This window comes from Coenobita brevimanus, chromosome 80 (assembly GCF_032717465.1).
Source record: "Coenobita brevimanus isolate Jiangsu-jjx chromosome 80, ASM3271746v2, whole genome shotgun sequence".
Classification (NCBI taxonomy): Eukaryota; Metazoa; Arthropoda; class Malacostraca; order Decapoda; family Coenobitidae; genus Coenobita; species Coenobita brevimanus.
The window spans coordinates 17514812-17586900 of NC_137033.1; the positions used below are offsets into that span (position 1 = coordinate 17514812).

The window sequence follows — 72089 nt, forward strand, 5'->3', positions numbered from 1 at the left end:
TCTGCCACTACTTTTATCTTTTTTCATTGGACAAGGAGAGTGTTTGTTAGTACTGGTTTCTTGCAGATGTCTGACACCTTCTTTCTCCGCTGTACTTTTGTGTGCATCATCATTTCTTCTTTCCTCCATTTTCCTCTTTTTCTTGAGATTAGATCTAAAGCAGTATCTGACTGTTTTCTTTTCATCCACATTCTTAAGCTGTTTATTATCAGTATTACCTGTGGCTTGCCTATCTACAGAAATACTTTGCTTCATTATCTTTACTGATGGTACTATCCGGTCAATGTCACTGGATGTTAGCCGTCTCACTAGAACAATCAATTTTCTCTGCCCCTCCAGAGCACTGATATTTTTCTTGTCTTGAACAACTGATGGAGCTTGCTCAGCGACTCGAGAACTTAGGGAACATCTTGCAGACTTTACTTCTTTTTTGGCTTCTACTGACGTGTTACAGTTACTCTCCTTTGCATTTGTGTCCATTACAGGATTTGCAGTTATTAGTCTGTCTGCCTTTTCTTCTCTCAAATATTTTTCTTCAGTACCAGATGTTAGTGCTTTCTTTACTTTATCAATTTTCTCTGTTGTCAGCAAAGCCCAATCACTATCTCTTTTCTCTTCTTTGATATCTTCATCAGTGAGCAGAGAATAGTTCAGTACAGTAGACCTCAGTGAATGTTTCATCAATCTGATCTCTGTGTCAGGTGCATCAGCATCTGTTTCCTCTGTTTTGATTTCCTTTTCTGAGGGCTTTGACGAATTCAACACAACTTCAGACCTCAATGAATGCCTAACAGACCTGAGCTCTGTGTCAAATGTATCAATATATCTTTCATCTGCTCTGCCTTCCTTCTCCGTGGACAGTGAAGAATTCAGCCTGATACTACATTTCAGTGAATGCTTAACAGATCTGATCTCTGAGCTTGCAGCTTGTATAAAATTGCTACTGTTTATTTCCTTCACTCTCCGTGAAAACTGACATTTGCTTCTGGTTTCTGACAGCGACTCTGTGGAAGCGTTTTCCCCTATCTTCTCTAGTACGGATTCACTCTCTACCTTACTGACATTTCCTTTTGTTTTTCCCGAAGTTTGTTTTATGGAACTGGGTATATGCAGTAGTTCATCTGGCTTGCTCTCCTCCGTGTTCTCAAGTGCAGATGTGCTGGACCTTAAATTCTGTTTCACTGGTTTGATATCAAGCAAATTAAACCTCTGTTCATCCCCCTTTCCTGGCTCTGATGAATTTTCTTGAGTTGCAGATATTAAATTTTGTTCCACTGACTTGATCTCTAGTAAACTGGTTTTTTCATCTTTTTTTGCATTATATGACTCTTCTAGAGTAGCAGATGTGAGTTCTAACCTTGTCTCCTTGATTTGTTCTGACTTCAGCACAGAAATATCCCATTTCTTCCCTTCCGCATTCAGCCCAGGTGTATCTGATCTCTCCCCTTCAGTCTTCAGCCCAGGTGTATCTGATTTCTCCACCTCTGTCTTCAGCCCAGGTGTATCTGATTTCTCCCCTTCTGTCTTTATCCCCGAAGTATCTGATTTCTTCCCTTCTGTCTTTAGCCCAGGTGTATCTGATTGAACCTCTTCTGTCTTCAGTCCAGGTGTATCAGACTTCTTATCTTCCGTTTGCAGCCCACGTGTATCAGAAGTCTCTCGGTCTGTCTTCAGCCCAAATGTGTCAGATTTCCTCTTTTCTGTTTTCTGCCCAGGTGTATCAGCAGATCTCTTATCTTTCTGTGCTATCAGGGAATAATGCTCAGACCTCAGGGTGTGCTTATTTGTCCTCATATTCTCTCCAACAGGTTTTTGTACTTTAGTTTTTCTAGTTGGATTTGCATTTCCTTCAACAGAGTCTTGTATTTCAGCTTTTCTAAGTGGCTTTGTATTCTCTCCAACAGGTTCTTGTACTTCAGTTTTTCTGGTTGACTTTGTATTCTTTCCAACAGATTCTTGCATTTTAATTTTTCTAGGTGGCTTTGTATTATCTCCAACAGGTTGTTGTACTTCAGCTCTTCTTGTTCTCTTTGTATTCTCTCCAACAGGCTCTAACACTTCAGCTTTTCTAGTTTGCTTTGTATTCATTCCAATAGATTCTTGTACCTCAGCTTTTCTTGTTTTCTTTGTATTCTTTTCAAAAGGCTCTTGTATGTTTGCTTTTCTCTTTATTCCCCTGACTCCTAAAAGAGTGGAACTTGTTTTTTCTATTTCTTGGTCTTTACTATGGTTGCTGCATGTCTTTGTTTTTGAGACTTCTGTAGTAACAGTCCCATCGACAGATAATTTCCTGAATATAGAGGTACAAGTTGCCTGGGATAATCTTGCAGATTTTCGAGATGTAAATAAATGTGACCCTGGCTTTATCTCTTTACTATCAGACACACCCTTGGAGGACTTTTTAAAATCAGAAGTACAAGCTGCCCAACACTTTGGGTGTCCCTCTTCAGTATCAGTCTCACTCACAGATGACTTTTTGAACTTTGAAGTACACGTTGCCTGAGATAATCTGGCTGATTTTCGAAAGAAAGTAGATAGGGGTGACTTGGGGTCTTTCTCTTCTGGCTGTGGCTGAAACTTTTCATTTCTACACTTGGAGACTGTCAGTAAGCTACAAGGAGAAAAAAGATTATACTCTTGCAAGGCAGAATCCTTGCTTGCTGACAACTTATTTTTGCTCATTAGCAGCTTTATATGACTGTCAGACTCTTGCTTTTGGAAGTTACCACTCGCTGATTTGTGTGATCCAGAAGTGGGCTGAACCAGACTTGATCTAGTATTTCTCTTCCCACATTCCACAGTTTTATCTTCGCCAGGACTCATAGCTGAAAAAATCAATGAATCTCTCATTGAAAGGAAAAAAAAAAACAATCCACAATAAGTACATAATTAACACCGTACCAGGGAAAACCCCTTAACCGCATGAACCTAAAAGGATCTCTTCTAAGCTGAAAGTAATAAAATAACTGCTTTCATCTGAAGGGATCTCTTCTAAATTGAAAGAAATAATCTGGCAACAGCCAGACTAATAATATAAAACATCCTCAGACTGAGCAAGTACATGAAGACTGTGTCTAATCCAATCAGTGATACAGATCATCCTCAAGGTGAATAAACTCATTGGACAGTGGTAATATAGCCTATATATATATATATATATATATATATATATATATATATATATACAGTAACCCCTCCAATATCCGGATCAATAGAGCCATCGGTAGGTTCGGATATTGGTTTCGTCCGGATATTGGGCCCCAGCTTATGGACTTGTACTTATGGACCCTAACTCAGAGAAACACCTATACAACTCCCTCCGGACATGCATAGCACCTATTTAACACCCAAATCACACCAATAAGGCACATAAATGACTGAAATAAATGCAAAAGAAACATAAAATGTGGGTTTAGAAGTATGTTCATACATTAATAAACATTCTGGTACTTATGGACTCTAACCGAACCTAACTCTGAAAAACACATTCCTACTGCACATGCATGAGATACGTATAGTATGGAAAGAAGTACAGTATGACACATTCTGGTAAGTATAGTATGGAAAAAAGTACAATATGAAACATTCTGGTAAGTATAGTATGGAAAATAGTACAACATGAAACATTCTGGCTACTTACAGCAAGTCCCTGGCCACCTCGATGAATAACCGCCTCCTCTCGGACTCTGACAGTAAGAACGATTTCCTGAAGCACTTGCACTACACTCTTCCTGAAGTCTTGCACTGAACTTAGTCACTAACACACAGAAGTCCGTTCTCTTCACAGTGTTCACTTTAGTCCAAATAATGTTCCATTTACTTTAAGTGTTGCGCATTAACTTTTCCCAAGTTTCTTTAATTTTCCAAAGCCAAAACAAAGAAGGTTAGTTACGTTAAATTTCTTTTCTACTGAGTCTTTTCTCCCAACTTGAAAACCTTAACACAACACACCGTTTTTTTTACTGCACAACACTCAAAATTCCCGTGTGGTCTAGTGGAGAAGTTCTTGCTGTTTATTCACTGTCAGAGTCCGAGAGTATCACTGGCAGGCGACCAAGGGGTGCATCGGTGGGTCGTGGTGATGGCGTACCGACTACAGAAGACTCTGAAGATAGCCGCAAACTCACATCGAGCGGTGACTCCACTGTAGCTGATGTGCTGGGCTGTGGCTCGGAGCATGAGGGCCTGTCTTGGGGAGGCAACAGAGTGGAACCAGGGCTTGGCACAGCGGGGGTCACAGGCCTGAAAAAACTGTCAATCGTTGACTGACGCATGGACCGACGATTCTGGCGATTGATGATGCGCTGCCGGAAAGCACGCACTTCCTCCACGAGTCCCAAGGGCCCCATCTCCCTGTCGCAGTCCGGGTGTTCCAGGTAGTCTAGGACGAACTCTAGATGTTCCCGGAGTGCGCTCAGCTTGGGGATGGCTGGAGTAGTGTCCTGCTGAGAGGAGTCCACATCATCATCGCCTTCGTCGTCGGAATCTTCAAGTTCGGGACTGACACCAGCAACCGAAGACGCGATCTCGATATCAGACAACGTCTGATACCCAGGATCGCCCTCGTCGTCGTCCAACCACTCACGAACATCGTCCACATCAACATCGTCGCCGTGCGTACGTAGCCGTGCATGGAAGTCATCCACGTCAAACCCTAGGAAATCGTACTCCACATCTGTTCCGAGAAGCAGACGAGACCAACCATTTTCAAGAGTTTTCACAGGGACTTCCTTCCATGCACTAGCCCAGTTGTACAGCACAGACTTGATGTTGTAGCGGCGAAGGTTTTCCAAAGTCCGCTTGCCTCGAGTGTCAGGTCCTTCCCTGCACTCGTCCTCGTCCTCGAGAACAACCATCACCTCGTCCAGGAACTTCCGACGGTACAGGCGCTTTGTTGCCACGATCACTCCTTGGTCCATTGGTTGAATGAGAGCAGTCGTATTAGGTGGCAGAAACATGCACCTAATACGGCCATTTTCAGCAACCAAGTCCTTGTCGCACGGGTGGGCAGGTGCATTGTCGAGGAGAAGGAGAGCCTTTACCTGGTCGCGAGGAATTTCCAGTGTCTTCGTCTGGTAATGGATGACCTCCTTGACGAAGTGACGGTGAAACCAGTCTTTGAAAATCACAGCTGTGAACCATGCTTTCAAAGAATGGTACCATACGACAGGAAGGACATCCATCACCCCACGAAGGCACCGAGGCTGCTTTGCACAGCCAACAATAACGGGCTTAAGCCGGTGCATGCCGTTAGCATTGGCACAACACAAAGCAGATATCCGTTCCTTAGAAAGCTTGCGGCCAGGTACAAGCTTCTCCGTCTCATCGGCTAGAGTGTTCGTTGGCACCGAGCAATAGAATAGGCCAGTTTCGTCAGCGTTATAGACTTGACCGAGAGTGAGGCCCTCCCTGTCGATCAAGCCTTTCACCTTGTGCCGAAACTCGTCCACTCCATCCTCGTTAGCGTCCAATGCTTCGCCATGTGCTTTACGGTTAGTAAGGCCATGTCGTAACTTGAACGTGAAGAGCCAACCCTCGGATGCCTTGAAGTCAAGGGCGTCGTGAAGCCTTGCAAACTTCTCAGCAGCAGCCTTCAGCTCCGTTCCACGTACCATCACACCAGCTGCACGTTGCTGTCGATACCAAATCAACGTGGAGCGGTCGATCTCTGCACACTTGGGGGTAAACATAACCTTCCTCTCCACGTTGCGTTTGCTTCTCGACGAGAAGTCAGCCGTGTACTGCATGAGCTTGTCTCGGGAACGCTTGATATCGAACAAAGTCGACCAGGGCAGGTTGAACTCGCGGAGAATGCGTGAAGAAGACCAACCCGCATCAACCTTCTCCAATATCTCCCGTTTCTTCTCCAGAGTCAACACCACTCTCTTCCTTTTCTCAGGAGGCGGGGCCATCATCACACACACTAAGAGTAGGGCACAGAGCAGCAGGAGGCCTTGCAGCAAGTACGGCACCACCACAAAAGCGAGCACGTGGGCAGCCATGGCGAACAGCGTAGGTCTAGTCGCGGTGAGAGACAGGCGGGAAGTGGGGAGGATGCAGCGGCGCTCTAACGGACGTCGGAGGAATGACGAACCAAAACAATGCTCTCACGCGGCGCGCGCGGCAAGTTCAAATTACGGACGGCAAAAAATCGATTTTTTTTTTTTTTTTTTTTTTTGGATTTTCGGACCATTTTGGGAATGTTTGATCCCAGGACGATAAGGTTCGGTTAGTGGGGATGTTCGGTTATTGGGCGTCCGGATATTAGAGTGATTACTGTATATATATACATATATATATATATATATATAAATATATATATATATATATATATATATATATATATATATGTAGCAGGTTTATATTTATACCTGGTATATATACGCACATATAAATACAATATAAAACACGTTTTGCAGCTGAAGGGTTGAAGACGTTAATGGAGACTGTTACCAAATCCCCTCAAAAAAAGGGTTTCTTACTTCCTAACATCATCTGATGAGAAAAAGAGAGAGCGAAAGTGAGAGGCAACATTTGTGAGTAAATGCATGACTTCCCCAAGTCTGATTCTTAAAAGTAAATATGTTTTTGCATGTACTGAATTTGTAATTCATGTGAAATGAATCAGAGTAAAAAGACTGAAGGGCATGTTCGAGTCAAACTGGCCCAATATCGTAACTGTGCTCGAAGATAACTAAAGAACACGCCTTTATTGGCATGGTTTCTGAGGGGTCTGATGGTCTTTTTACACTTTGGAGGTTATAAAATCACTTTAAAGGGTTAAATTGAAATATGAGTAACATATCTCAAGATAGAAGGCCCAGGTATGTGCTTTCTGTTTCAGACCAATCGGCCATGAAATACAGGCATGAGATCATGGCAACAAGTGTTGGTAAAAAAAAAAAAAAAAAAAAAAAAAGTGAGCTGATGGAGTTTCTACCCTCTTCAGCTTGAGGGGTCTCTCTTTGACTCAAATAATCTGCCTCATGGTGGCCAAAAATGGAAATGCCGAATACAGTAAGATGCTTCTAACCCTTCCAGCCTGTCAAGTATATTATATAACTACTGTATACTGTACTTTAAAAAAAAATACTCTGGCACTAGCTAAAATTAGAATTAATAATATTCCCAGGCAGCAAAAGCTAATTGGTACTCCACAAGTGAGGAAATTATTAATGTCATATGCAGTTTGTGAAAATACAGACGTGTTTTTTATGAGTGATTTACTGTTTACTTAATAAACATTTACAACCATTCAGGGCAACAGCCAAACAACTTATATGAGACTCTTCTATGCAGCAGCTTCCAGCTAAACCTTTATCCATCCATCAATCCATTCCCTGATACTTTATTATCCAGTCAGGAGCACTAGTGCTATATTCAGTTTATGGATTACAAGCAATAGTGACCAGGTATCTGCAACTGAACACCATTATGTGAACAGTACACCCTAACCACCCAACAAACTTAAACCTGTATGAACCACATCCAGCTGGAAACCCTTGACCCACTTTACTATCAGATGTCCATTTGTAGGTTTACCTTTCACTTTCATTGTTATGTGTGGCTGCATGCACTGCACACCTAAAATTACCCTAAAATATACAGGCAACCATTGCTTAATTACATTTCTACTGTGTGTGCACATCATTAGACTCGTGAGGTGCATCCAGGATTTCAGGGGCTTCAGCGATTTCCAAACAACTGTCTGGTTCTTTTTACTGGCCATGCTGTTAACAGTTCTCCCACTTTCATATGTTCTCTTTCCTTGATTTCTGGACTCTACCTCACCCCATCCTTATGTGGTGGTGGGGGGAGGGGATATTAAAAAGTCATGAAACTGATGATGATGATTATGTATATATAGGTATTTTCAGCTTACTTGTCCACAGGATGAAAAATAATACCGTACATTAATAAATAAAACACTGTAATGGGTGGAATATTATATTAAGCACATGGGGATGCTCACATTGACCCAATAATGGCAGCTCTCCCTGCTGCTTGATCTCTAGCACCCTCTACAATCAGTTCCTTAACTTGGTGGCAACACTATGACATCCCAACTTTTTCTAGTTTATATCTCACAAGTCTACCCTCAATGTTCAAAATTCACTCTCCACACCCAGTTGTCATCCTCTATCCTCTTCACATGCCACGACCAACTCAACTTACTGTAGCCCTTCTCATCACATCACTAATACACTAAAGTCCCAGCCTTCCTCTCAATTCTTCATTAGCAATCCTAACCACCATGGTCAGGGAACATCCAGCTAATTATTCTCAATTTCTCATCTCTGTATATCTAAGCCTATGAAAATCCTTTTCCTTCATTGCCCAATCTCACTACCATACAGCATTACACTCCTAACAAATGCTGCAAACAAGGACCCTTTAGCCCAGTAGGAGAGCCCTCTCAATGTCAAGATCGGCAACAACTCCCTAAACTTCTTCCAACCACTCCATACCCTTAGTACTGAACTACCTCCAGTCCCACCTCCAGCACATAGCATGTCCACCAAAAAACAAAGCTCCTCCACACACTCAGGAGACTCTCCAACAAGATTTTTCATTTCCCACTTCTCAGCTTATGCATGCCCTCCTTTATATATCACACACTCAAAATCAGCATTCTGCAGCCCACCTCTAATGCCATTACATCTCTTATACACCCATTTATCACAACACTACACAAGAAGGAATTACTTTCCACACCCTCATGGAAATTTGTGCATGGCCACACTCCTGCTTTGACAGTAACACCACTTTCCCTAGATATCATCATTTTGTTTTATACTCTATGTGTTTACTCTCAAACCCTTGTGCCCCATTCCAACTCTCCATCTCCTTCTCTCCTCTCCTACCCTCCCATTTTCCATGATCAACACCAAGTCATCAGTATACAATACCTCCCTTGGAGTCCAGTTCTCAAGTCACGAGAGAGTTTCAAGCACCATAATAAACAATAAGAGGCTTAAAACTTACGACTGATATACTCTCATGTTCTAAGACAATTCATCAATCAAATTTCCATTTATCTCACCTGGGTGCAAGCATCGTCGTACATTGCCATAACCACTCTAACCAACCATTCCTCAATCCCAAGCTTTCTCACTGCCCACTTCACCACATCCCTGGGAACTCTGTCATAAGCATTCTCCAAATTAAAAAAAAAACAAAGTACTGTACAATTCTCTTTTCCTTTCTCTATATTTTTCCTGAAGCTTTTGTACAACGAATATTGCATCAGTAGTCCCTCTGCCTGGCATAAACCCAAAGTGCATTTTATCAACACCATATTCACTTTCACTTATCACACCTTCCAGGACTCTCTCCATTCACATCACTATCTGGTCCAAAAGGTTTAGCCTCTATAATTTCCTTTTTCCGGGCATCACCTTTCCCCTTATACACATTTACAGTCACACTCTTCAACCTGGCATCACCCTTCCTTTGTACACATTTACGGTCACACTCATGAATCTGGCATCACCCTTCCCCTTATGCACATTTAGAGTCACACTCTTCAACCTGGCATCACCCTTGCCCTTACACACATTTACAGTCATGCTCTTCAACCTGGCATCACCCTTCCCCTTATACACATTTACAGTCACACTGATCAACCTGGCATCACCCTTCCCCTTATACGCATTTAGTCACACTCATCAACTTGGCATCTGGAACAACACACTCATATACAGTATAACAAGGATCACCATACATCCGTATTTTCCCAGACATGTCCTCCATTCAGGTCTCAAAATCGCCATCCGGAAGGAATTTTTAAAAATCTTCAAACTTTTTAATTCTTCAAAAGTCCGGAATTTCAGCTTTCATCGTTTTCTCCACACACACACACACAAAAAGGAACAAAAGAAACTGTAATAACAAGATCAATTCCCCTTTATGTCAAAGACAAGAATTAAGTAACTTAAACTTGGAAAAGAAATATTTAAATAAAAAATTCGTGACAAATAGGCCAAAATTGGAAAATACATAGACATTATCTATTGTAGACATTTTCTACTGCAGTTCTACTGTAGACATGTTCTATTGTATGTACACATTTTCTACTGTAGACATTTTCTACATTTTCTACGCAGACAATCTCTACTGTAGACATTTTCTACAGTCATGAAAATGAAAACAAAATGGTTTGTATATATATATATATATATATATATTACAGTTATGTAAACGGGCAAAATTACTACGGCTGCTTCAAGTTTACACAGCGCCAAAGTGTGTGTCAGGCGGGGGCAGGATGTCTTTGAGAACAAGCTCTTTTTTGAATGTTCAGATTTGGCAACCCTAGTACTATAGAATTTATCAAATCAGAAACTAAACCCCATCCTATAGCTCTGGAGGCCCACAACATCTTAGCAGTCTACCCAAACAAGCCAGCCAAGTTGCTTTGCCCATGGTACCCATATAAACCAAAGGCCAATGGCCAAACACTGTATCTGCCATCTCCAAAATTCTCCTGCTCCAGTCAAACTCCATATTCAGCAACTGGCTGTAATGCTCCCTCTCTATGCACACCTAGTATCCTCACTATGCACCACTGCTCTTCATTCACCATTCTTCACATACTGCTCACCTATGATATCCTTGTTTTCTCTCATCAGTTTAGCCACCTTAAATATCACATTCCTCCTTTCAGCACCAGCCTATTTAGGCTATCCAGTAAAGTCTCCAAGACTGAGATTTTACTCTATATACCGATACCTCCTTTCTGCCTCTAGGTATTCCTCTCTGTTACCACCTCTTCTCCATTCCCTAAAAAGTCTTTTTTTCTCTTTAATTCTGGTTTCTACTCTCTCAGCCCATAACCATGTTATCATATGTCTTGGTGGGCTCCTTGTCCAACTGCACACTTTATCATTCTCAAGATTATTCTTGAGGGCTCTGTACTGCTCATTCACACCTCTGCCTACCAGGCTTGGGTTCGAGTACATTTTTCTGTACTCAAGTTCAAGTACGATTACATTACGGCATCACGAATCCAAGTACAAGTACTCCGTTTTACAGCTGAACTCGAGTCAAAGTATGAGTACATTTGTGCTGTACTCGAATCCAAGTACGAGTACATTTTACTGATTTAACTTCAATTGCTCAGCAGTTTATTGTGTGTATGTAGGTATATATACTGTATGTATATACAGTATATATTGTGGAGACCTAGAAAGTGACCAGTCTCTCTCTCCTACCCCCACCATACTTCTCACCACCCTGTCAGGTCATAATCTTAATCTCATAATGACCTGTTCTAGGGCTCGGGCCCAAGCCCATGCCACCACCTAAACATAAAATTATAGTACTTTCAGATGTAATTACAGTGCATCGCGCACAGCACTGGAATTATAGTACATGTAATAAGATAATTTTTGAACAATTTCCATCCCTGCATCCTGACTTGGCCTGGTTTTGATTATTGCCTTCTCCTCCCTCCCCCTCCATCAGGGTAACGGCGACCATAAAGGTCAAAATGATTCTGGAGTTGCACTGAATGTTCGACTTTATTTGCGAGGAGTTTGGGGCGAATCTCCCTTGATAGGCTTGGGTCGCTCTGCCTCTCAGTGACACAGCATGCTGTCCAGTTCAGGCAGCTGTTTTTCACTCCGTGCAATTAGTACCAAGGTGCTAACATATTAAAAGCAGCTTATCAGGAGTTAGTGGGCGTGGCTGTACACCACTTCACCTCTGTGACTCACCAACCCAGGCCACCTGGCCTCTCCAAGGACACACCATTGTTACCCTCACCACTTTTATATATCATGGCTGTACTCAAAAGTACTCGTAAAATTGTCGAGAACAAGTACAAGTACAAGTACTATGGAAATTTTAAACCCGAGTACAAATACAAGTACATTATATTGTGTACTTTAGTTCGAGTCCGAGTCCATGTACTCGGACCCAAGCCTGCTGCCTACACCCCCATACTCACACCACTCAACACATCTTGCTATGGAAGGCATCCCTTGCCGCTTGGTTTTTCAGCATCCATACTTTCCTCCTTGGAACACACAGCAGGTTCTTGTCCTCACTACCCATTTCTTCAGTAATATGTAACACAGGCTATTAGTAATCTATGTCACACACACTCTTTGATCCCTATAAGCTTCACACCCTTTACCTACCCTCCTATTGATCCTCCTGACCAGGAAACAGCTGATCTGACTATTGTTGCCCAGGAACTCATACCAGAATATAATCAGTCTACTCTCATTACCTAGAGACTATGATGCATACAACCATTTTCACAGCTTCTCTGGACTAATATCCTCTCATCTGCATTCCTCATTCCACATGCACTTCCCCTGTGCACACTTTCATGCTCCATCCACATAGCCATTTAAATCCCCTCCTATAACTATAATAAAAATTTGGTGAAAGTAAAACAAAGGAAAAGGGTAATAAATACCTGCTCAGTATGTTGTTAATCTATGATCTACTGAATGCTCTTCTAGCTGTGGACTACTTCTTGTACCATACTTCATCTACAGCCTCCATCAGAATGTCCAGCACACTGAAGACCTGCAAAATATGGTACGGTAGTTACTGTTCCTGTTGCTGTGGCGCTTCATTCCTCTGGACATAAATCCTGTGGACTGCAGGATGAAGCTAGCTATCTTTTCCTGTAGTCCACCATCCTATTTTTGGAGGACAGGTGGGAGTTAAGGGGCATTACTAATTATACTGGTAACATCATACCATCCGGACCTCCTTCCCCACCCTAGGGCAGGGTGAGGAGTAGCAACATCCAGACAGCCCAAGTCTGCCCATGCCAATGAGCGATGCTTCCATTCACTCGTCATTCAAGCCCTTGGAATCCTGGCTCTATCTGATACACCAAAAACTTTCACCACATTCTGTAGCTTCACATAAATGTATCTGATTGAGTCAATATATTGGTAACAAGCCAAGTAAATGGCATCTGAAGTTTGGGAAACTGTAACATGTTACTACACTTGTACCATTAAGCTATTGACGCCAATCAAAAAGAAGAGTACAGGACTAGTAATGCTGACTTCAGGAATAACGTACCAGGAAGTAATGGTCACCTGACATAATTTTGCTGGCATACCGGTACCAGACTACATGGGCATTTAGCTCATTTGTCTTCTAACCCCAAACAAGTAACTCTGCATTATAATCAGAAATGCTGTACAGCACCAGTATCTGGTACTTCTGAAATATACCATATAAGTGAGAGATTCGCACACTTATTTTTCTTTGTTTGTCGTAACTGATTCCAATGATTTTTTAAATGGAATCATTAGCCATAATCAATTCTGCTTACAATGGAATCATTAAATACAAATGTATTACTGCATGTAATGAAACTTCTGAACTGTGAATAAAATTTGCTTAAGTAAAACTTAAACTTACCCTAAATTTCCCCTTAAACCACTGGCTACAGCCCAGGGACGTCTCACCTAAACTACAGTACGGTATATAAAACAATTTTTTTTTTAACCAGAAAACAAATAAAAGATGTCTATGGGTTAAAGAAACATGGTAAATTGCAGAGTGACACCCAACTGAAAGACAACATTCAGTATGTTCACCACTTATGGTAGATTATGCAATTTTTCTTCCATAAACATCTGTTGGAAAAGCTTTTTTATGTTCTTAGTAAATAAGGCAACCATCATCTACTCACTTGATGTATGGTACTGCTGTCTACTTCTTCCTTCACCTTTATCATTTTTTTTCTATGTCTGCCCTCTCTCTTTCTATTTCTCCTATCTCTCCAGTCACTTTTTATTACTCTTCTTTCCTTATCAAGTGGCTTTACATTGAGTGACAAGCCAAACAGTTTCCTGTAAGCCATGAAACCATTTACAACACTGGGTGGTAACCATATACCGGTACCCCATATGTGTTCCCTACGTGTCAGTAAGTGGGTAGGAGGGTTAGTGCCCCTCCCCGTAAAACATCTAGCTCAAGACAAACGACCACCCTTTACAGGATGAAGGTGTTAAGTTATAGACAGATAGATAGTACATAAGGAAGGAGGAGACTTATCTCCCAATCACACACACACACACAAAAAAAGGCATTTCTGACATGATTACTGAAGAGAAAATGCTTAGCACTGTATAAATTACATGCTTAGCACATTAACTTCTGTGCCCAATAGCCTGGAGGGTAAATACCCTGTTTGCAGTTTCAGACAATCAGTTATTCTGATACTTTTTCTAACATAACCCCTCCTTACCAACCCAGTCTACCTAAACTAACCAAATAGAACTACCAGTAACAAAACTCAACTACTTTGACTGCCTAACTTAACCAAGAGTCATGACTGTGAAACTGCAAAAATACCGGTACAACCGGGTATAATTCCGAAATATCAAAGGGTTAGTTAAGTAAATTATTACAAGTTGCCCATAATGGAGTGGTAGGTGGGGGCGCCCATCATTCACTCACTCAATGGGGAGCTGCCTCACTCTCTCTCTCTGGTGACTCTATCCTGAATGGCAAGGTAAATGGTTTCCTGTAACCCACAAACCATTTTTGCACTGAGTGATAAACATAAAACCAACTGATGCCTGGTGGCCTAGTGGGTTAAGGAACTCCAACCCAATGGGGTCCATACCGTAGGGTTTCCATCTGAGGAATATTTGGGATTTCTTGCCCGCATAATAATACTCAGGGACAAGTGGAGCTGGTCACCCTTGCCTTAAATGATGGTACTTAGTTGCCTAGTCCCAGGCCCCTATGCCCCTCCTTATATGGAGCACACTGGGATTGGATGAATGAGTGTCCATTATGGTTTTGGACATGAAACCAATGTTTTCTGGTGGATTTTTGTATGTCAGTAAATTCTGATATCAACATTCACTGGACATTAGTAAGGTTTTTAATACAACACTACCTTCCCTGATGATGTCAGTACTAACTGAAACATAGAATGCATTTTTTGGCATCTGGCATTAACCTACCCAGACCACAATTAACCTATGTGTAACCCATGCCCAAGTTATTCAACCCTACCTACAAGTATTTCTAGGGAATACCAGTCTGAGGCAATCAAAGTGTCATGTCAGCAAGATGGCTAGCGGTATGTAAAACACATCATTATGAGCCACCCCTTACAGGATTAGGGCAACTGGCAATAGACAGACAGACAGATTATAAGCAACTTGTAAACAAATGCCCATTTTTCCCATCTCTACAGCCTGGGGATGTCTCATGAAAAGCTATATATAACTGCTTCACAAGAGCCAGAATTAAATATAACATCCTCAGAATGAATAAATGAGATTGTTTCCGAGACATCTCAAGTAAGATAAAATCGTCTGGCATTAGATAAAATATAACGCACACTTCCCCTGGGGGATTACTCCGACCCCTATAACACAATGGCCTAGCGTCACCCTAGTCCAATACTATTATAGGAACAATTTGGTTAAAGAAAACTTTGATACCTCAAGAAAACCGTGCTGGTGCTAAGAGCAATAATCAATCTCGAGTTTAAGGTGGAAATTCACTGCATAATACTAACCAGTTACTGTAATTATTCCCACTCGTGGAGATGGGACGTGGCTCAGTCCAGCCGTGTTGACTTCTGTTATCCTCGAATACCCAAAACAGGGATAGGTCTATTATAGACACGGAACAAGTAGAAGTATTCTGTCTCATGCGGTAGAGTCAACATTTGAATTACGCCCTCTCTTCAGTATCTCTGTTGAAAGGGCTTCTAATCGCACCAACACAGACAACAACAATAACACACGTGTTTATAGTTTATACGCACCTCTGTCTTCGATCACCCGCTAAACTACAATCACAAATAACGCTATACATGTGCGTATATTATCAGCAGTACGACATAAGTGCGATATAATGTTGGTGTCTTGTTAATACATTTTGTTAATACACTCTTCACTCTCCTAAACTGAGTTTACTATAGTCTCCGACTGTGAGTATTGATAATATAAAGTAGCGAACTACATTACCTCACTCGCTAAGCGCTACACAAGTACACAGGTGACTCTCACATACCTAAAGCGCTACACTAGCGAGCAACCACGGCTCATAAAAAACAAAAACAACACTTTCACACTGTAGTTAGGTTACATAAAACATTTTTCACAAGGACGTGCCCGTATCATTCTCTGGGTTATTACATACAAAAAGATAGACAGGCAGACAGATAAAAATCATATGCATAAAAATCCCTTGTGAATTTACTCTCCCCTCCTGTTAGTTCTCGAATTACACAATACTGTTGCAAAAACAAGATATTTTTTGCATGGGTTTTCCTCTGGTATTTTCGGTACACTGCAACGTCGCAAAGGAAAAGCTGATAAATCGAAGCCAGCTTCAGATGATTAAACAAATATTGCTTACCATTTCATTGGCCCACATTTTATATATATATATATATATATATATATATATATATATATATATATATATATATATATATATCACCAACTTTGACCTACCCTTCAAATTTGTTTATCCTGCGCCCACTTAGTGCTTTCCAACATGGCGGATCCGCTGAGTATTTTACGCCAGTATAATGTGAACAAAAAGGAGATTATTACCAAAGGGGACAACATAATCTTCGGAGAATTCTCTTGGCCGAAAACTGTAAAGACAAATTACTTGGAATATGGGTATGTACCTATTAGAATAACTCAGGAAGCTCCCTGAAAAGTTGATTGTTTACACTTTGTACCCCAATCTTGTGCAACCAGCTGCTTTCAAATAGATGCCAATATGACCTGGAGAAATGTTTACTAGAAGGATAGAAAGTTTTGCAGTAGTAATTTTCAGCGTTTGATAGGGGTATGATGGCACTGTTGCGTCGTAGGCATTATTTATGGTGGTGGGAAGGTGCTGTGGCTTACCATAAGAGGATAGGCAGGTTGGGATTCCCCATAACTCATGTTGATATTGGTATTATTGTTGATAAATAGTAAGGTTTATTTCCCACCCATATATGTAGAATTTCTGGTATTTCGGAATTACACCCAAGTGATGGAGAAATAATGTGTTCATCATTTAGTTCATGCAATTTTAATCAATTTTTCTTCTGTATACATTGCTCGTTAATGCACCTTTTAGTACTGAGTAAATAAAGAATGTGAGTGGGGGTTGTTCAGCTTGTAGCTCTGTCTGTTGTCATATCAATGTCCAGACTAAATTAAATTAGGTTGGGATAAGTTAGATAGACGGAGATAGGAGCTAGAGACACCTTCTCCTGAACCCCTTTTCTTATGTACAAAGAAAAGCATGTTCGATGATATTAAACAGATTTTTTACTTTGCTTTTTTCCATGCAAGGGGAAACAGATTCTACTCTCTGAATGTGGGTGATGGCCTTTTTACAGTAGTTTATTCTTGTTGTTATCAGAATTTTTTCATTCTTGTTTAAAAAAAAAAAAAAGTCCTTTCCAATTAAATGATATTCTTAAGGCTGTATCTAGCTTTTCCAGTTCTTAAAATTTCTCCAAAGGTAAATAATTTAGTAGTAGAAACGGCGACCATCGTCCACTCACTTTATGTAGTGCTGCCTAATTCTTCCTTAGCCTTTATCATTCTTTTTCTTTGCTTTCCCTCCTCTCTTCCTATTTCTCCCATCTTTCCTGTCGCTTCTTATTGCTTTTCTTTCCTTTACAGGTGGCTTTACATTGAGTGACAGGCCAAATGTTTTCCTGTAAGCCAACAAACCATTTACAACGCTGGGTGGTAAACATATAACCAAACCATACCTGCTCCCTACCTGTCAGCAAGTGGGTTGATGGAGGGTTAGTGCCCCTGCCCATAAAACAAATAACTCAAAGTCAAATGGCCACCCCTTACAGGATTGTGGCATCTGGCAATAGATAGATAGATAGAGAAACATTGAAGAACTTTGGGTATTACCAGTATTTCAGAATTGCACTCAGCTAATGGAAACTGAGATGAAAATGTTCAGTTATTTTATGCAGTTTTAAGCAATCTTTCTTCCATAAACACCTGTTGCAAATGCACATTTTAGTACATGGTAAACAAGGAATGGGGAGGCAGTTGGATTGTGCAGCTCCTAGCTATCAATGTCTGTCATCACATATATATCTGTTAAAATTATGTTGGACTGGTTTAGTTCATTTTAGCATACAGTAAAAGAGGGAGATACCGTAGGAACTGGAGAATCCCCACCACTTCCATATTTAGTTTGTAAAAAAAAAACATAGGTGACAGATGCTTATAAAAGAGAAAGTAGCCACTGAGCACCTGTATTGCCTAAGTTTGGTATTAAGCATATTAATTTTGGTGTCCAGTAGTTGGGTGAAATTCCAAAAATTTGCCAAATCTTAACCCCCACCATAAAGGAGGACATGGAATATCAGAGAAAAATATGAGATTAAAAAGCAACAGAGGATGAAAATCAAGGATTGCCCCCGCATATAATTTTGTACTGTATCCCTTATCAAGTGGAGCATGATTATCAGATTAAGAGTGATGTAAAGTAGCTGGGTTGCCTAATTTTATTATGTACAGTAGACCTTAATCAAATCCTATGCCTGCAAAAAGTAGATCTAACCTAACAGTGAACACTACATTCTTTTATTCTGACCTTGGTATCATTTGGTCCTAATGTTACCTTGGCATGATTCGATCCCAACCTTGTATCATTGGAAACAATTCACTCTGGCCCAAAGTTCTTCCACTCCTAGTCGCTCCGGCCCCTAGTTTTACCAGCCCTAGTCACTCCGGTCCCTAGTTTAACCAGCCCTCGTCACTGTGGCCTCCCTGATAGTCCCTGATGACTTGAGAATATCTGCATAGACAATTAATTCTGGATAGCCTACAGGTTAGGTATGTAATACACCTACAATCATATACATATTTCATCCTTGGTTTGTCCTGCATATAGAGAGACTGGTGTGGCTAGGATGGGAGGCCAAAGTGACTAGGGTGTGAGGCTGGAGTGACTAGGGCCGGTAAAACGAGGGGCCAGAGTAACTTGAAATCGTATTATTTGGTCTCTAAATGGAAGTTATCATAGATTATGTGTATCAATAAGGTCAGGTTATCTAGACAAGTATAGTATACTGCATTTCACTGGGGATCCGTGGCAGAAGGATTGCAGCGGTGTCTGTGATAAGTGAAACCAGATCGTTTACAACACAAGCTGATTACTTACTTTGTAATGTACAGTTGCGTACTACCGTATGTGAAAAGTGTTCGTGTGATGAATAATAATTTTATAATGAAAGTGTGTTAAGCAAGGATGTTCCTGTGTTTTTAATACAACTTCCTCTTTCAGGTCAGGCAAAGATGGTGCTCCGAAAGACTATTATACCTTGGAGTGTCTTTTGTTTCTCCTCAAGCATGTCAGCCTCACACATCCTACATATGTGCGGAAGGCAGCTGTAAGTACAGTCTACTGTACTGACTGTATTCTAGGTGGCACAGAAGACTTGTATCAATTCACTCTTAGCAGTATATACCTGTATTGCTTATTATAGCATAACAGTCCTTAGTATTATTCACTGGCAGGAGCTGAATCATGGACGGGAACTGGAGGTGTGGCTTGTACCTTGCGTGCCGTGTACCGTGTGATTATGTTTGGTGTCTTGACTTTATATATATATTAGCTAATATTAACATAGACCACTTTTCCAATTTTCTAGCATTTAGAAATTGCTTTATTGCTACAACCTAATTTTAAACACTTTTCAAATACTGTACACTTTATGCACATTATTAACAATCTTACAAACTAGGATACTTATAGACAGAGTTAGAGAAAGAACAGAGAAATTAGTTGAAGAACAGGGAGGCTTTAGGAAGGGAAGAGGTTGTGTAGATCAGATATTCATTCTTAGGTCTTTAGTGGAAAAGTTTCTAGAGAAGGGAAAGAAGTTGTATGCGGCTTTCATGGATTTGGAGAAAGCATATGACAGGGTGGATAGACAAGGATTGTGGAAAGTGTTAAGAATATATGGAGTAGACGGGAAGTTGTTGAATGCTGTGAAGAGTATGTAGGATGGTGCGAAGGCTGCAATGCGTGTGGATGGTGAACTAAGTGAATTTTTCTCTTTGAAAGTTGGTTTGAAACAGGGATGTGTCATGTCTCCATGGTTGTTCAATCTGTACATGGATGGGGTAATAAAAGAGGTACAAGGTAGGGTAGTCGATGTTGGAGTGGCCCTGGTGAGAGAGGATAGTGTTTGGAAACTCCCTGTACTGTTGTTTGCAGATGATACTGTGTTGTTGAGTGAAGACGAAGGGGAGCTGCAAGGCTTGGTGGATGAGTTTGGGAGAGTGTGTAAGAAACGGAATCTAAAGGTGAATGTAGGGAAGAGTAAAGTGATAGTCTTTGAGAGAGGTGAAGTTAGTGAATGTACAGCAAGGTTGGATGGTGAGGAATTGGAAAATGTGAGTACGTTTAAGTACTTGGGTAGTGTGATGATTAAGGATGGAGGTTTGGAGGGTGAAGTGCTTGAAAGGGTACAGCAGGGAAGAAAGGTTGCTTGTTCTTTGAAAGCAGTGATAAGAAACAGGGAAGTGAGCATGGAAGTGAAAAAGTTACTACATGACAGTACAGTATTGTGATACCAACTCTAACGTACGGAGGTGAAGCTTGGACATTGTTGGAAGGACACAAGTCAAGAGTGAGAGCAGTGGAAATGAGTTATTTAAGAGGAGTCTGTGGAGTCACGTGGAGAGACAGGCTGACGAATGAAGATATAAAGGAGCGTTGTGGTGTTGATGTGGATGTGATAGGAAGCATTATGAGGAACACACTGAGGTGGTTTGGCCATGTGGAGAGGATGGAGGGTGAAAGACTGACGAAGAGAGTGTATGTGAGTGAGGTGGAGGGGGGAAGAGGGAGGGGGAGGCCGAGGATGAGATGGAGGGATGGGGTGGAGAGGTATATGAGAGAGGGGGGTGTGAGTTGGGAGCAGGGCAGTGAAATGGCGGGGGACAGGGCGACTTGGAGGCGATTTGTTTGTGGCCACCCCAGATGGGATTGAGGCATCTGGCAATAGATAGATAGACAAACTAAAGATGTTCACATTGTATTTATCACCTATCACTCGTCACTCTCGAGCAGTATATCAGGGACTTCCGGAGAAATGATGTGGGTCAGACTGAGACAGAGTGTGTGTGGGGGGGGGGGGTCAAGTGTGACACCACCAGCCCGCTGCCAACCAACATACAAAAATGCAAACCACGCGGACAATACAGCCACTCCGGACTGAGGTCAGGCAGTCCTGATCGCTTCTAGCTTTATCGGAGTTTTCCTGATACAGTACAGTATAGTGTATAAGAATGTAGTCTGGTTGGCTTCTTGACTCCGATAAAAGTGAATTCCAGTCTAATGAAGTCCATTGTAGTGAGGTTTTACTGTAATTGGAATTTTTAAAAATTGGTTCATTGCATGGGTTTGGAATCTTTTGAAAAAAATGGCTACACTTTTTTTTAGGCCAGGGCTAACCGTATTATGGCATATCCCAAACTGAGTAGGGTTTTTTCTGATTATAATAAAATTAAGGTGAAAGTCACAGTAACCTACTGAATTGAAGGAGTGACTCTGAATGAGATGACATTTGTGATGGGTTATTCATGTTCCCTCCAGATAATTTTATTCATAGAGTGTTAAAAAAAAAAAACTTTAATACTAGTGATGGGATTAGTAAAATTTATTGAAAATCTAACCTTCTTTGTGTGAAATGTCTCCCAGACAGACTGTGATTGTTTGGGTATAGCAAGAAAAAATAATATATACCGGTACTCAATATCTCAAGATTCCAGGGACTAGTATGTAAAATATGAATAGGAACTGCCTTTGTAATTTTTAATTTTGCATTTACTACCGTTTTCTTAATATTTGCACATACAGATATTTCTCAGCTCAATTGACATGCTGTTTTGACAAAAAGTTGTGTTCTATCTATCTGTCTATTGCCAGACGCCTCAATCCCATTTGGCGTGGCCACAAACAAATCGCCTCCAAGTCGCCCTGTCCCCCACCATTTAACTGCCCTGCTCCCAACTCACACCCCCCTCTCTCATATGCCTCTCCTCCCAATCCCTCCATCTCATCCTTGGCCTCCCCCTCCCTCTTCCACCCTCCACCTCACTCACATACACTCTCTTCGTCAGTCTTTCACCCTCCATCCTCTCCACATGGCCAAACCACCTCAGTGTGTTCCTCATAACGCTTCCTATCACATCCACATCAACACCACAACGCTCCTTTATATCCTCATTCGTCAGCCTGTCTCTCCATGTGACTCCACAGGCTCCTTTTAAATAACTCATTTCCACTGCTCTCACTCTTGACTTGTGTCCTTCCAACAACGTCCAAGCTTCACTTCCGTACGTTAGAGTTGGTATCACAATACTGTCATGTAGTAACTTTTTCACTTCCATACTCACTTCCCTGTTTCTTATCACTGCTTCCAAAGAACCAGCAACCTTTCTTCCCTGCTGTACCCTTTCAAGCACTTCACCCTCCAAACCTCCATCCTTACTCATCACATTAGCCAAGTACTTAAACGTACTCACCATCCAACCTCGCTGTACATTCACTGACTTCACCTCTCTCAAAGACCATCACTTTACTCTTCCCTACATTCACCTTTAGATTCTGTTTCTTACACACTCTCTCAAACTCATCCACCAAGCCTTGCAGCTCCCCTTCGTCTTCACTCAACAACACAGTATCATCTGCAAACAACAGTACAGGGAGTTTCCAAACACTATCCTATCTCACCAGGGCCACTCCAACATCCACTACCCTACCTTGTACCTCTTTTATTACCCCATCCATGTACAGATTGAACAACCATGGAGACATGACACATCCCTGTTTCAAACCAACTTTCAAAGAGAAAAATTCACTTAGTTCACCATCCACACGCATTGCAGCCTTCGCACCATCGTACATACTCTTCACAGCATTCAACAACTTCCCATCTACTCCATATATTCTTAACACTTTCCACAATCCTTGTCTATCCACCCTGTCATATGCTTTCTCCAAATCCATGAAAGCCGCATACAACTTCTTTCCCTTCTCTAGAAACTTTTCCACTAAAGATCTAAGAATGAATATCTGATCTACACAACCTCTTCCCTTCCTAAAACCTCCCTGTTCTTCTCCAACTAATTTCTCTGTTCTTTCTCTAACTCTGTCAATAAGTATCCTACCATACACTTTTCCTATTATACTAAGAAGACAAATGCCCCTATGATTACCACACACTTCTTTTTCCCCTTTTCCTTTGTGCAAGGGAATAATTATACCTGACTTCCAATCCTCCGGGACTCTACCTTCCCCCCAGGCCAATCTGCACATCTTCCACATCCATTCTACTGTACTACTATCTCTCCCCCATGCTTCAGCATTTCACCACACACTCCATCAATTCCTGGGGCTTTCCCCGATTTAACTTTCTTCATTGCTTCCACAACTTCTATCCTACTGATTTCTTCCTGTCTTCTCACCTCCCTCCTTCTCCCAGCCATTCCCCAGCCACTTATACTCGCATTACTTCCATCCTCTACGTTCAACAATTCCTTAAAGTGTTCTCTCCATCTGCTCACTTTTTCTCCCTTCTCCACTAGTAATCTACCATTTTTATCTTTCACTCCCCTGCTAACTTCACTTCCACCGTCTTACTCTTTTCACCTCTCACCAGAACATTTTCTTACAGTCCCTCCACTTTACACTCAATTTCCTTCCAAATTCCTCATCCACTCTCTTCTTACTCTCTCTTACTAATCTTTTCACCTCTCTCTTTCTTTCTACATATAACTCTCTCTTCTGCCTCTCAACTTCTTCCACGCCCCTATTTCTCATCCATTCATTGATGTGTTGATGTCAGATTTTGTATGTGTGTGTGGGTGGGTGTACAGTATTTTACCATGCAGTCATGAATTAGAAATGTCCCCCCTCCCCCCCCCCCAAAGTACTGTACTGGTAACATATTGCCTGTCCACACCGTAAACTGCAAGTTAGGGCCGACTGGATGTCAAAATCATGTTTTTTCATTAGATTGAATAAGTTTTCCACCTGGTGTTCATAGTACTGTATAGCACAGGACTATTCAAGTACTGTACAGTACTTTAGTAGGGCTGGATTATTAAACTCAGATTGATTGAAGGGCCATACATTTATTTTAGCTCCATTTTTTCCTCCATCTAAGCTTTTATTCATTAAACGAAATGAAAAATTTGTGTATAATTTTCTTTTACATTATCCGCTAAGCACGTAAAGAAAAATGCAAATTTTTCTGTTTTATGTTGGTTTGTTCGTTCTTTGTATTTTCCAAGTAAAAAATAACTCAAGGGCCGGATTTGGCCCACTTTGGCTTTGTTCACAATACATGCGTATATTTCATCTGTTCCCTCAGGCTGAGAATATTCCAGTGGTACGTCGACCTGACCGAAAGGAGCTTCTGGCTTATCTTAATGGAGAAACATCCACTGCCACAGCCATTGACAAGTCTGCCCCACTGGAGATCCCCACACAGGTAACTACTCACTGCCTGTTTTTGTACCATTCATCTCCAGCTATAGCATCACATACAGCCTTACCATCATCATCTTTACTATTGCTTTCAGTTTTATATCTGTTATGTGTCGCAGGAATGAGGCATGGTCACTTGATAGCACATGACTTCATTCTTTTCTGTGCCATCTGCCAAGTAAAACCTCCAAATCTGTACCTTATTTAACTGAAAGCATTGTCTTATCTTCCGTTTACTCATCATCCACAAACTGAACCTTCACTGCTTTACCCTTGTCTGACTACAGTATAGCATATGAAGTCATGTGGCATTGCTAGAGTAAAATCATTTTTTGTTTGACTCAGAATGTCTTTCTGTCCTAAGCCTCATTTCATATTTTCAGTAACAGAGAGAACCTAACTAGTGGCAGATCAGCAGTAGCCTAATCACGTGTTGCAGTATGATATATTTTTTGTTGCCCTTAGTTTATTACCGGTATGCTTCCTCTAGTAGCTACCAAAATCTGATAGTAGCAAAAAAATAAAAAAAGAAAGAAAGAAGGAAAAGAAATCTGACTGAAAGGGGTGTTTTTTTTTTTTTTTTTTTTTTTTTTACCCCCATACTATTTAGGCTAGTTTAAAATTCACATTAGCTTAGGCTAGATGGTGTTTGCACGGGCTAATGAGGAGACTGCAGTGGAGCCCCTGAACATCTCTTGCAGTCCCATTTTTTTTATCTCTGATGAGGTTGACCCAAAACTACTGTACTACAATGTTATATTCACAATAAACAGTTTAAATTAATGAGTATCATTGAGAGTGGTATGAAATAGAGGGAGACCAGTGCGATACTAGAGGACAGGGTAGTGTGAAGGTGATTTGTTTTTAGCCATCCCCCTGGAATTAAGGCATCAAGCTACAACTAGCCAGATAGCATAGTTTAATATCCTCCTTGAGATAAGGTCAACACCTGATTTTGTGATTTATGCTTCAGGTGAAGAGGGCGGTTGAGGATGCATCAGACAGTGCAGCAAAGAAACCACGTTATGATGACAGTGATGTACAAAAGATCAAAGAGCAGCTTGCACTTCGCTTTGATGCTCCCAAAAAGTCATCTATTGTCAGTAACATTGACAGGTAAAGCATATTAGCCACTTTCACTTTATTCTTGCAGTCTCAAGGCAATTTACTCAGTTTAGGGAACTTTGAATGAAGTGTCTTCCCAGCTTGGTTAGAGTGCAGTTGCCTGTTTAAAGCTATTGAAGCACAGTCAAAGTGTTAGTCGTGTGCTCATTTTAATTGACAATTTTTCTGAAGTATCACCACCAAACCCCTACTGTAGAATCTGTTTAATTCTTGAACTACAAACCAGAGATTGTATATGTTTGCTGACAGTGTACTAATTTCACAGATCATTGTCAGAAGCCATGTCCATTGAGAAGATTGCTGCCATCAAGGCCAAGCGTTTGGCTCTGAAGCGAACAATGATCAAGGAAGATGATGACCCTGGCCTTGGAACAGACCTGCGTTCGATGCTGGAGTTTGACATAGACATGACAAAGGATATCACCACCAAGGAGCGACAGTGGAGAACTCGGACTACCATATTGCAGAGCTCTGGCAAGGTATGTATTCCTGACTTTTGTGCACTCAGAAGAAATAATCAGTAACACCCCCCTGCTGCAGACAAAGCTGAATCTAGTTAACTGCTCACTTACTCAAGGCAAAACTGATGCAAGAAAAGGGTGAGAGTGAGGGTGGGGTCACAGTGAGATGATGGGGAAGACTCAAAGGTAATAAACGTCACTGGCCCATGACTGTTTGGTGGGAGGATACTGATTTTTGCTTTCTTGTGTACAATTGACAGTAAGTATCCATTCCCATATACTGTATGTATGTTTGCATTGTAGCTTACCCATGTGATCGAGGGTTTCACAGTGAGTGCAGTTGCTATTTATTTGTTGTTCATAAAACATTTGTTTCTGTTTTTGCAGTACATTTGTTACATAAAGCTCCAACTTTATTTTGTATTAATTGAAATAGCAGGCATACACATAGATAAGAAATCACTGAAGAATATTTTCACTTTTACCCCATGTTTCAAAATGACTACTGGAAAAAGTAAGGTTACTTTCTGTTAACAGTGTACCCTAATTCATCTTCCACTCTGACTTTAGCCTTAGATATCTGTACACTGAACTTCTTCAGGGTTTTGCACACGACCTTCTTGCCCCATTTTGTAAACAGGGTGTAGGATCCATAAATAGTGCTGCAAAGAGTTGCTTTCATGCGGTGGCACTGTGATGACGTACCTTGAGACACCTCTCAACTCCCTCCTTGTCCCCTGAAAGATGAATGAGAAGGACAGGTTCAGCCTGTAGTCCATTGGGTTCACATCCAAATGAGCTTGGAGCCATACAAGCAACAGGATTCAGCAATAGATACTGTATGGCAGTGCCACAAAGCTAAAGAACTATCTGCAGAATGCCCAGTAAAGTGACCTGTTACATTTCAGTTTCCTTGATTCTGCATTCTGCCTGAGCCTCACCCCTTCTCATATGTGTGAAAAAGTAGCCAGAATGATGATACAATTTTGAGATCATTCCTTATTTCATTCTTGGGGGAGAGGGGAGAATTGTTAGAATGATAATGATGAAATTTTAGTCCATTACTGTTTTTTTCATTTTTGCTTTTTGTTATAGTACTCCCACTTTTGAACTTTCACTTTTCTTGTTTCTCCACTTTCTCACCCCATCTTTAGGTGGCAGAAATGGCTAGGGTGATCGTGAATGATGCTGATATTGGATTTCTACTCCTGTACTTTACCACTGTTTTCACAACATTATGCAGCAAGTACTGTATAGTGTGGTATGTATTTATAAAAAAAAAGTTTGTGAGGAAAGAATAAAGGATGATGAAATTCTGCTCCTCCACTGTACCATTTGTTTTACATGGAATTCACTGCAAGCATAGTGAGACAACAAAAATCAGTAGAAAATTGTAAGAAAAGGAAAAAGGGGTCAGGATGATGATGTTGAAATTCTACTTCTGTGCTGTGCCATTTATTTTGTAGAGTACTGTAATTTCAAACAAGCATTGTGGAGCTTCTGAAGTAAATTAAAATTCATGAGGAGGGACAAGGTCAGGGTGATGAATGTTCATGCTGATGATAATGAAATTTTATTCCTCTGTCATAGTGTTCTTTTTAACAGCAATTTGGAATAAGCATAATGGGGCTTCTAAAATCCATAAAAGCACGTGAGGAAGGTCGCTTGAGAACGAGTGCCCCTAACCCAGTGCCCACACCTGTGACCCGAGTACCACAACAACCAGCAGGATACTCCCGATATGACCAGGAGAGATTCAAGGGCAAAGAAGGTTAGTTGTGGTTGGTTTGTTTTCACCTGAAGTAACTGGGCCACTCCCTCAATATGAATGCTAAGTTGTGGTTGAATGAAATTCAGTAAGCTTTAGTTATGACACAAGAGTGAGTCTTCCTAATTATGAGTCAAATGCACATTCCAGTCTGACTATACTTGCCCATAATCTTAACTTAATGGAGCAAGGGATCTTTGTCAATTCAGAAAAAACGCAGTGCAGTACATAATGATTTTATTGTTAGTTTTTGTTATTGCACTATTCTTATGGCACTCATTATCTATCTATCTATCTATCTATTGCCAGACGCCTCAATCCCGTTTGGGGTGGCCACAAACAAATCGCCTCCAAGTCGCCCTGTCCCCCGCCATTTCACTGCCCTGCTCCCAATTCACACCCCCCTCTCTCATATACCTCTCCACCCCATCCCTCCATCTCATCCTAGGCCTCCCCTTCCCTCTTCCCCCCCTCCACCTCACTCACATACACTCTCTTCGTCAGTCTTTCACCCTCCATCCTCTCCACATGGCCAAACCACCTCAGTGTGTTCCTCATAACGCTTCCTATCACATCCACATCCACACCACAACGCTCCTTTATATCCTCATTCGTCAGCCTGTCTCTCCACGTGACTCCACAGGCTCCTCTTAAATAACTCATTTCCACTGCTCTCACTCTTGACTTGTGTCCTTCCAACAATGTCCAAGCTTCACTTCCGTACGTTAGAGTTGGTATCACAATACTGTCATGTAGTAACTTTTTCACTTCCATGCTCACTTCCCTGTTTCTTATCACTGCTTTCAAGGAACCAGCAACCTTTCTTCCCTGCTGTACCCTTTCAAGCACTTCACCCTCCAAACCTCCATCCTTACTCATCACACTACCCAAATACTTAAACGTACTGACATTTTCCAATTCCTCACCATTCAACCTCACTGTACATTCACTAACTTCACCTCTCTCAAAGACCATTACTTTACTCTTCCCTACATTCATCTTTAGGTTCCGTTTCTTACACACTCTCTCAAACTCATCCACCAAACCTTGCAGCTCCCCTTCGTCTTCACTCAACAACACAGTATCATCTGCAAACAACAGTACAGGGAGTTTCCAAACACTATCCTCTCTCACCAGGGCCACTCCAACATCCACTTCCCTACCTTGTACCTCTTTTATTACCCCATCCATGTACAGATTGAACAACCATGGAGACATGACACATCCCTGTTTCAAACCAACTCTCAAAGAGAAAAATTCACTTAGTTCACCATCCACACGCACTGCAGCCTCCGCACCATCGTACATACTCTTCACAGCATTCAACAACTTCCCATCTACTCCATATATTCTTAACACTTTCCACAATCCTTGTCTATCCACCCTGTCATATGCTTTCTCCAAATCCATGAAAGCCGCATACAACTTCTTTCCCTTCTCTAGAAACTTTTCCACTAAAGATCTAAGAATGAATATCTGATCTACACAACCTCTTCCCTTCCTAAAGCCTCCCTGTTCTTCTCCAACTAATTTCTCTGTTCTTTCTCTAACTCTGTCTATAAGTATCCTACCATACACTTTTCCTATTATACTAAGAAGACAAATGCCCCTATGATTACCACACACTTCTTTTTCCCCTTTTCCTTTGTACAAGGGAATAATTATACCTGACTTCCAATCCTCCGGGACTCTACCTTCCTCCCAGGCCAATCTGCACATCTTCCATATCCATTCTACTACTATCTCTCCCCCATGCTTCAGCATTTCACCACACACTCCATCAATTCCTGGGGCTTTCCCCGATTTAACATTCTTCATTGCTTCCACAACTTCTATCCTACTGATTTCTTCCTGTCTTCTCACCTCCCTCCTTCTCCCAGCCATTCCCCAGCCACTTATACTCGCATTACTTCCATCCTCTACGTTCAACAATTCCTTAAAGTGTTCTCTCCATCTGCTCACTTTTTCTCCCTTCTCCACTAGTAATCTACCATTTTTATCTTTCACTCCCCTGCTTACTTCACTTCCACCCTGTCTTACTCTTTTCACTTCTCTCCAGAACATTTTCTTACAGTCCCTCCACTTAACACTCAAATTCCTTCCAAATTCCTCATCCACTCTCTTCTTACTCTCTCTTACTAATCTTTTCACCTCTCTCTTCCTTTCCACATATAACTCTCTCTTCCGCCTCTCAACTTCTTCCACGCCCCTATTTCTCATCCATTCATTGTATGCTTTCTTCTTTTGTGCCACTGCCTGTTTCACCTCTTCAGTCCACCACGCTGTTCCTTGCACCCCCTCCGTCTTCTCTTCCTTCCACACACCACATCACATGCTGCACATATTTCTTCTGTAAATATCTTACACACACCTTCCACGTCTCCCATCTGCTCCAATTCATATTTGCCCAATCGTTCCTCCACTTCTCTCTTATACTCTGCCTTTTTCTCATCCTCTTGTAACCTTTCCACTGTCCTTGCAACTACTCCTTCCTCTCGTCTTTCCCTTCTTCTATTCTTCCATCTTACTTGGATCCTAATTCTGGCCACCACCAAGTAGTGGTCAGAAAGTCCACTCCCCCAACCTCTATATACTCTTGCATCCTTTACACATCTTCGCATCCTTTCATCCACACACACATAATCAATCATTGCCTTCCTTTCATTCAGTTCACCACCCACCCTTCTCATCACTCGCCATGTATACCTGTGGATCATTTTATGCCTGAAGAGGGTACTGGCTATCACCAACCCCCTCCCAGCACAAATGTCCACTAACACACTCCCATTCTCATCTATCTCAGCAGGCACACCCCACTCACCAACTATTCCATCCACCTTCACATTACCAACTTTACCATTCATATCACCAATCAAAAACACTCTCTCATTCCTTCCAAACTTTTCCATGCACACTTCCACATTTGTCCAGAACTCTTCTCTCACTCTTCTAGCACGATCTTGCGTTGGCGCATATACACACACAATCGCCCACATTTGTATTCCAACTTTCAACTTTACCCACACAATCCTTGACCCAACTGATCCATACTGTCTTATGCTCTTCTTCCATCTTTTACTCACACTATACATACTCCTTCCTTTGCCCTCTCATTCTCATCTACTCCTGCACATATACCCCATCCATACTCCCATTCTCTCACACTTTCTCCTCTCCATTTTGTTTCAGTTATTCCACATACATCCACTTTCGCACCCTCAAGCACCTGGACAATCTCTCTCTCTTTCACCTCATCATTCGCTCCTCTTACATTCCATGTACTCATTACCAAGTCCTTTGTCCGGTCCTGGGTCGTCATCGTTTGGTCAGTCCTTGTCCGAGGCTTATTGTTTGTTTTTTTAGTTAGTTGTTTTCCGGGGAGGGGCACTAACCCTCCGCCAACCCTTTTAGTCGCCTTTTACGACAAGCAGGGATACTGGGGGAGTATTCTCATTATCACTGTTGCATTATACATACATGGCACTCATTATCACTGTTAGTTGTCATCAACAGGTAAAAAAAAGACTTCTATCTATCTATCTATCTATCTATAGCCCGACGCCCTAATCCCGCAAAGGGTGGCCGCAGACAAAACGCCTCCAAGTCACTCTGTCACCCACCATTTGACTCCCCTCCCCCCAACTCACCCCCCCCTCCCTCATATACCTCTCAACTCCACCCCTCCACCTCATCCTCGGTCTACCCCTCCCTCTCCCTCCCTCCACCTCACCTACATACACCCTCTTAGTCAGTCTTTCATTCTCCATCCTCTCCACATGTCCAAACCACCTCAGTGTATTTCTCCTAATCTTTTCAACCACATCCACATCTACCCCACAACGTTCCTTCACTTCTTCATTCGTCAACCTGTCCCTCCATGTCACTCCACATGCTCCTCTCAAGTAACTCATTTCCACTGCTCTCACTCTTGACTTGTTCCCCTCTTGCAAGGTCCACGCCTCGCTTCCATACGTCAGGGTAGGGATCACAATACCATCATGCAGTGACTTCTTAACTTCCATACTCACCTCCCTATTTCTCATCACTGCTTTCAGTGTGCCAACAACCTTCCTTCCCTGCTGTACCCTTTCACGTACTTCATCCCCCAAAGTTCCATCCTTACTCATCACACTACCCAAGTACTTACATGTGCAATTTATGACCAAGGCCTTTAAAAAAAATCTCAGAGTACCATGATTGGGTGAGTGGATGGTGGGTTCTTCACATACCACCTGCTTCATAAAATTAAAGAATCTTATGAAGATAAACCATTATTTAAGTTTGTTTGAAATTGACATATTTTGTTGTGGAAATCTCAGGAGTCATCTGAGAGATACTAGTTGTCGATTGATTCAGTAATACTGGAACTGCGTTTACTTGCAGAGACTGAGGGCTTCAAGATTGATACCATGCGAACTTACCATGGTCTGTCTCTGAAGAGTGTGACAGAGGGCAGCCAGAGTCACAAAATGGCACCACAGCCAGATCTTACTCCACAGAATAAGGTGATATTCAGAGAGAGTCCATTTCTTATTTTGTATTGTATCCTAGTATTAGGTTCTGCCCAGGACTGATGACAGAAGCTTGCTTGAGTAGTAGTATTAAGTGAATGCCAGGGGTGAGATCAGTCACTGAACTTTTTGTGTAATATTTACTGAGTAATCTTTTCAACCTGTATTAGATGGTCTGCTTACTTCAAAGCAGGTTTGGAGGGGCCTTACTGTACTGTTGTGATTATTCAAGATCATGAATATATGTAAAAAGATAATTTCATTCCATCATAAATATGGCTGACTGATAAAGATGGTAGTTCTATTTGATAAGTAGGTTGTATGTTAATATGTGTAATTATTTTCAGCCTGCACCAGGACAGCAGATGAAAAAACCATCTCGTACTCCCATCATCATTGTCCCTAACTCTCCCACCTCACTTATCACCATGTACAATGCCAAGGATCTTCTCCAGGATATGAAGTAAGGCATTTTATTGAATTTTTTAGTGTATGATTATAAGCTTTCAATAGAGTAAAAATGTGCGTTAGTGCCCACTTTAACATCTGGGTGTAAGACTGTTGGCTGCGTCCCACCCACTTGGAAGATAGTCTGCCATAACCGGCTTGTGTCTTCAGCCAATCTGTACACATGAACAGGGGCACAGATTTTTTTTTTTTTTTTAAACATTGATATACAGTAAGTTATGTGGATTGCTGTTAATGTTTAGTTCGTATATCTGCAGAAAGTCTTAATGAAAAACGTAGTTTTTTGCTTAAATCTCCTACACCACAGCATACATTCTATGAGTTAAGTACAGGTAACTTGCACGGAACACGTGGGTTTCGTTCCTACCGTGCCGTGTTAGGTGCGAAATCGCGTATATTTAAACTACTCCGTATTTTGCTCCCTAGACCCCCCAAATGTGTTGTTTTGCTGTTATCTGTCACTGGTAATCACTAGAAAGCACTTTAAGTGGTTAGAAGGTTTATTTAATGTTATAACTCACAAATACAGTACTCCAGAGCAAAACTTCAGCACACAAATACTGTACGTAAACACAAGGAAACATTCCGACTCCGATCATAGGTAATCATATAAATCAGGTTAACTGGTACCAGTGCTTTAACTTACAAGTACATATCAGAACAGTACATATTTTACTTAGAAATGCAGTACTGTGATATCGAATGATTTCGGTACATAATCTGTTAGGAATGGCTGGAAAAAAAAAAATGTTATGAATACATTTTCACCTTTTTGATATATGTTTATGGTAGTTTCGAGTTATTTTTTACGTTATCGTTGTGCCCATGCTTGGAAAAGGGAGCGAAAGAGTTGAATTTTCAGTCCTAAATGAGAAAACTGCACGTCCTCCAAGGCTAGACTCTGCCACGGGAGAATAAAGTGGAGGGTCAGTCCGATTAGCAATAAGGAAGTTGTCACAACTTCCAGCTCCCACACCACGAGAATGGCCAAAAATAGAATCGTAATGCAGTTTCAGAACTAACAATAAGTCTAATTATTACGAATACAGATACAAAGCAGAAATAAATACGTTTACAGACGGGGAAAACGTACTTCTTCCGTTATAACATGTTCATCTTTCTCTATCATTTTACGTTCATCTTTATCATTTTACCTTGTTATTTTCGCAATATATATTGCTGTCTCGTAAACAGGGTGGTTGTTTGTGTTTTGCAAGGGAGGAAAAAGATTGTATTTTCTGTCTGGGTCGAGATAATGGGTGTAACTATGTGTGGTTAGGCATGGCCACGAGCGAAAAAATCGTACATCCACTCATCACGATAGCAGGTGGTGAACTGACAGATGATACGTGAGAGGGTGAAGTCAAGGTCAGTCTCATGTCCCAGATTTTCGTTCAGTTCCCGAAAGTTTTCACAGTTTTCTACAAGTTGCACTGCATCAAATAATCCAAACCATTACAGCAAATAGGTAAAGATACCAAGACAAAAATGTATTTTTCTCTTATTATAAGTCTTTAACGAACAAACAAAAAAGGCAATATTCCGACGCCGATCATGGGTAATCATATAAATCAGGTTAACTGGTTACAGAGCCTTATTTAATGCTTTAATTGCTTACAAGTACATACCAGAACAGTAAATATTTAACTTACAAATACAGTACTGTAGAAAAGCCGTACAGTAAGAGTTTAACGAACAAACAAAAAAGGCAATATTCCGACGCCGATCATGGGTACTCATATAATTCGGGTTAACTGGTTACAAGGCTTTATTTAATGATTTAACTTTATTTAAGTGCTTACAAGTACAGTACATACGAGAACAGTAAATATTTAACTTACAAATACTGTACAGTACTGTGGAAAAAACGAACAAATAAAAAAGGCAATATTCTGACGCCTATCAGGTAAACTGGTTATAAGACTTTATTTCTTGCTTTAACGTTATTTAATAGTACTTTAAGTTGCACATTAACTTACCAGAACAGTACAGTACTGTAAATATTTAACTTACAAATACTGTGCTACTGTACTCGGGAATGTCTCACTTACTGAATAATTTCCCGCCTAGATCGTCACGTAATCAAAACAAACCGCGCGCTGCGGTGACGTTCGAGGATTTGATCTTTCAAAGGCCTCTCCTGTGTTAATTTGCAGTTTTCATAATGGTTTTTTAATCTTACTTTGTCTTATATGTATCCCAGCCCTTACCGTGTATAATTGCGAGCGCGTTCCGTGAGATCGTGTTCCGTGCGAGTTACCTGTATACAGGGGTGCAGTGTTGGTGTACTTTTGGTACCCTTTTATGAAAAAAAAAGGGGGGGGGGTGCATCTTTGCAAACTGAACTCCCATATAAATTGGGTATTACTGGTACCTGTATTCTCGTACCTTCCAGAGTACACAACACATCCTTCATCATCTCATGTAACACTTAAGTGATGAAATTGTATTAAAGCTTTGCTCTGATTCTGGAGCCTCCAGTGCTGGCTATGAGTGGGGGACTGGTTTCTTTCTTGTTTTCTGTCTGCGGTACACTGTTTTTGGCGTTAAGACATCTTTTGGAAGTGGATCATCAAATGATGTTCGCATGCTATTGTAATAGCTCTTTAACACAAGCGTACCGTAATTGATGAATAGTTGGTAACTGTAGATGTAGGTTTTCCTGAATGATGTTTATCTAATTTAAGCACTAGTCTGGGAATATACTATTGTTTCCTAGTGTACCAGGTATTTTACTGGAGAAACCTATATGTAATCTTATTGTGATTGTGAAAAAGTTCTTTGTGTAGCAGCTTTCAGTATGTCCAAAGAGATTTTAAATTCCTCAGGTAGGCTTGTGACTGAAGAAACCAGTTTGTACTCTGATTTACGACATAAATGGGAATAAGTTCGGTTATAGCTACCATTTAATAATGGACATGTTCGCAACATCTTTCAGGCTTGCCACCGTAGCAACCAGTATGTCTGTCTATCTATCTATTGCCAGACGCCTCAATCCCGTTTGGGGTGGCCACAAACAAATCGCCTCCAAGTCGCCCTGTCCCCCGCCATTTCACTGCCCTGCTCCCAACTCACACCCCCTTCTCTCATATACCTCTCCACTCCATCCCTCCATCTCATCCTCGGCCTCCCCCTCCCTCTTCCCCCCTCCACCTCACTCCATACACTCTCTTCGTCAGTCTTTCACCCTCCATCCTCTCCACATGGCCAAACCACCTCAGTGTGTTCCTCATAACGCTTCCTATCACATCCACATCAACACCACAACGCTCCTTTATATCCTCATTCATCAGCCTGTCTCTCCATGTGACTCCACAGGCTCCTCTTAAATAACTCATTTCCACTGCTCTCACTCTTGACTTGTGACCTTCCAACAACGTCCAAGCTTCACTTCCGTACGTTAGAGTTGGTATCACAATACTGTCATGTAGTAACTTTTCACTTCCATGCTCACTTCCCTGTTTCTTATCACTGCTTTCAAAGAACCAGCAACCTTTCTTCCCTGCTGTACCCTTTCAAGCACTTCACCCTCCAAACCTCCATCCTTACTTATCACACTACCCAAGTACTTAAACATACTCACATTTTCCAATTCCTCACCATCCAACCTTGCTATACATTCACTGACTTCACCTCTCTCAAAGACCATCACTTTACTCTTCCCTACATTCACCTTTAGATTCTGTTTCTTACACACTCTCTCAAATTCATCCACCAAGCCTTGCAGCTCCCCTTCGTCTTCATTCAACAACACAGCATCATCTGCAAACAACAGTACAGGGAGTTTCCAAACACTATCCTCTCTCACCAGGGCCACTCAAACATCCACTACCCTACCTTGTATCTCTTTTATTACCCCATCCATGTACAGATTGAACAACTGTGGAGACATGACACATCCCTGTTTCAAACCAACTTTTAAAGAGAAAAATTCACTTAGTTCACCATCCACACGTACTGCAGCCTCCGCACCATCGTACATACTCTTCACAGCATTCAACAACTTCCCATCTACTCTATATATTCTTAACACTTTCCACAATCCTTGTCTATCCACCCTTTCATATGCTTTCTCCAAATCCATGAAAGCCGCATACAACTTCTTTCCCTTCTCTAGAAACTTTTCCACTAAAGATCTAAGAATGAATATCTGATCTACACAACCTCTTCCCTTCCTAAAGCCTCCCTGTTCTTCTCCAACTAATTTCTCTGTTCTTTCTCTAACTCTGTCAATAAGTATCCTACCATACACTTTTCCTATTATACTAAGAAGACAAATGCGCCTATGATTACCACACACTTCTTTTTCCCCTTTTCCTTTGTACAAGGGAATAATTATACCTGACTTCAAATCCTCCGAGACTCTACCTTCCTCCCAGGCCAATCTGCACATCTTCCACATCCATTCTACTACTATCTCTCCCCCATGCTTCAGCATTTCACCACACACTCCATCAATTCCTGGGGCTTTCCCCGATTTAACTTTCTTCATTGCTTCCACAACTTCTATCCTACTGATTCCTTCCTGTCTTCTCACCTCCCTCCTTCTCCCAGCCATTCCCCAGCCACTTATACTCGCATTACGTCCATCCTCTACGTTCAACAATTCCTTAAAGTGTTCTCTCCATCTGCTCACTTTTTCTCCTTTCTCCACTAGTAATCTACCATTTTTATCTTTCACTCCCCTGCTAATTTCACTTCCACCCAGTCTTACTCTTTTCACCTCTTTCCAGAACATTTTCTTACAGTCCCTCCACTTTACACTCAGATTCCTTCCAAATTCCTCATCCACTCTCTTCTTACTCTCTCTTACTAATCTTTTCACCTCTTTCTTTCTTTCCACATATAACTCTCTCTTCCACCTCTCAACTTCTTCCACGCCCCTATTTCTCATCCATTCATTGTATGCTTTCTTCTTTTGTGCCACAGCCTGTTTCACCTCTTCAGTCCACCACGCTGTTCCTTGCACCCCCTCCGTCTTCTCTTCCTTCCACACACCACATCACATGCTGCACATATTTCTTTTGTGAATATCCTACACACACCTACCACGTCTCCCATCTGCTCCAATTCATATTTGCCCAATCGTTCCTCCACTTCTCTCTTATACTCTGCCTTTTTCTCATCCTCTTGTAACCTTTCCACTCTCCTTGCAACTACTCCTTCCTCTCGTCTTTCCCTTCTTCTATTCCTCCATCTTACTTGCATTCTAATTCTGGCCACCACCAAGTAGTGGTCAGAAAGTCCACTCCCCCAATCTCTATAAACTCTTGCATCCATTACACATCTTCGCATCCTTTAATCCACACACACATAATCAGTCATTGCTTTCCTTTCATTCTGTTCACCACCCACCCTTCTCATCACTCGCCATGTATACCTGTGGATCATTTTATGCCTGAAGAGGGTATTGGCTATCACCAACCCCCTCCCAGCACAAATGTCCACTAATGCACTTCCATTCTCATCTATCTCAGCAGGCACACCCCACTCACCAACTATTCCATCCACCTTCACATTCCCAACTTTACCATTCATATCACCAATCAAAAACACTCTCTCATTCCTTCCAAACTTTTCCATGCACACTTCTACATTTGTCCAGAACTCTTCTCTCACTCTTCTAGCACGATCTTGCGTTGGCGCATACACATACACAATCGCCCACATTTGTATTCCAACTTTCAGCTTTACCCACACAATCCTTGACCCAACTGATCCATACTGTCTTATGCTCCTCTTCCATCTTTTACTCACAACTATACATACTCCTTCCTTTGCCCTCTCATTTTCACCTACTCCTGCACATATACCCCATCCATACTCCCATTCTCTCATACTTTCTCCTCTCCTTTTTGTTTCAGTTATTCCACATACATCCACTTTCGCACTCTCAAGCACCTGGACAATCTCTCTCTCTTTCACCTCATCATTCGCTCCCCTTACATTCCAAGTTCCAATTACCATGTCCTTTGTCCAGTCCTTGGTCGTCATCGTTTGGTCAGTCCTTGTCCGAGGCTTCTTGTTTGTTTTTTTAGTTAGTTGTTTTCCGGGGAGGGGCACTAACCCTCCGCCAACCCTTTTAGTCGCCTTTTACGACAAGCAGGGATACTGGGGGAGTATTCTTGAAAAACCCCCCTACCCCCAGTATGTACAGTATTATATTATGTAGGTGTGAGTCATTTCAGTAACAGCCAGGTCATAATAATGGGACATTTTATCTTTTTTCCTCCAGGTTTGTGACCTCTGAACAAAAACGACAGGAAGGCACCAGAAGAGAGACTGAAATATTGATCCAGCGGCCTAAGCCAGGGGGCCTTACTGTTCCCTACCGAGTGACAGACAATCCCTCTAAGCTCAGTTACGCTGACTGGGACCGAGTAGTTGCTGTTTTTGCCATGGGACCAGCTTGGCAGTTTAAAGGATGGCCGCATGAAGGCAACCCAGTGGAAATATTCAACAGAAGTGCGTACTTTGATTAGCAACATAAGGCAGTTTAGTGGAAGTATTTAAAAGAAGGATGTATTGTGATTAGTTCTCCCTATATTATATTTTTCCTTGCTTCCTGGACCATACCTCACCCCATCCCTGGGTGAGAAAAAGTGGCCATGATTATAATGACTGATGTTTTCCCTAATGCTGAAAGAATCCAAGCCTTTCTTTCCTGCTTGTATTCCTTATTAATGAAAAACCTCAACTTGACTTTTCAGTAAATCAGTCCATAAAAAATTTGAAGATAAGACAACCTGACTTTTCTTCCCCAGTTTGTGCTTTCCGTATTAAACTTTAAGAAAACTTGTCTGTTCTTTTCAGTTTGTGTTTTCTGTATTAATGAAAGAACCCTTTTTGTTTCAGTTTGTGCTTTCCATATCAAGTTTGATGAGATGACCCTTGACTCCAACATAGCCAAATGGGCAGTGCATGTCATAAACTTAAGTCGAATGCGTCGCCATCTTGACAGAGCAAGATTCTTGGAGTTTTGGGAGAAATTAGATAGGTATGGAGAAGATTTTGACCTAACATATCTGAATCTAACATACTTTAACCTAACCTAACGTAATATAACAATTTAACATAAACCAACCCAACCAAAACCATCATAAATGTTTGGGTAACTCCTTCTGCACAAGTACATCATCTGTATTGTATACTTGCTTCTTTCACACTATTTTATGTATTTTGTCTTAGTAATGGAGTAGAATGTTGGATTGAGCCTGTCGTCACCAGTACATCATTGTTATTCTCTTCTGCCTGCTACCTAATTATTTTCAGTCACTCTGGATTAAATATAATGGATATGACTGATCAGCGCTTTGGCTACTGATTACCTCATTTTAGTTCAGCAGAAACCTTGAGGACAAATAAATGTTAAAGCCTGTTAGTTTTAAAGTTTAGTTTGGGACTGAAGAATTTTGTAGCTCATTCAAGGTTGTGATAATTTTGCTCAGGTCATTGAAACACCACAACCAAAAGGTTAACCCCTTTATTATATTCATGATGTTACCAGAATATTTAATTTGCTTAGAAGTTAATCAGACTGGAGGGATTAGGTATAGCCTTCATTAACCCCTTAACCGCGGGGCGTCACTTTCTTGACGCTTGGGAGCAAGGGATCATACCGCGGGGCGTCGCTTTTGTGATTCTGTGTTATTTTGAATTCACCCGGGCTTCCAAGTGAGGGCTTGTATCATCTATCAGTACTGCCAATGTCCAACACTAGTCAGCACTCCTAATCTCATCTGTACTCCCATCCATTGTTGACAATTTAGCCATTTCTCCCCGTTCTTGACTCCCCTCCCTACCCCCCCCTCCATTACCCTATCCTCTCGCCTGCCCGCCCGTGCTACGCTAAGTAAATCTTCCCTGGAATTTTTCACTGATTTCATCCATTGAAATAAGCCCTATGCCCTATTCTTATACCAAATAATATATACAAGAAAGAAATAAGGTAAGTGAGAGTGCCATACACCTGGAATTGGCTAATTATCACCTGACAACACCTCACGTGCACTCGTTCGCTAATTTTCGCTGTTTTTTTCCCCGTGAAATATGCCGTATAATCTATTTTCGTAATAAATATACATATAAGTGATATTTACATTCACCTGGAACTACCTAATTTATAATGTATTGTCTAGATTTCCTGCCAATCATTTCAGTGCTATACATAGCTGTTTCAAGAGCTAACGTTGGTAGTACTGAATATCCCCTAAGTAGGCGTCTACCCCGGCCCTCCCTTATCAGTTCACTCTCATCTTCCGAAGTGGAGGTATGTCTGTTTCCTCTTGCTGACTTCAGGGACTTTTTCACCCCCATGCAAAGGGCCCTGTGACCTTTACCCCCTACTAAACCTCGTGTGGAAAGAGGTAAAGGACTACGATCTTTCTATTGAGTAAAACAGTGCAAGTGGAATTGTAAATAATGTGTAAACAGCAAGTGAAAGTAATGAATGTAAATATTCGTGAACAGTGGAAAATAGTTTTATAAGTTACTTCAAGTGACAATGCATAACACAGTGTAAATAAAATAGAAATGTAAATAACGTAAATAAAATAGAGAACGTAAATAGAAATGTAAATGAGTAGTATTATAAGAATACAAGTATATACCCTAGGAGTAATGAAAGTGAAAGTTTCACTCTAGCATGTCTGAATACTATGAGTTATGAGAATGAAGATGAAAGTGACATTCACTCTCAATGCCAGTATAGAGGACGAGAAAGTGAATGCTACGTATTTTACTGAAAGAAATTGAATCCCTACAGTGACAATAAACTAATACTACTGAAGGAAACTTATGGATAAAGACTAGATATATATAAGTGTTATATAGTAATAGAAATATAAAGTGTGAGGGGTTTTATGAATAATAAATGACAGAGTACCAAGAGCGAACTAGCGCAAGTGCGACGGTCAGACGCGCTCATAATTTTCATTGCTTTCATAGTGTTTTTTTTTTTGGAGTATGGATCCCAAACTACTTGAAAATCATAGAGTAGTGTTTATAGTGTTAATATCTGGCTGTTGTAATCATATTACGGGTTTTCGGGAAGTGTAAAGTGAAGACTTCGTTACCCAACTTCAGAGGTCTCCACAAGTCCTACGGTAACTGACGAAGGCTCAACAAACATTCCAGGAGAAAGCTGAAGGTATGTGCGATAAGCATATATAATTTTAATATTCTAGGACTAATAACTGATTTTTGGCAAATATTTTTCGAGAGTCTGTCAGAGCCCGAATAACCCCGCGGCACACGCAAAACGTCTGTAAACATGCCCGCGGTGTAGGGGTTAAACACCCTGTGGTATTTGGAGGCTTCTTCCTGTGCTGAATAAAATTATTTGGTGGCAGTAAGAATAAAATAAGTGGTGTCATTGTAGTTATTGTTGTTGTTCCTCTACCTGAGTGTGTCTGGCCGAGCAGACGCATCAAATGTAAGCAAGTAGCTGCCTTCCTGCGATAGACAATACCCCACTAGTTTTGGAATAGGGTCCTTCCACATGGTGAGGTGCATGGAAAGTGGAGGAGACATAGCCCGCAAGACAAGCTTTGTTTAGGGAATATGTTTTAGTAGTTGTTTCAGCCTGTACTTTGACTACTATGTAAATATGGCTGAGTTTCCCACCTAGGAGTGTTGTCCATGGCCAACTACCAGACTGTGGTCCGAAGTCATTCCCATTGTAATTACCTCCTAAAATGATGGTTACCATCCACCTACTACCTTTTGGCATGCTAATGGGTTGTATACCTTGCCCAGAGGGGATATTGTAATGAAGGATTAAATGAGGAGAAATGATTCTAGGTGAAAGCCCCTTCTCTCATAGATATACTCTACTGATAGTCCTTATAATCAAGGATGTTTTCCATCTCACAGGTTTTTCCACACAAGAATGATTTTAAAATGGGAGAAACTGGCTTACCAGCTCTATAGGTAACAATGGAGCTTTAATAAACATCTTCCCCTTAGTTTACTGCGGAAGAGCAAAAACGAACAAAGAACAAGGTAATAAATAACTAGGGCATACGGTTCACACCCTGGTCTACATGATTATGATATAAATAGTTGATCGGTTTATGCCATTATTTATCAGACTTTGCAGCTGCTGACTGACATTGTCAGTTCAAGGATGTATGCTGTCTTGTTGCTGTCTCCCCAGTTATTATATTCACTTTAGGAGTAATTTTTGAACTGGAGGGGTTAGATGTAGCCTTCATTCTCCTCAGCCACTACAGGTTATCCCTTAATTCATGCGAACTTTTTTCATGCGATTTCGGTTATCCACGAATTTTTCGTACAATAATTAAAACAAAATTATAGTATTCAAATAAGTAATTTCAGTATACAAGAGAAATAAAGTATAAAAAATGCCTACCTGCTGCCCGTGTGCACACCTATATGTATGTGTGTGTGTGTGTGTGTACAGGTATGTGTGTGGGAGCCAAACGGTCGAACCATGCATGACTTGCAAATCGTTATTTGTGGCTTATTTTTCTGCCTTCCAGTAATTGCTTGCCTTGTCTGTCAACATGGGGCATAAGCGTAGTGCTAGTGATGCATGTGGTAACACACCAAAACTGACTTGTAAAGTGATGTTGCTGACAGAAAGTTAAAGTGTTGGACAAACTTCAGGGAGGAATGTCGGCGACAATTCTCTGTCAGGACGATTCCCCGTCATTTATTTACATACCAGTTTATTTAGCAAGTACAGTACACTAGTTTTTTACTTATATGAGTTATAAAATCCCCCTGGAAATTAGTTATTAAAGTATTAATTAATCAATAATAAGTATATTAATAGAATGACGGGGAATTGTCCATGTTTTGACGGTGAATTGACTTGATGGTGAATTGTTTCAGAACCGTATGTTTGGGGTGAGTCAACTGTTCATACAATAAAGAAGGAGAACATAGCATATGGGAGAAGGGCTAGTGCACCAGACTGCTAAAGAGTGTCCACCTACGCCTGTGTATTGTCTTGTAACCTCATGTTTTGGGTGAATGAGTCAACTGTTCATACAATAAAGAAGGCAGAATGTATCATACGGGAGGCAGTGAGGGCTAGTGCACCAGACTGTTGAAGTGTCCACCTACGCCTGTGCTTGTCAGGTTTCAGTTTTAAATTTGTTACATTTTTGTTGTTTTTAATACTTTATGCTAGTTTATAAGGTGTATGTAGTGCATAAACAGTATTATTCAGATGTAATATACGTATAGACATGCATAATTATGTGCACACAAGGGCAGAACATATACGCGAATTTACCACACACACGCGAAGGGTCTGGGAACCTAACCCTCGCGTGAATTAAGGGCTTACCTGTAGAGGCTTTTCCCAACTAAATAAAATCTTGAGGATCAAGGTGCTGCGGTTGGAATTGGCCCATAAAACTTTAAATCTAAGGAGTGGTTGGAGTTTTTGCTCACATAATGTCACTTGCCAAGCAACTAGTCACTTGCTTTAAAGGTCTGGACTGGATACTGTAGCTCCAGGCCCATATGATCCTGATGAAGCAATAAAGGATTGGTTGATAGATAGATGAGTATATAGGTAGATAGTATAGGTCTATAGCTTAAGTATTAAACTTCTTGTGTTCATCTGTATCCTAATTGCAAGCAGTTACTGATACAATCTATCTATCTATCTATTGCCAGACGTCTCAGTCCCGTTTGGGGTGGCCACAAACAAATCTCCTCCAAGTCGCCCTGTCCCCCGCCATTTCACTGCCCTGCTCCCAACTCACACCCCCCTCTCTCATATACCTCTCCACCCCATCCCTCCATCTCATCCTCGGCCTCCCCCTCCCTCTTCCCCCCTCCACCTCACTCACACACACTCTCTTCGTCAGTCGTTCACCCTCCATCCTCTCCACATGGCCAAACCACCTCAGTGTGTTCCTCATAACGCTTCCTATCACATCCACATCCACACCACAACGCTCCTTTATATCCTCATTCGTCAGCCTGTCTCTCCACGTGACTCCACAGGTTCCTCTTAAATAACTCATTTCCATTGCTCTCACTCTTGACGTGTGTCCTTCCAACAATGTCCAAGCTTCACTTCCGTACGTTAGAGTTGGTATCACAATACTCTCATGTAGTAACTTTTTCATTTCCATGCTCACTTCCCTGTTTCTTATCACTGCTTTCAAAGAACCAGCAACCTTTCTTCCCTGCTGTACCCTTTCAAGCACTTCACCCTCCAAACCTCCATCCTTAATCATCACACTACCCAAGTACTTAAATGTACTCACATTTTCCAATTCCTCACCATCCAACCTCGCTGTACATTCGCTAACTTCACCTCTCTCAAAGACCATCACTTTACTCTTCCCTACATTCACCTTTAGGTTCCGTTTCTTACACACTCTCCCAAACTCATCCACCAAGCCTTGCAGCTCCCCTTCGTCTTCACTCAACAACACAGTATCATCTGCAAACAACAGTACAGGGAGTTTCCAAACACTATCCTATCTCACCAGGGCCACTCCAACATCCACTACCCTACCTTGTACCACTTTTATTACCCCATCCATGTACAGATTGAACAACCATGGAGACATGACACATCCCTGTTTCAAACCAACTTTCAAAGAGAAAAATTCACTTAGTTCACCATCCACACGCACTGCAGCCTTCGCACCATCGTACATACTCTTCACAGCATTCAGCAACTTCCCATCTACTCCATATATTCTTAACACTTTCCACAATCCTTGTCTATCCACCCTGTCATATGCTTTCTCCAAGTCCATGAAAGCCGCATACAACTTCTTTCCCTTCTCTAGAAACTTTTCCACTAAAGATCTAAGAATGAATATGTGATCTACACAACCTCTTCCCTTCCTAAAGCCTCCCTGTTCTTCTCCAACTAATTTCTCTGTTCTTTCTCTAACTCTGTCTATAAGTATCCTACTATACACTTTTCCTATTATACTAAGAAGACAAATGCCCCTATGATTACCACACACTTCTTTTTCCCCCTTTTCCTTTGTACAATGGAATAATTATACCTGACTTCCAATCCTCCGGGACTCTACCTTCCTCCCAGGCCAATCTGCACATCTTCCACATCCATTCTACTACTATCTCTCCCCCATGCTTCATCATTTCACCACACACTCCATCAATTCCTGGGGCTTTCCCCGCTTTAACTTTCTTCATTGCTTCCACAACTTTTATCCTACCGATTTCTTCCTGTCTTCTCACCTCCCTCCTTCTCCCAGCCATTCCCCAGCCACTTATACTCGCATTACTTCCATCCTCTACGTTCAACAATTCCTTAAAGTGTTCTCTCCATCTGCTCACTTTGTCTCCCTTTACCACTAGTAATCTACCATTTTTATCTTTCACTCTCCTGCTAACTTCACTTCCACCCTGTCTTACTCTTTTCACTTCTCTCCAGAACATTTTCTTACAGTCCCTCCACTTTACACTCAAATTCCTTCCAAATTCCTCATCCACTCTCTTCTTACTCTCTCTTACTAATCTTTTCACCTCTCTCTTTCTTTCCACATATAACTCTCTCTTCCGCCTCTCAACTTCTTCCACGCCTCTATTTCTCATCCATTCATTGTATGCTTTCTTCTTTTGTGCCACAGTCTGTTTCACCTCTTCAATCCACCACGCTGTTCCTTGCATCCCCCTCCGTCTTCTCTTCCTTCCACACACCACATCACATGCTGCACATATTTCTTCTGTAAATATCTTACACACACCTTCCACGTCTCCCATCTGCTCCAATTCATATTTGCCCAATCGTTCCTCCACTTCTCTCTTATACTCTGCCTTTTTCTCATCCTCTTGTAACCTTTCCACTCTCCTTGCAACTACTCCTTCCTCTCGTCTTTCCCTTCTTCTATTCCTCCATCTTACTTGCATTCTAATTCTGGCCACCACCAAGTAGTGGTCAGAAAGTCCACTCCCCCAACCTCTATACACTCTTGCATCCTTTACACATCTTCACATCCTTTAATCCACTCACACATAATCAATCATTGCCTTCCTTTCATTCAGTTCACCACCCACCCTTCTCATCACTCGCCATGTATACCTGTGGATCATTTTATGCCTGAAGAGGGTATTGGCTATCACCAACCCCCTCCCAGCACAAATGTCCACTAACGCACTCCCATTCTCATCTATCTCAGCAGGCACACCCTACTCACCAACTATTCCATCCACCTTCACATTCCCAACTTTACCATTCATATCACCAATCAAAAACACTCTCTCATTCCTTCCAAACTTCCATGCACACTTCCACATTTGTCCAGAATTCTTCTCTCACTCTTCTAGCACTGATACAATAGTGGATATTCTCTTTATATCACTAACTTTTGTGTTTTGTATTTCAGATATATTATGCTGAAGAAGCCACACCTGAGGTATTAAGCAGCAGTTTGCAAGTATTGGTAAGTTTTATGCACTTTTACCAGTTCAGCATTTACATTATTTTATTTAGCACAAGAGCTAGCACATAGCAAAGCAGTTTTATGTATCATTATTTTAATGTACTAATATTTGTTTTGATTTCATCATGCCATGAAGTGTTCAAAGGGATGAGATATACCCTCATATGGAAATTGTGCCTTTTGTGATGATACATAAGTTTTGCCCCAACTTGAACATGCTTCAGGCATAAACACAGACAGAACCCTACCTACCCTTTGCCTTCCCCCCCCCATCCCCCCTCACTGTACTGTACTGTATATACTTGCATGTGTTTCATTTGTATTCTTGAAGGTTTAAGATGGGCTGCAACTGTTGCATCTGTTCAGGTAATGCAGTTTTCATATGTAAGAATTGACAAGGGATGGAGTTTGGTGGATGAATTGTGTGTGGAGGAGCATATTACAAGGGTTTGGTAACCCCCCCCCCCCCTTTTTTTTTTTTTTTTTACATAATTGAATTGACTGTCTGGTTGTTGTATGAGAGGTACATATTTAAAGAAAATTAACCCTCAGATAATGTGTGTGTGTGTGTGTGTGTGTGTGTGTGTGTGTGTGTGTGTGTGGAGGGCCGCGCGCACGCGCGCACACACACACACACACACACACAGAGTAGGTCTGTGAGATGGAGGCAGGATTTCAGAGGCATGAATGAGTTGTGAATGAGTGTTAATCTCATTTCAGTAGGCATATTGATGATAAGTTTCTCCCTCTTTCTTGCATTCTCTTTATTTTTTCTTTTTCTTTTTAATTTTTTTAAGATCCTGCCTGATTTCATTCTTAGATGTAAGAAAAGGTCTGGATGATGATGATGATGATGATGATGATGCTTATAATTCTTCCAGCTGTTATAATGATTGATTTTTTCCAGGTGTTTCTACAGCCCTTCTTCCCTACAATCATAATCGTCAGCCACATCCTGACTCATGTGTTTACACTGTGCCAACCAAGCATTGTCCTCACACCATCAGGAAGTGACAGTACAGGTTTTTGTACAGAAATGTGTGCTTGAAAGTGGACCGTATATACAGGGAAAACTGGCTGGTTTTAACTGCATTATTTTAAATAATTTTCATCAAATAAACAAAAGTATACATTTCATAGTTCCTATCATTCACATACAGTACTGTACATTGGGCCCTCAAACAGTATGTTTAATGTTTATTATGAATTTACCATGTTGTTTAAAGTTTCACTGCTCTGACTCTATGTAAATGTTTCCATGACCTATGGTAATTGAATCATTTTCTTCATAAAAAATGGAAATAATTTTTGCCCAGACATTTCTGATTGTGTCCTGTAAGTATGGTATTTCTTTATCAGTTTATCATATTCCTGTGTGTGGCTCAAATTTTCAAACTTAGTTGTTTCCACCTTTGCTAAAATACCAATCAAAATTGAATTTTTTATTCGTACATAAAAGCACATGAAATTGTGGCTGCATTATTAATATTGTGCAGAATGAGTGTCGGATAACTTGTTTACCCTTTTTTTTTGGGGGGGGGGGGAGGAGGTAAGTCACCTAGTAAAGTTAATAAAGGCTGTATCAAACCTGACTAGTTCAGAAACTCTGTCATAAGGTAACGAAGTTAACCATAATAATGTCAAGATAGTAAGACCTAACACACTACTGTGCATAAGTAAAGGTTAAAATTCTGTTATTAAACATGTTTCTTGGTATGGTTTTGGTGATATGCTGTATGCTGTTGACAGCCCAGGATTATGTATATAGATCCTCTTCAGTTACCGTAATTCTTTGTTACTCAGGCTCACATTTTTCTTGATTTCACAGTTATGTGAATTTTCCAGACGAAAGAACAATGTATGGATACCTTTTTATTGATTCCCCCCCCCCCCCATGGGAAGATACGTCATTTCCAACCAAACTTCTTATATAAGAGCCTAAACTACTGTACATTCACAGTAAACATGATTCATTCAGGTAGGTGCAGTATAATTTTTCCATTAGACTCACATTGTTTGAGGGCCCAGTGTGTGATCAACTGTTAATCAACTTGTAGTAATCATACATCCTGTGACATTGAGAAGTGATGATATTGACTTTGAGCTTGTTACTGTAAGCTCTTTAGAGGGTAGTGATTGCTGCTAGATCAAGTTGAATAATCAAACTTGAATCATGGTGGCTTACTTTTATAAATTACTGGTATTAAAACAAAGAGAATTCTATTATATAGAATTTTTTTCAAAGAAATGAGTGAAGTGCAAGCAATTTCATTTGTGCATTTATTAGCTGGTACGCTTGATAATTTAGTAGCGTATGGGAAATTTGTTTAAAAAAGAGAGAGGGTTCATGCTTAACCTTGACCTCCCTCCTCTCAAACACTACTATGGTTCAGTCCATATTAGGACAGTATTACACTTTATAACTTACACCTACCCATGCTGTTTCACTGTCACTGTGTTACCTGTAACTGTAATTCCAATCTGAACTGGAGTTACAGGTGATGGAGTTAAGAGTGAAAAAGTATGGCAGTTGCTGAAGAGTGTTAATCATAGACAAGTGTGAATCTAATTTGGAATGGACTATTGGTAGCAGATTATGGTACTTGCAGAAATTGTACAGTAGTTTATCAGCTTTGGCTAATTATGCTGTTACATTCTTGGAATACTCATTTTGAAGAAATATCTTTTCTGAATATTCTCACATGTTTCATCCTGTGAGTCTCTCTTGAAAATGAGTTCATCCTTGGTACAAGATAAAATATGTGAGAGCCCTCTGGTTTGTCCTTCATTTTGCCAGTTGTACTAATAGTGAATTTTGTGCGGAGAGGCACATGACCAGGGATTTGACATCCCTTTTTAACGTGACAACGTTCAGATTGGCTCTGTCAGGTATATGAGAAGCTACAGTACATGGTGAAACCTTTTGGCCTATCAGATGGAGCCAGGATTCCATGGGCTTGAATGATGAGTGAATGGAAGCTTGGCCAGTTGAAATGGACAAACTTTGGCAGCCAGGACACTTCTACTTCTCACCCAGCGCTAGGGTAAGAAAGGAGGTCCATATGATGATGACAAATAGTAAAGAGGAAAAAAAAAGTGTTATATAGTACATATTTCTTGGATCTGCAGATAACAGAAATGTCAAAATTATTGCTGCACAAGCTTCCATTTTCAGTTTCATGTGGAAAAAGAGTCATGATGATGATGATTGAATGTTTTAGTATCATAAGCCATAGTTGTATTTCTTGCAGGTATCAAGAGCACTCCAGATATAGTCTAAGATTCATAAAGCTGGCAAATGGATGCCTGGTGGTCTAGTGGGTTAAGGTACTCCAACCATAAATCTCAGAACTGAGTAGCCTAGCCCCAGTGCCGCTGATGGAACAATAAAGGATTAAATGATGGATGGGTAGATGAATAAAAGACACAGAAGTCAAGCAACATGCTCATTTCAATTAACCCTTCATTTATTAGGGGCATCCCTCAGGGGAATGAAATACCAAGGGACACCATATATTCAAACAGCTTATGAGGCTCTCCAGCACCTTTTCCCTACCAATTTATTTCTACACATGACACAGGAAGATCTTGAGTGTGATTCTTTGTTCAATCAGGCCGTTGGATACACTCTTCCTCTAGCCACACCCATGCATTTGATGTAAAGAATTATGACCTTGTGGTATTATTTTATTGTTATCCATACTCACCTCCCCTACACCGGTGAGAAAAAAAAGACAGATGTCAAGTTTGTTTTCCTCTTGCTCCTGTTCACTTAACAGTACAATTAGGAACCTCAATGAAAATTTGGTTGTTGCATTTTGTATTTGAAGGGAAACTTGAAATTGATCAGAAACTGATTAAATGCCTTAATTAACCTTCGTGCATTTGATTGGAATTAGTCCTAAACATTCTCGTTCAGCAAATAGCATGTTCACTGTTTGGACTCCCAACATATGTACCTGAGTGAAAGATTTATCACCTTGGCAAGAAATGGGGGCAGGGGTCGGTAGGAAAACTCTGTAGAACAGTAGCGAACTTTTTGGGGTATCTCAGCCAATTTTGAAGTTACAAGAAAGATAGACGCCAAATTGGAAATCGCATGAAACCCTCAATTATTATTTCACAGACAACTCGTAATTCCCAATAGTTTTTCCATAAATCGAGGAAACAGTTTTTTTTATAAGGCAGAATAGCATAACAGCCCGCTGCGCACGAAGTAATGGTCTAAGGTTGCATGAGCAGCGCAGTAGTATTTTCCGAAGACTGCTGAGAGGAACCAGGTTTTGCCTTTTCAAAACAAAGAATGCCTTCTGTTTGGCTTTTTTTTTTTTTCCAAACTAATACAATACCCTAATCGACGAGGGAAACCCTGAATTTCTGATTTCTGAATTGAATTGGAGCACACCAAAAGCTTTGGTGAGAGTAATTTTTGTGAGTGAGCTAAAAGCAAAGTCATTATTAACCTACTAGGTCCCAAGCCCCAGACCTAAAATTAATACATGAGGAGTATTGGTTCTAGGAAGTGTGAAGGAATATTTTTGGTGTAATTTAATAAGTTCTTTTTAGCATTTCTGGTCAGGAAGTCAGAGAAAGATGATGAACCACATGAGACAATCTTCAGCACTGCCTGACTTGCTCGTTTGAACACATTCTACACTTTCAGTATTGACGCCTATTACATGTTATTTACTTCTGTGTCAATTAAATAAAGTATAAGTGCATAATACAGTGAAATGGGCAAAACAGTCTTTAAATTAAAAAGTAATCCTTACAAAGCTTCCTAAACTAACGAGACTTCAGCCATCCTGCAGTGCTCTGTCTACTCTAACCTGGCCTAAACTTGCTCTCTCTCCTTCTCAAATGTTGAATTGTAACAACAGTATGGTATCTATCTATCTATCTATCTATCTATAGCCCGACGCCCTAATCCCGCAAAGGGTGGCCGCAGACAAAACGTCTCCAAGTCACTCTGTCACCCACCATTTGACTCCCCTCCCCCCAACTCACCCCCCCCTCCCTCATATACCACATGAATATAATTCCACTCAAAAAAGTACTATGGAAAGGATGTAGAGCTGTAGTTTTGTCATATGCCACTGAGCAATTTGAAAGAAGCTGCAAAAGGACAAAAAATTTAGGCCAAGTCAAAGGGAAAAGAATATACAGTAGTGCTAGCCAGGACTGAATTACTATGTGTGCTTCAACTCCTGAAAGAGTTACTGAAGGTAGATTTTAACCATATCACTGGGAGGAGCTTATGTCTGTAAAATGAAATTGTTTGCAGTTGACATAATATACTGTATTGTATAATTCCTTAGTGTGCCTAATCCATTGACAAGAAATTTTGCAGATATGATTGACAAAGATCATAAAATATTTTCACAGTTGTAGTGCATGGTGTTTGTTGTTATTATTATTACTGTTATTATTATTATTGGTATGGTATTTATATTATCACAGTTTCAAGCAGATTAAATTGTATACTGCATAAAAATATTTGTTCAAGCATCCTGTCTGGACGATGCTACTCCTCACGCTGCCCTAGGATGGGAAAGGAGGTCCGGATGATGATGATGATGATGATCCTGTTTCTAGTTTATTACTGCCTTTTTCAAAGAGCATTTCATAATTATTGTGAACTGTTATGTACTGTAGTAGGTTTAAGTATTTTTTGAGTTCAGGTATATTTTGTTCCCTTTGATGTTACTACATTATGTGAAAAAATCAGGGCAGGTTTTCCAAAGATAATCCCCCACTCCAGGGTTGTTGTGAATGGATTATCCCAATTCAGATGGGTTGAAAAGAGGTACTTTCACTAAGTCATCTTAAGGGAATGCATCTCTCCACAACTCATCATATTTGAATATTTGCTTCACTCCTCCATGGTTTTGGAGTGAATGGGTCATTTGTAAAAAATGAGCTTTAGTTCTGTTCTCTAGTGCTTGGAATAATTGCCTACATGGGAAAGGGGTTGTTGGCTGAGCAGTAATTATTTTTTCACTAAAGTCATGATGATGATGATTATGATGAGAGTATTATATCAGTATACATTATATATTTTGCATTGCTATTGCCATTCTTTGCAGTTCCCATATTCACTGGTAAACACCTCTTTGTATGCAGCTTGATAGGGTTGCACAGTCAAAGTATCTAGACTGTGTTACTCTGGTAAGCATCATTATTTAGGTATTTCTTGTTGTCCACGCATGTCGGTGAAAGATGTACAGATAAAAACTATAATCAGCATTCCACCCCCCCCCCCTTCCCCAGACACAAAGGTCATGGCCCAAAGATCCATAGTATATTCCATTATATTTCTCATCATCTCTCACCATTTTTGGAGTTTGTTGTTGTTTTCGCTTAACTCTGTCTGTGTGGCCAAGCAGACTCCTCAACCACAGATAGGCAAGTGCCACTGTGTGTGATCGTCATACAGGTACAGTACAGTGCATACATTGTACTATATAAGGATTCAGCACCCCGTGTTAGGCAGCATCTCGCTCGGGTCAAATGAGGGTCCTCCTCTTGGCAAGGTGTAGGGAAGTACAAGGAGGTTGAGCTCCCAGTTGAACACATGCAGCTGCTCTACATAGGGTGCACAGTGCAACCATATGTAGGCTCCTCATCAGTGTCTTGGAGTTTGCGTCATCGTTGAGCGAATGAACTGTTCGTTGGTTTATAGCTTTGTCTCATCAGGGGGATACTGGTTATTGTTTTCAGGTGAACTGTACAAAATATTATGCAGTGAGGTATTGAAGTCAGTGCACAGGTCAGTTTGTGAGTATGGTATACAGTGTATACTGATATTTTAGAAGGAACAGATAATAAATAGTCACAAGCTCCCCAACATTTGTTATGTGCAGGAATGGATTGTGAGTGTTTTTGTTTTCATATTATCTGAGTTGTTAAGCACTTAGTGCACATATGTTTAGAATATACTCTTTAAGTTTTAAAGGACCTGAAAATAAGAGAAGAAATATATGCTATGTATTTTGTCAGTTATTTGCAGTATTCCATACCAGTCTGTGTACTGTTTATTTGTATGTTTAATTGAAATTTTTAAAAATTTCAGCATGTAAGAAGTTTAAAAAATTTTAAGTATTCATAGCTTTGGTTATTGTGCATCATAAGATCCACTGTGGTACAGTTTGAGTGTTAGTATCCTTCCCAGAGCTCAGGTTTTGTAATTAGTTGCAAATATTGAGAGCCATACATTCAAAATGTTTTGTCAGCTGATGGAATTTATGTGTTGGTTGTTTTATGGCTGTTTTAGGTACTTGCCATACATAGGTTTGATCTCCGAGAGATGACTGGAGGATTTTTTAACACATAATGCCATCAAGGGAAGTAGGCTGGTCAACTGCCTTCAATATACTGGCCTATGGTATTCAAACCTGTCCTCATGACCTTGGATTTCTCCCTCTCTCTCTCTCTTTGTTGGGAGCTCTTATTCTGTTTTAGAGTATGTTATCCAACACCACCATGGAGTCTTGACACTTTCTCAACTCATGCACTGCACTTCTATCACAGAACAGACATTCCTTCAAAAATAAACTCTCCAGTTGAGAGTAGCAGCTGCTTCCTGCAGTCCACTGGTTCATATCCATAGAAGCCTAGGGCCAAAAAGAAGCCCAGTACTGAGTCTGAGGATTGGTTGATGATGGTGATGATGACAGGGATGGTGATAATGATTCACCAAATCACCCTCACATGTTTTATTCATTTTACTTTCCTCTCTACCTCGTTACTCTTGGGCCTGTATTATCATCAGTTAAGGAGGCTCCCTAGTACCTTTCCTTGCCAGGTTATTTCTTCATGTGGAATGTTAATCATCTGTTACATATTATTTATACAATTTATGCTGATATTGCCAAGCAGTAAATGACATACAAATGAATGGTAAGTTGTTGTTAGCAAAAGAAATCTCTTGGAAAGATGGTGCTACATTGCTTCCCAAACTGATAAGAATTCATGCCTTGCTTTCTTTATTTAAACTTGTAAATATGACCACTAACTATCCTAGTGTTTATTTACCTGAATGATTGAACAGCTGTTTCTAACTTTTGAATGTAAGGCCTACTTTTCAGCTCGCATTTGCACTCTGAGATGCTGTGTTACGGCATAATAACTGTGACGGTTTATGAGTGTACGTACTGTATATAGTTGTATAGCATATTAAATGTCTTGCAGGAAAGTTACTGAAATGTAGCTGAAATAAAAGCTATAAGCATTTAATCATATTATGTCTTCCTGCAAACTTATTTACAGCAAATGGGTGATTATGGTTACAATGAAAACTTAATTAATTGTCAGCACAGAACTGATAGGAGGAAATACTATCAGAAGGAATATGTAAGAGTTTGGTTAAAAAAAAAAAAAAAAGGGTAGCTTGCCTAGCATAACACCAACACTCCAGGGGGGAGAACTGCAACTGCACGTCTGGGTCGAGTTTACTGTTCATACATATCTCTTCTATAAACTTTCAATCTATTCCCCAGGTAGGCTGGAATCATTAACCTTGGATGGCAGCTGGCCTGGGATCACATCCAAGGTCCTAGGTAGGATTAGCGGTTGTTGTTAATCAACCCAATTGTCTAGCCAAACAGTCCCATCATCTGGGGGCAGGCAAATGACACTGCAATGTGCTCCTGTGGAGTGAACTGTTCCACTGCAGCTGACAACACCTCACAACAGTTAGGTGCAGGGAATAGTGTGGAAGTTTGGTTCCTGTATGGATGCCGCATTTGCATCTACCCAGTTACCAGGGGCACCACAGCAGGCTCCATTTCACCCTGTGGTGCTGCAGCTGCATGGTACTAGAACCACTGCTAACAGCCATCAACAGATTAAATCCCAACACACACAACTTGTAGCCAACAATCCGGCTCTGAGCTGGATTTTAGCACTAGGCTCTTGTTCTTCAAAAAAAAAAAAAGCTCACACCACCTCACATACAGTATACTATACATACATTCATACAGCTAAACTAAGGACCTTGAAGTTTCTTATTTATGACGATGCTCGTTTGTGAATTAATGAGGGTAAAGGGACATGATGTCACATCATTTGCCACTACCCTTCACCTCCCTTGCAGCCGTTACTTGATGAGCTATAGACCTTTTCCAGTGACATCACAGAAATCATGTGGTTTTGTTTACAAATCCATATTGGACAGCAAACTCCTCACAGTAGTGGGTATCCAGACAGGGTTGTTAGAGATGGAACTGTCAGATATATGCAGAAATCTGGATCAACACCACAAAGATATGCACAGGAACAAGATAAAGTGTTTGGGGCTGGATCCTTACACCATATCTAGTGAAAAATTCACCAGTTTCAAGGACTGGGGACCGAAACCAGATCTCAGATATGGCGACCTCTATCACTATGGTGAACACCCTGTCAAAGTTTACTGGGGCATCCCTCAAGGTAAACAGACGTCATATTGTATATGTGTAATATAGCTAGCGACAAATGGCATACAATACAGGTAAATTATCTTGGTAATCAGTAAATTTTTGACGTGGGGCCAAGGGGGTAGGGATTGAATACACTGACTGTGAATCGAGTAGTTGATGAATGGAATGGGTTACCCAGTGGTGTACTTGCTGCCCCCTCTCTACAAAGGTTCAAACATAGGCTAGATAAGCATATGGCAGCAGGCGGTAGCTCAGTCGGTAGAGAGGTGGCCTGCAGTCCTACTGGACCCAGGTTCAAATCCCCGCTGGGGTGGGGAACAGTTTAAGGATCTGAATTTAATAAAAGCAGACTTTACTGATCTACCAGAAGACCTGCCGACATGTCCTAAAATTACCCGTGCTAATACCAATACACCAGTCCTGTATGAGACAGCCCTAGCATGTATTCAATATGGACGGTGGGTGTTACCACCGAAGAGGTGATATTTAGAGGTGTACAGAATGTAGGAGGACTACTGGGCCTTGGGAGCAGGCTGCGAAGCCTATGCCCAGAGTCGGACACATAAAAAATACTTCTTTGATTTTCCCTGGAATGATTATTGCTTCCATGGCCGTGAGCCATCTGAGTGTGCCTTGCGCATTACGGAGGTTATTCTCTCGGGCATGGAAGCATACATTCCTTTCTCATATCCTTTGACTAACGCAAGAAAGCCTTGGTTTAATCACGCTTGTTCTAATGCTGTCTGCAACAAGGAGAGGGCCTTTGTACAAAAGGTACCGGAGCCAACCCACCCCTGAATCACATCATCTTTACGTTTCTGCCCGGAATCGTGCTAAGTCTGTTCTTCGCTCTACTAAAAATAATTTCATCCATACTAAATGCTCTCAACTCTCCAACTCGAATTCTTCCCGCTCCTTCTGGCATCTTGCCAAAAATCTTTCTAACAACTTTACCTCATCATCCTTCCCTCCTCTTTTCTACTCTGATGGTTCTGTAGCTATTTCTTCAACTGATAAAGCAGATCTCTTCGCATAGACTTTCTCCTCCAATTCTACCTTAGACGATTCCGGTGCTGTTCCTCCATCACTTCCCCCCTCTGACTTCCTCATGGCTGACATTAAAATTTCTTCAGTTGATGTATTTTCTGCCATCACTGGCCTCAGTACTAACAAGGCATATGGGCCTGATGGGGTCCCTCCTGTTGTTCTCAAAAACTGTGCTTACATCCTGCCTAGGCAAACTCTTTCGTCTTTGTCTGTCAACTTGTACCTTTCCTTCTTGCTGGAAGTTTGCTCTCATTCAGCCAGTCCCAAAGAAGGGTGACCACTCCCAACCCTCCAACTATCGTCCAATTGCTTTAACGTCCTGTATTTCAAAAGTTTTCGAGTCAATTCTTAATAGAAAAATTTTAAGGCATCTTTCCTATCACAACCTTCTTTCCGATCGTCAGTATGGGTTCCGTCAGGGACGCTCCACTGGCGATCTTCTCACCTACCTTTCAGACTCCTGGTCATCCTCCTTTCGGGACTTTGGCGAAAGCTTTGCCATTGCACTTGACATCTCAAAGGCTTTCGATCGAGTCTGGCATAAATCTTTAATTTCCAAACTGCCCTCCTATGGTTTCTATCCTTCTATCTGTGCCTTCATCGCTAGCTTCCTTTCTGGTCGTTCTATAGCCGCTGTTGTAGACGGCCATCATTCTTCTCCTAGATCTATCAACAGTGGTGTTCCTCAGGGCTCTGTCCTATCACCAACTCTCTTCCTTTTATTCATCAATGATCTTCTAAGCTGTACATCTAACCCTATCCACTCATACGCTGATGACTCCACCCTTCACCTTTCCATTCGGTTCCCGCAACGCCCATCTCAACAGTTACTTCAACAAACAAGGGATGAGGCTATGGCACACCTAATGTCTGACTTGGCTCGTATCTCTGACTGGGGTAAAAATAATATGGTTGTCTTTAATGCATCTAAGACTCAGTTCTTACACCTTTCAACCCGACAAAATCTTCCACAGGTATACCCACTAATGTTTAATAATACTGTATTCAGCTTAATCCTGCATCATCCTTGAACATGCTTGGGGTTTCATTTACTCGGGACTTATCTTGGAAAGATCATATTACATCTCTTGTAAAATCTGCTTCCAAGAGATTGGGTGTGCTAAGCCGACTCTGCTCTTTCTTTACCCCTGCGCAATTGTTGACTCTATACAGGGGTTTTATCCGCCCCTGTGTGGAGTACAACTCTCATGTGTGGGGAGGCTCCCCTCATACAGCTCTTCTCAATAGGGTGGAGTCAAAGGCTTTTCGTCTCATTAACTCTCCTCCTCTTACTGACTCCCTTCAACCTCTGTCTCTTCGCCGCACTGTTGCATCTTTATCTCTTTTCTATCGCTACTTTAATGGTCACTGCTCCTCTGAACTGTCTGCTTGCATTCCTCCACCTCTACGACGGGCGCGTAGCACCCGTCTGGCAGCAAACTCTCATCCTTTTTCTGTCCAACTCTCTAATGCAAGAGTTAACCGTTACTCCCAGTCTTTCATTTATGCAACAGGTCAGCTCTGGAACTGTCTCCCTCTGTCTGTATTTCCTGCTGCCTATGATCTCCAGTCTTTCAAACGCAGTGTGTCCAGGCATCTCAAAATGATCGGATCTTGAATTTGGCTCTATATTGTATTTTGTTTTTCTCTTGGAGGGAACTGTTACTGCGGGCTCATGGCCTTTGGTTCCTTCTTCCTCGCATAAAATATATATATATATATATATACAGTAATCCCTCCAACATCCGACGTAATAGGGCCATAGGCAGGTCCGGATACTGGTCCTGTCCGGATATTGGGCCCCAGCTTATGGACTTGTACTTATGGACCCTAACTCAGAGAAACACCTATACAACTCCCTCTGGACATGCATAGCACCTACTTAAGACCCAAATCACACCAATAAGGCACATAAATGACTGAAATAAATGCAAAAGAAGCATAAAATGAGGGTTTAGAAGTAGTTTCATACAATATTAAACATTCTGGTTACTGGCTCCTGGACTGGTACTTATGGACCCTAACCTAGCCTAACTCAGAAAAACACCTTCCTACTGCACATGCATAGCTACTAACACCCTATTCACACCAATAAAGGACATTAAAGAGTGAAATGAGGTGTTTGAGGTAAGTATAGTATGGAAAAAAGTACAGTATGAAACATTCTGCCTACTTACAGCAAGTCCATGGCCACCTCGATGAATAACCACCTCCTCTCGGACTTTGACAGTAAGAAGGATTTCCTGAAGCACTTCTAGTACACTGTTCATGAAGTCTTGCACTGAACTTAGTCAATCGCACTCAGAAGTCCGTTCTCTTCACAGTGCGCACTCTTGTTTAACTAATGCTCCATTGTAACTTACTAAGTGTTGCACTCTGCACTTTAACTTTTCCCATTCTTCTAATTATTTTCTAAAGCAAAAACAAACAAGTCTATTTACGTTAAATTTTGTTCCAAATTAGTCTTTTCACTCACAACTGTAAATCCTTAACACAACACACTGTGTTTTTCACTGCACAACACTGGAAATTCCCGTGTGGTCTAGTGGAGAAGTTCTTGCTGTTTAATCACAGTCAGAGTCCGAGAGTATCACTGGCAGGTGACCTAGGGGTAAGTCGCTGGGTCGTGGTGATGGCGTACCCACTGCAGACGACTCTGAAGACAGACGCAAACTCACGTCAAGCGGTGACTCCACCGTGGCTGATGTGCTGGGCTGTGGCTCAGAGCATGAGGGCCTGTCTTGGGGAGGCAACGGAGTGGAGCCAGGGCTGGGCACAGTGGGGGTCACGGGCCTGAAAAAACTGTCAATCGTTGATTGATGCAAGGACCGACAATTCTGACGATTGAGGATGCGCTGCCTGAAAGCACGCACTTCCTCCACAAGTCCCAAGGGCCCCATCTCCCTGTCGCAGTCCAGGTGTTCCAGGTAGTCAAGGACGAACTCTAGGTGTTCCCGGAGTGCGCTCAGCTTGGGGATGGCTGGAGTAGTGTCCTGCTGAGAGGAGTCCGCATCATCGTCGCATTCCTCATCGGAATCTTCAAGCTCAGTACTGACACCTGCAAATGAAGACGGGATCTCAATATCAAACAATGTCTGATACCCAGGATCGCCCTCGTCGTCATCCAACCACTCACGCACATCGTCCACATCAACATCATCACCATGCGTACGTAGCCATGCATGGAAGTCATCCACATCAAATCCTAGAAAATTGTACTCCACATCCGTTCCGAGAAGCAGACGAGACCAACCATTTTCTAGAGTCTTGACAGGGACTTCCTTCCATGCACTGGCCCAGTTGTAGAGTGCAGACTTGATGTTGTAGCGGCAAAGGTTTTCCAAAGTCGGCTGGCCTCGTGTGTCCCGTCCCTCCCTGCGCTCGTCCTCGTCCTCGAGAACAACCATCACCTCGTCCAGGAACTTCCGTCGGTATAGGCGCTTTGTTGCCACGATCACTCCTTGGTCCATTGGTTGGATGAGAGCAGTCGTATTAGGTGGCAGAAACATGCACCTAATCCAGCCATTCTCAGCCACCAAGTCCTTGTCGCACGGGTGGGCAGGTGCATTGTCGAGGAGAAGGAGGGCCTTTACCTGGTCGCGCGGGATTCCCAGTGTCTTCGTCTGGTAGTTGATGACCTCCTTGACGAAGTGGCGGTGGAACCAGTCTTTGAGATCTGGGCTTTAAACCATGCCTTCAAAGAATGGTACCAGACGACAGGAAGGACATCCATCACCCCACGAAGACACCGAGGCTGCTTTGCACGGCCAACAACAACGGGCTTAAGCCAGTGCATGCTGTTAGCATTGGCACAACACAAAGCAGATATCTGTTCCTTGGAGAGCTTGCGGCCAGGTACACGCTTCTCCGTCTCCTCGGCTAGAGTGTTCGTTAGCAAAGAGCGATAAAATAAACCAGTTTCATCAGCGTTGTAGACTTGACCGAGAGTGAGGCCCTCCCTGTCGATCAAGCCCTTCACCTTGTGCCGAAACTCGTCAACTCCATCCTCATTAGCGTCCAAAGCTTCGCCATGAGCTTTACGGTTGGTAAGGCCATGCCGTAACTTGAACGCGAAGAGCCAACCCTCGGATGCCTTGAAGTCTAGGGCGTCGTGAAGCCTGGCAAACTTCTCAGCAGCAGCCTTCAGCTCCATTCCACGTACCATCACACCAGCAGCACGTTGCTGTCGATACCCAATCAACTTGGAGCAGTCAATTTCAGCAAACTTGGGAGTAAACATCACCTTCCTCTCCACGTTGAGTTTGCTTCTCAACGAGAAGTCAGCCATGTACTGCATGAGTTTGTCTCGGGATCTCTTGATATCGAACAAAGTAGATCGGGCCAGGTTGAACTCGAGGAGGATGCGGGAAGAAGAACACCCCGCATCTACTTTCTCCAATATCTCCCGTTTCTTCTCCAGAGTCAACACCACTCTCTTCCTCTTCTCAGGCAGCGGGGCCATCATCACACACACTAATAGGAGGCCCAAGAGCAGCAGGAGTGCTTGCAGCATGTAAGGCACCATCACAAAAGCGAGCACGTGGGCAGCCATAACGACGAGCGTGCACTCACGGTGAGACAGGCAGAAAGTGGGGAGGATGCAGCGGCGCTCTATCGGACATCGGAGGAATGACACGCCACAATAAAGCTGTCCTGCGCCGCGCGCGGCAAGTTCAAATTACGGGCGGGAAAAATTAGTTTTTTTTTTTTTTTTTTTTTTTTTTTTTTGCGGTTTTCGGACCATTTTGGGAATGTTGGATTCCGGAACAATTATATCCGGTTAGTGGGGATGTTCGGATATTGGGCGTTCTGATATTAGAGGGATTACTGTATATATCTAGGTTGCATATAAAATTTGTCATTCTTGTGGTCACACTCCTATGACAGCTGCCTGGCATGGGCCTGCATGGGCTATTTTAGGCAAGGTAGAGAAGTCACACTTTTGTGGGAACTGTCTACCATGGGCCTATTGGCCTACTGCAGTTATTCTCTCTTCTTAATCTTCATGTTAGGTCCTAGGTAAGGTTAGGTTAGCTTGGTTGGGTTAGCTTGATTTGGTGTTAAAAAAAAGTAATTTGACAGAAATGAATATTAGATTCAAATTAATCACACTATAAAACACTGAAAAGTGAAAATTTTAAGTTTCAGTGTGACTTTGGTGTAATTCTGTAAATCTGCCAAAAATTTACTTCTTTTGGAAATTTCAGCAATTATAGGCCTAAATACACACACACAACCTAAATATATGTTTAAAATAGTTTAACATAAAATACATAATTGACAGTATATGTCAAAACTGTCAACTTTTACACTGCAACGGAAACATAACATTGGCATACAGTAAATTACGGTCATTTATTTCATGCTGATTAATACCACAACACTCAACAATATAATTTTAATGATTTTACATTAACAAGAAAGTCATAGTAGGTGCATACCTGGTAAAAGATAAATATAAAGGGCTGTTGATATAAGTACAATATTAATCCTCTCATTTGTGATTAAAGTATTTTTGTCCTCAGTGAAAAAAATGTATATTTAACTGGAGCACGTATTGGCGCTTTGGCTTTCAGTGGAGCAATAAAACTGAAAATCATACATTGTAGTACTAGTAATTAAGCTTTAGTTGTAACTGAAACACAGTTCAGCATACGGACTCACAGTGGTATATTACAGTTTTACACTAAAGTGTTCAATAGTGTTCTGTACTGCACTGCTATGAAAGTGATCCACCATGACACAAATATCAGTTTCAAATTAATCACACTGAAAAAATGAAAATTTAAGTTTTAACCTAATTCTAACCTAATCTTACCTAACCTTACCTAACTTAACCTAACCTTCAGTATGACCTAACCTGTAATTTAATCAGTTTTACTTACGCATCTAACATTCTTGATCATCACTGCTACGGAGAATATATATATTATGTCCGATTTAGTTTGGGTGAAACTCTGTCACAATACCAAAACAAGGCCTGTGACATGGACCCTCCTCCTCTTTTCCCACGCACACACATGGCCATGTGGGTCTTGTACACTGTGACATTATCATAGTTAAAATATCCCATAACATCTGCAGCTGCAAAAGAATGATAAATATGCCCGTAACTACTCACAAATCATCGGCTCACCTGGCATGAAATGCTACTGAGCTGGGTGTAGGCCGTCGGCTGCCAGTTCTCTCTTCACGGCACCTATCCACTTATGTCGCCTTTCCACATTGGCTGGAAACCGGTAGAAGTGTACCCCACTTCCAGTTTTCTGCCTTGTCTTGCAGCCGAAGGCACAGCAGTGCAATACCATAGACTCCCGATAATTCCCCGTCCAACGTGGGGTCGTAAACAAAAGTTACATGACTCGTGACGTCATATGGAAAAACTCTATTGCCAATCTTTAAAACATCGCTAAGTTGTTTTTAAATGCCACCTGGGATTTTGCCAAGCGCACAAATATGAAAATATACGATGAAGGATGTACTAGAAATATTTAAATATTGATTTAATTTGCCAGTGCGAGTAAAATACAGCTGACATGTTCTAGGTACGTGACATGGAAGACTTACTTTATATACTGATGCACTAATACATTCTTATTCCCATGTTTAATATCCGGTCTCCTGAAAGTAATAAATAATGAAGTTCAACTTTACCTCTCACCGATTTATGAAGTTATAGTTTTACGTTTTCTCTGGTGAGTATGGTGTTTAGAGAGAATGTGATATGGGTATCTATATCATTCCTTGTCATAAAGATATAAATTAAAAATCACTATTCCCATATAACTGATACTCTGCACTGGAGTAAAAATAGCAAATCAATTTTAACTAGTTATACAGAATTATAATAACCAGTTTTTCTGCAATTAATGACGGACTTTGAAAAATTAACAAAAACTAAATACAAATTACTCTAACCATAACTTTTACATTATTTCCTTGTTCACGCACTTCGATATTATAGAAAAAGACAATGCTACAGCTCTACATCCTTTCCCCAACATTTCTTCGTGACTAGTATCATATTCTAGCGTATATTTCCTATTACACATCAGCATTCAGGATGGAGAGATGGCAGTTTTGGGCCAAGTAATAATGAAGAGTGTAGACGTAGAAGCTTGAGGTCCCTTTGGTAAATGCGGTGTGATGTGGTGTGGGAGTGTGATTTTGTTGTGCGGTGTGGTGGTGTGGTGTAGGAGGGTGATTTTGTGGTGGTATGTGGTGTGGTGTGGGAGGGTTTTTGTGGTGGGATGTGGTGTGGTGTGGGAGGATGATTCTGTGGTGTGGTGTGATGTGCTTTGGTGTGGGAGGATGATTTTGTGGTGTGGTGTGATGTGGTGTGGTGTGGGAGGATGATTTTGTGGTGTGGTGTGATGTGGTGTGGTGTGGGAGGATGATTTTGTGGTGTGGTGTGATGTGGTGTGGTGTGGGAGGATGATTTTGTGGTGTGGTGTGATGTGGTGTGGTGTGGGAGGATGATTTTGTGGTGTGGTGTGATGTGGTGTGGTGTGGTGTGGAGTGGGAGTGATTTTATGGTGGAATTGGTGTGGTGTGGATGGTAATTTTGCGGTGTGGTGTGGTATGGTGTGGCCTCTCTAAAGTCGGTAAAGCTTACGTAGCCTAAATGAAGTACCTTGCGTCCGAAAATTGTTAGTAAGCGCCAAACGGACAGAGCCTCTCCTTAAAATGACCCAGCATATATATATATATATATATATATATATATATATATATATATATATATATATATATATATATATAAAGGTGCTTAAAATAACCTTGAGTAATTTTAACGTCATCCACGCTGCTAGGCATCATTCTCGGCAAAGTGAATAACTCAGGCTCCCATGCTCAATCTCAGATGAATAAAATCGTCTGATGCTAGCTGGATCCACACCACAGTACACCAGACCAGACCACACCACATCACAGTACATCAGACCACACCACACCACACCACAGTTCACTTCAGTCTCACCAAGCCACACCACACAACACTTCTGTCACACTAAACCACACCATACCATACTAAACTCACACACACACACACACACACGGCATCGTCGGAGGAAGACGTCCATTACCGGCTCTCCATACCAGCTCAACACGGCCAAAGGCATTACCTAAATAAGTATCTTTGAATGAGTCAAGCTCGGTACCAGGTTAGACTAAATGATTTTTCATTATTAAAAGGAAAAGAAATAATAAGTTTAAATAAGACTGGTTTAAACAACAAAGAACCACGATGCGTTGAGTCAGCTGGGTTTGTTTACCATACAACAGCAACACGCGGAAGTGTAAGCACATACTCTTCATTTAGTATTACAAAATGGATACATACTTCAGTAAAACAAATTTGGAAAAGAAAAGGGATAAAAGTAAAAAGCAAAATGATGATTTCTACCAAGAACTGGTTGAAGTGGAGACTCACAATAGACTGGTTGAACGTGTACACAAACTAGAAATGGCTTTCAAAAATGAAATTGATGAAATAAAGAAGCAAATGCACTTGCAAAAGGAAGAGATAGAAAAACTGGGAAGGGAGGCCAATAAGAAAGACACAACCATCAGTGAACTAACAGTGGAACTGAATACGCTTAGGAAGAAAGTGAGTGAAATGGGAAGTACAGTAGTCAATCACGAGAGTGTTATGAAAGAGTTAAAAAATGACACAGAGACAATTAGACAAGCAAGCAGTCTTATGGACCAGAGCAGTGATATTGAGGAGAAGATAACACAGGTGAATAAAGCTGTGCAAAGCTACAAAAATGATGTAGAAACCACGTATGCTGAAATGGTGAAAGTAAAGAAAGACTTAGAAACAAGGGTGGAGGAAAAAAACATTAAAAAGGAAGTGAAAAGAATAATCCAAAACAATCCAAAGTTATTCGGAGATTCAGTAGAAATAAATAAATCAATAGTAATCACTGGTATAGAAGAGGAAGAAATTAAAAACAAAATCACTAGAGACAAAAAGGAGATGGCAAATGTAATGAGCTTACTGAAAGAAGTATCAGAGGAAATCTGTAGTAAAGACATAGAGGAACACAAAAGGTTAGGGAAATAGAGAAAAGCAAGACAAGACCTCTAAAGGTGACTTTCCAGAGTGTAAACACTGTGGAAGAGATACTAAAAAATACAAAGAATCTTATGGAAAAAGAGGAGTTCAAAAATGTATGGATAAAAAGATGCCTAACACAAGAGGAACTGGAATTACTGAAAGAGAAAAGGGAGGAAGCAAAAACAAAAAATGAGGGAAGATCAGAAGAGGACAAGAAGAAATTTTTTTACAAAGTAATAGGATTGCAGGTACGAAAGTGGTACACAAACAGGATGGAAGAAAAAGGAGGAAGTTAGTAGAACCATGTCATGACAGGTATATAAACAAGATGATAAAGTTGATGTACTCAAATGTGGATGGAATGGTATCTAAATTACTAGAGATGAATGATTATGTCAGAGAAAATGAACCACAAATAATATGCCTAACTGAGACAAAATTAACACCAAGGATATCCAATGACATACTAAACTTAGAGGAATACAATATATGGAGAAGAGACAGAAATTTAAAAAAAGGAGGAGGAATTATAATATTAACTAAGAAAAATCTAAAAGTCAAGGAAATAAACCTAGATATACCATCACAAGTAGAACTGATTGCAGTAGAGATCGACACATCTGAAGGTAAAGTAATTGTAGCCAATTTGTATATGCCACCCAGATCAAACACATGGGAAAGAGACGAATATGAGGACCTGGCAGAGAGTACAATTCAGAGTATAAGATCCTTGCTACATAAAATGGAAGAGAAATCGGAAAGAATTATACTAACTGGGGATTTCAATACAAATATAAATTGGAATACTCTAGATATAAATAGCCATGAAAGCTGTTGGGACCAAAAGCTCCTGGATCTCGTACAAGAGTTTTTCTTAACGCAACATGTGAGGGAAACCACTAGAAAAAGAGGACTTGATGTACCTTCAGTGCTAGATCTAATATTTACTAGGCAAGAAAATGACATTGACAGTTTAATATATCACCCTCCACTTGGCAAAAGCGATCATGCAGTACTAAATTATAACTTCAGGATAGCATATGACATAGTAAACAGCAATGACAGTTACAAAAAGGGACTAAACTATAAAAAGGGAAATTATCAAGACCTAAAGAAGTATTTCTTAGGAGTTGATTGGGAAAATGAGCTTAGAGGACAAGATTTAAATGCTGTATATAAAAAATTTTGTGAATTTTATGAAATAGGAGTCCAGAAGTACATCCCACAGCACAAAGAAGCAGATAAGAAAATACAGAAATGGTTCAATACAGAATGTAAAAAATCAAAAGAAAGAAGAGATTTGTTGTGGAATAGATACAGAAGACACAATAGTGAAAGGGCGTATAATAATTACAAACAGGCAAGAAACGACTATACAAGAATAATGAGGGAAGCCCAAAAACAGTTTGAGGAGGATATAATAAATAAAAGTAGTGATCAACCAAAGCTGTTTTACAGCTATATCAGAAGCAAAACCAAAGTAAAAGATATAATACAATCCATCACGGACGAGGGAATCACTTATACACAAGAGAAAGATATTTGTGAAGCACTAAATAAGAATTTCCAATTAGTTTTTACAGAGGAAAAAAATTTTGAGAGGGAATATGTGGAACACGCATGTCCACACATACTACCAGATATACAAATAGCAGAAAAAGTAATACAGGAGGAGTTAAGTAGATTAGACAGAGGAAAAGCAAGTGGTCCTGATGAAATTTCATGTTGGGTGTTACGAGAATGTGCAAAGGAGTTAAGTAAACCATTATTTTTAATTTTCAAGAAATCCTTGAGTCAAGGGAAACTACCTGATATTTGGAAAAAAGCAAATATAGTCCCCTTATTCAAGAAAGGAAATAGACAAAATCCTCTCAACTACCGACCAGTATCACTGACCAGTGTTGTAAGCAAGGTATTAGAAAAACTTATAAGAAAAGCTTGGGTAAATCATCTAGAAGAACACAGTATGATAACAGAAAGACAGTTTGGTTTCAGAAAAGGAAAATCATGTGTTACTAATCTGTTGAGCTACTATGACAGAGTAACAAACACAATACAGGAAAGGGAAGGATGGGTGGACAGTATCTATTTAGATTTCAAGAAAGCTTTTGACACAGTACCACACCAAAGACTTTTATGGAAGCTGTACCATCAAGGAGGAATTCGAGGCAAACTGTTTTGTTGGATGCAAGACTTTCTCATAAAAAGAGAAATGAGGACAGTACTAAGAGGAAACTACTCATCATGGAAAGAAGTGACAAGTGGAGTACCACAGGGTTCGGTGCTGGCACCAATCATGTTTCTAGTGTACATAAATGATATAAACAGCAACACTGGAAATGAGAGCTATCTGAATATGTTTGCAGATGATGCAAAAATACAAAGGAGAATTACTAGCACAGACTCTTGTAGGGAGCTACAAGAAGAATTAAATAAACTTCATGAATGGAGTAGTACATGGCAAATGGAATTCAATGTGGACAAGTGTCATGTAATCAAGTTTGGTAAAAGTGGAAAAAGACCTGATTGGGATTATAAGTTAGGAAATAAAACCCTATACACATCAGAAAGAGAGAAAGACCTAGGTGTGATTATCAATAACAGACTATCTCCGGCTGACCACATCAGCGAGAAGGTACGGAACATGTATACACTGCTTGCAAATATGAGAATAGCATTCACATACATAAATGAAGACATGCTAAGAAGGATAATAACATCATTCATTAGACCAACCCTGGAATATGCATCAATAGTCTGGAGTCCTCATCTCAAAAAACATATAGACAAGATTGAAAAAGTTCAAAGGGCCGCTACAAGATGGATACCAAGCTTAAGGCTACGAAGAAAGACTAAATAAACTGAATCTACCAACACTACAGGAGAGAAGGAAAAGAGGTGACATGATAATGCTATATAAGTGCATATCAGGGAAGGAGAAAATAGACATAAATGATTACTTAACATATGGAGAAGCATCAGCAAGAGGACACTGCAAAAAACTGCATAAGAAGAGAGGGGATAAAGACGTAAGGAAATTCAGTTTCCCAAACAGATTAATTGATCAATGGAATGCACTACCGAATGAAATAGTGTGTGCCAAAACAATTCACAAATTTAAGGATATGTACGATAAATATGGTACAGTACGAGCTTGACTCATTCCTGTAAAGATACAGTTAGGTAAGAACAATTAGGTAAGAACACACACACACACACACCACGCGCAGGATGCATTGCTCTGGAAGTCTCACATGTTTCAAGGACGCCACACAACTTTCTCCTGGAGCCGTGATATATATATACGGAGGCACAGGCATCGCGAGAACCCACTGCGCTCCCACACTCAGGTAAGGTACACTGACAAAGGGGAAAGCAAAGTGTGAGTACCTGTTGAGCTTTAATCACATGAATCGGGTTTTTTCCCTTTCTCTTCCTTTTTATTTTTCCTTTCCTTTTCTAACTTTTTTCTTACTTTTTTCTTTTTTTTGGGGGGGTTGGGGGGTTCGTCTTTTTTCCTTTTACTTCTTTTCTTTTTCTTTTTGTATGGGGGGCGCCTACCATCCACTCACCCAATGTGATGCTAGTTTCAGGTAACTCTATACCGAGTGACAGGCTAAATGGTTTACTGTAACCCAAGAAACCATTTGGTATGAAAGGTGCGTCCGAGGGTTGGTTGAGGTTTCTTGTTTACATAATGACACTGATGGGCGAGAGACTGGCCATCCTTGCCTTTAATATCGGGATTGGGTAGCCTGGCCTTCCTTGCCTTTAATATCTGGATTGGGTAGCCTGGCCATCCTTGCCTTAAATATCGGGGTTGGGTAGTCTGGCCATCCTTGCCTTAAACGTCGGGATTGGGTAGTCTGGCCTTCCATGCCTTTAATATCGGGATTGGGTAGCCTGGCCATCCTTGCCTTAAATATCGGGACAGTACCCTCTGTGTAAAGGACTTGGCGATGGCTGGGTGGATGGCTATTTTGGGTGATTTTGTAAACAGAAAATGTGGAGAGGATGGAGGGTGAAAGACTGACGAAGAGAGTGTATGTGAGTGAGGTGGAGGGGGAAAGAGGGAGGGGGAGGCCGAGGATGAGATGGAGAGATGGGGTGGAGAGGTATATGAGAGAGGGGGGTGTGAGTTGGGAGCAGGGGAGTGAAATGGCGGGGGACAGGGCGACTTGGAGGCGATTTGTTTGTGGCCACCCCAAACGGGATTGAGGCGTCTGGCAATAGATAGATAGATAGATAGAAAATAAATAAATAAATAAAAATCATGTATACAGTAGTAACTTTATTACAACCTAATTTTTTCTGCCTAAGCTGAATTAAATCGACCGAATGAGGCAGAAATAAATGAAAAAAAAAATACGACATCGAAGTCAAGAATTTAAGGTCACGAATCAAACCCTCCTCATTCAAAGGATAGTATAATGGTGTCAATTGTTATATATAATAGAATATATTATACTGGCATGTAATATAATGACATCAACAGCATAAAACAGGATACTGAACTAAAATGCGCAGCATAAATCGCTCAGGAAGAGCTGTTACGGAATCAAAGCCATGTGGAATATAAGCCACGAGTGATGATGCGTGAGAGGTGTCACAGGCGGTGGTGTGGTGAGGGTGGGTAGCCAAGCACAGACTGATGTGGTGTTCGCCTTGCATCACCAACACCTTCACCAGAACTCTTACTAGTTTTAGCAGTATTTAATGGTGCAGTAAAGCCAGAAACTATGATAAATATTTAAATTCCCACCTCCAGCAGTGAAAAAGCGGAAGAGGTGCGACTTGTGTGTGTATTTAGACATAAAAACGGGTGTTGAACAGGGAAGCCATTACATGGTGGCACAGATGTAACCAAACTTCGATTTTACAAACCTCTCTCAGCTCCCTGTCCCCCTAAAAGACGATGATGGACTGTAGGATAAAGACAGTTTCAGCCTGCAGTCTACCGGGTTCACGTGTAGTTGACCGAAGGGCCACAACAACAACAATTAGATCATCACTTGAGCCTGACAAACCACCGGGATAATTACGGTGATTTGAGAGCTTCCCTTCCCGCGTCACTTACGTAAGAGAAATGACAGAGCAGACCTTTGTGGCACCGGGTTACGTCACAGCCCCGTCACGCCACACAGCACCACCGCCTCCACAACACACCGGGAGATGAGGAAACAGGCGGGGGTTGGGAGTGGGGAAAGGGAAGTTATAGCTGCAACTCCGCATCATCATTATCATCCACGCGCTGCCCGGCACTAGCTCTTCCTTAGCGATTTACTTTTGGATATGGCTGGCTATTATAATTCTGTACGTTATCACT

General features: G+C 41.1%; 1 protein-coding gene across 1 annotated transcript; it reads left to right on the plus strand.

The window, feature by feature from the left end:
* Positions 1 to 16506: 16506 nt before the first annotated feature.
* Positions 16507 to 48736, plus strand: hyx (cell division cycle 73 hyrax). The gene is made up of 12 exons (XM_080279733.1): positions 16507 to 16637; positions 19276 to 19381; positions 24377 to 24496; positions 25466 to 25608; positions 25883 to 26096; positions 27684 to 27849; positions 32230 to 32351; positions 32705 to 32820; positions 39061 to 39290; positions 39681 to 39822; positions 47180 to 47236; positions 48144 to 48736. Exons 1-11 carry the CDS (start codon positions 16507 to 16509, stop codon positions 47214 to 47216), a joined length of 1527 nt encoding a protein of 508 aa, XP_080135859.1. The 3' UTR covers positions 47217 to 47236; positions 48144 to 48736.
* Positions 48737 to 72089: the final 23353 nt, after the last annotated feature.

What these genes read in the sequence shown, in the direction of transcription:
- hyx (XM_080279733.1), top strand. Translation starts at nt 16,507, where the DNA reads ATGGCGGATCCGCTGAGTATTTTACGCCAGTATAATGTGAACAAAAAG. An exon ending in CACTGGAGATCCCCACACAG is followed by an intron (nt 24,497 to 25,465) that starts GTAACTACTCAC and finishes TTTATGCTTCAG; the next exon opens with GTGAAGAGGGCGGTTGAGGA. An exon ending in AGTGGAAATATTCAACAGAA is followed by an intron (nt 39,291 to 39,680) that starts GTGCGTACTTTG and finishes TTTTTGTTTCAG; the next exon opens with TTTGTGCTTTCCATATCAAG.